The 71,308-nt window shown below is 47.0% G+C and overlaps 3 protein-coding genes and 1 pseudogene across 3 annotated transcripts; 2 read left to right on the top strand and 2 right to left on the bottom strand.

Moving 5' to 3' along the window:
* The first annotated feature begins 28,611 nt into the window (after positions 1 to 28,611).
* On the top strand, positions 28,612 to 34,536 carry LOC123039717 (serine/threonine-protein kinase STY8-like; annotated as a pseudogene).
* Positions 34,537 to 35,881: 1,345 nt separating this feature from the next.
* Positions 35,882 to 38,090, bottom strand: LOC123039716 (uncharacterized). Its single transcript, XM_044462758.1, has 3 exons — positions 37,268 to 38,090; positions 36,917 to 37,164; positions 35,882 to 36,794 (listed from the first exon to the last, which is right to left on the bottom strand). Exons 1-3 carry the CDS (start codon positions 38,088 to 38,090, stop codon positions 36,117 to 36,119), a joined length of 1,749 nt encoding a protein of 582 aa, XP_044318693.1. The 3' UTR covers positions 35,882 to 36,116.
* A 6,719-nt stretch (positions 38,091 to 44,809) lies between these two features.
* LOC123047522 (uncharacterized) lies at positions 44,810 to 47,434 on the bottom strand. Its single transcript, XM_044471095.1, has 8 exons — positions 47,415 to 47,434; positions 47,237 to 47,336; positions 46,725 to 46,795; positions 46,535 to 46,629; positions 46,369 to 46,452; positions 45,509 to 45,546; positions 45,234 to 45,431; positions 44,810 to 45,157 (listed from the first exon to the last, which is right to left on the bottom strand). Exons 4-8 carry the CDS (start codon positions 46,565 to 46,567, stop codon positions 45,001 to 45,003), a joined length of 510 nt encoding a protein of 169 aa, XP_044327030.1. The 5' UTR covers positions 46,568 to 46,629; positions 46,725 to 46,795; positions 47,237 to 47,336; positions 47,415 to 47,434; the 3' UTR covers positions 44,810 to 45,000.
* Positions 47,435 to 47,719: 285 nt separating this feature from the next.
* On the top strand, positions 47,720 to 56,515 carry LOC123039715 (serine/threonine-protein kinase ATG1t-like). Its single transcript, XM_044462757.1, has 10 exons — positions 47,720 to 47,871; positions 48,253 to 48,448; positions 50,688 to 50,808; positions 50,963 to 51,021; positions 51,122 to 51,177; positions 55,029 to 55,087; positions 55,588 to 55,611; positions 55,646 to 55,749; positions 55,846 to 55,950; positions 56,234 to 56,515. The coding sequence occupies exons 1-10, from the start codon at positions 47,720 to 47,722 to the stop codon at positions 56,513 to 56,515; spliced, it is 1,158 nt and encodes a 385-aa protein (XP_044318692.1).
* Positions 56,516 to 71,308: the final 14,793 nt, after the last annotated feature.

Below are 71,308 nucleotides of genomic sequence, written 5' to 3'. Positions count from 1 at the left end.
AAGTAGCTCGCATGATAGATTCATAAGGTAATTAAAAAAATCTTGGAAAGTGTTCCATGCCTTTCCTTAATGCAATTGGAATCTAATATTCCCTTCCTTCATATCAATAATCGCACCAATCGTTCTAAGGAAAGGTCTACCAAGAATAATAGGACATGAAAGATTGCAATCTATATCGAGAACGATAAAATCTATGGGCACATAATTCCTATTTGCAACAATAAGAACATCATTGATACTTCCAATAGGATTTTTAATGGTGGAATCCGCAAGGTGCAAATTTAAAGAGCAATCATCAAGATCCTGGAAACCTAGAATATCACATAAAGTTTTTGGAATTGTGGAAACACTAGCACCCAAATCACACAAAGCATAACACTCATGATCTTTAATTTTAATCTTTATAGTAGGTTCCCACTCATCATTAAGTGTTCTAGGTATAGAAACTTCCATATTGAGTTTTTCATCATAAGATTGCATCAAGGCATCAACAATATGTTTGGTAAAGGCTTTATTTTGACTATAAGCATGAGGAGAATTCAACACGGAATGCAAAAAGGAAATACAATCTACTAAAGAAGAATTATCATAATTAAATTCCTTGAAATCCAAGATAGTGGGTTCAATGCTATTTAAAGTCTTGACCTCTCCAATCCCACTTTTACCAAATTTAGCATAAATATCTAAAAACTCCGAACCATTGGGACGCCTTTTAACTAAAGTTGACTCATCTCCAGTCCCATCATTATTAAGATTCATATTGCAAAACAAAGATTTAATAGGGGACACATCAATAAATTTTAGATCTTCATCATTATTTTCATCTATTTTTTCTGGTTTGGCAGCCATCTTATTGACTAAGGTGGCTTGGTTATCAGAAATTTGGGCTATAGAATTTTCAAGACGAGTAATTTGAGAGTTCAAACCATAAAATTCTTTAGACATATCATCAAGCTCTTTGTTCATATATCCCATTAAACCTTTTTGTTCTTTAAGCTCCTTTCCAAAAAAAATATTATGCTCAAATTGCAAAGTCATAAAACTTCTAATGTTTGATTCGATCTCTTCCAACCTTCTAAGATGAAGGTCGGTGTTCTTAGGCAAAGCCATAAGGGAAAACAGGCACACAAGAAGACAAGCGAAAGAGAGAAGATTGGGAAAGAGAGGGGGAATAAAACGGCAAGGGTGAAGTGGGGGAGAGGAAAACGAGAGGCAAATGGCAAAAAATGTAAGTGCGAGGGAGATGAGTTTGTGATGGGTACTTGGTATGTATTGACTTGAGTGAAGACCTCCCCGGCAACGGCGCCAGAAATCCTTCTTGCTACGTCTTGAGCTTGTGTTGGTTTTCTTTGAAGAGGAAAGGGTGATGCAGCACAGTAGCGTAAGTATTTCCCTCAGTTTTTGAGAACCAAGGTATCAATCCAGTAGGAGGCTCCTCACAAGTCCCACGCACCTACACAAACAAACACGAACTCGCAACCAACGCAATAAAGGGGTTGTCAATCCCTTCACAACCACTTGCGAAAGTGAGATCTGATAGAGATAATATGATAAGATATATATTTTTGGTATTTTCTAATATAGATTGGAAAAGTAAAGATGCAAATAAAAGTAGATCGAAAGCTTATATGATAAGAGATAGACCCGGGGGCCATAGGTTTCACTAATGGCTTCTCTCAAGATAGCATAATTATTACGGTGCGTGAACAAATTACTGTCGAGCAACTGATAGAAAAGCGAATAATTATGAGATTATCTAGGCATGATCATGTATAAAGGCATCACGTCCGTGACAAGTAGATCGAAATGATTCTGCATCTACTACTATTACTCCACACATCGACCGCTATCCGGCATGCATCTAGAGTATTAAGTTCATGAAGAACAGAGTAACGCATTAAGAAAGATGACATGATGTAGAGGGATAAACTCATGCAATATGACATAAACCCCATCTTTTTATCCTCGATGGCAACAATACAATACGTGCCTTGCTTCCCCTGCTGTCACTGGGAAAGGACACCGCAAGATTGAACCCAAAGCTAAGCACTTCTCCCATTGCAAGAAAGATAAATCTAGTAGGCCAAACCAAACTGATAATTTGAAGAGACTTGCAAAGATAACTTAATCACACATAAAAGAATTCAGTGGAGATTCAAATATTTCTCATAGATAAACTTGATCATAAACCCACAATTCATCGGATCTCGACAAACACACCGCAAAAAGAGTTACATCGAATAGATCTCCAAGAAGATCAAGGAGAACTTTGTATTGAGATTCAAAGAGAGAGAAGAAGCCATCTAGCTAATAACTATGGACCCGAAGGTCTGTGGTAAACTACTCACAACTCATCGGATAGGCCTTGGGGATGATGTAGAGGCCCTCCGTGGTGGATTCCCCGTCTGGTGGAGCGCCGGCGACGGCTCCAAGATGGGATCTCGCGGATACAGAAGGTTACGGTGGTGGAACTAGGTTTTCGTGGTCGCTTCTAATGTTTTCGGGGTACATGGGTATATATAGGAGGAAGGAGTACGTCGGTGGAGCAACAAGGGGCCCACGAGGGTGGGGGGCACGCCGGGCACCCTCATGGCCGCCTCCCTTGTTTCTTGACTTCCACTCCAAGTCCTCTGGATCATGTTTGTTCCAAAAAGATCGCTCCCAAAGGTTTCATTCCGTTTGGACTCCGTTTGATATTCCTTTTCTTTGAAATACTAAAATAGGCAAAAAAAACAGCAATTCGGGTTGGGCCTGCGGTTAGTAGGTTAGTCCCAAAAATGATATAAAAGTGTAAAGTAAAGCCCATAAACATCCAAAACGGGTAATATAATAGCATGGAACAATCAAAAAATATAGATACGTTGGAGACGTATCAATACCTCACAAATCTTTTCACAAAAATCAGAGAATATAGCCATCATGCATCTTTGAAATGTAGCAGGTACATTACATAAACCAAAAGGCATACATCTATAAGCAAAAGTACCGAAAGGGCAAGTAAAAGTAGTTTTTGATTGATCGTCCGCTGACACAGGTATTTGAGAGAAACCAGAATAACCATCTAGAAAGCAGAAATGTGTATGTTTGGGGTAGTCTTTCTAGCTTTTGATCAATAAAAGGTAAAGGGTAATGATCTTTCTTAGTAGCTTTATTTAATTTATGGAAATCAATTACCATCCTATAACCTATAATAATTCTTTGCGGTATCAATTCATCTTTATCATTAGGAACAACAGTAATACCTCCCTTCTTAGGGATGCAATGGACAGGACTTACCCAATCACTATCAGCAATGGGATAAATTATACCTGCCTCAAGGAGCTTTAGTATCTCCTTTCTTACCACTTCTTTCATCTTAGGATTTAACCGTCGTTGATGATCTCTAACTGGTTTGGAGCCTTCGTCCAATTTAATTTTTTGTTGGCATAGAGTGTGACTAATGCCCTTAAGATCATCCAGAGTATATCCAATGGCAGCACAGTGCTTCTTCAGAGTTTTCAATAATCTTTCCTCTTCTTCCTCAGAAAGGTTAGCACTAATAATAACAGGATATATCTTCTTTTCATCTAGATAAGCATATTTAAGATTATTAGGTAAAGGTTTGAGCTCAAACACAGGATCACCCTTGGGTGGAGGGGGATCCCCTAGGATTTCAACAGGTAAGTTGTGTTTCAGAATAGGACCCTATTGAAGGAATACTTCATCTATTTCCCTTCTTTCATTCATAAACATATCATTTTCATGGTCTAGCAAATATTGTTCTAAAGGATCAGTAGGAGGCACGGCAATAGAAGCAAGACCAATAATTTCATCCTTACTAGGCAATTCTTTCTCATGGGGTTGTCTACGAAATTTAGCAAAATTAATCTCATGTTTCATATCCCCCAAGCCAATTGTAACAACATCCTTTTCGCAATCGATCTTAGCATTAACAGTATTCAAGAAGGGTCTACCAAATATAATGGGACAAAAGCTATCTTGTGGGGAACCAAGAACAAGAAAATCAGCGAGATATTTAACTTTCCCACACAAGACTTCAACATCTCTAACAATCCCAAATGGTGAAATAGTATCTCTATTGGCAAGCTTAATTGTAACATCAATATCTTCTAACTCAGCGGGTGCAATATCATGCATAATTTATTTATTTAAGGAAATAGGTATTGCACTGGCACTAGCACCCATATCACATAAGCCATGATAAGAATGATGTCCTATCTTAACAGAAATAACAGGCATGCCTACAATAGGTTTTTGTATCTTAGCATCGGGTCTAGCAATATTAGCAGCCTGTTCACAGAAGTAAATAACATGCCCATCTATATTATCATCAAGAGATCTTTAACCATAGCAATACTAGGTTCAACTTTAATTTGCTCAGGAGGTGTATATGTTCTAGTATTACTCTTATGAACAACAGTTGAAGTTTGAGCATGATCCTTTATCCTAACAGGGAAAGGTGGTTTCTCAACATAAGTAGTAGGAACAATAGGGTCATTATAAGTGATAGTCTTTTCTTCAACTGTAACAGGTGCAACTACTTTTACTTCAATGGAAAGATTATATTTAAACCACTTCTCCTTAGGGAGATCAACGTGAGTAGCGATTCACAGAAAGAAGCTACTATCTCAGAGTCAAGTCCATATTTAGCGCTAAATCCACGAAAAGCATCGGTATCCATAAAAGATTTAATACAATCAAACTTAGGTGTCATATCTGACTCCTTACCATCGCGTAACCCCAATCTTCAGAGTTGCATTTAATTCTTTCCAATAAATCCCACTTGAATTCAATAGTCTTCAGCATATAAGAACCAACACACGAAGTATCGAGCATGGTGCGATCATTGAGAGAAAGCCGAGCATAATTTTTTTTGAATAATCATTTCTCTTGAGAGCTCATGGTTGGGGCATGAATATAACATTGATTTAAGCCTCCCCCAAGCTTGAGCGATGCTTTCTCCTTCACGAGGCCAGAAATTATATATGTAATTACGATCACGATGAACAAGATGCATAGGATAGAATTTCTGGTAAATTCCAACTTCAATCATTTATAATTCCAAGATCCTGTATCATCACATAGCCTATACCATGTCAATGTGTATCCCTTCAAAGATAAAGGAAAGACCTTCCTCTTAATAACATCATCGGGCATACCTGCAAGCTTAAATAATCCACAAACTTCATCCACATAGATAAGGTGTAAATCAGGATGCAATGTTCCATCTCTTGCAAAGGGATTAGCTAGCAGTTTCTCTATCATACCCGAAGGAATTTCAAAATGAACATTTTCAGTAGGTTCAGTAGGTTGAGGAGCAACTCTTTGCTCTACTGGTCGGGGCGAAGATGCCCCGAACAAGCCCCTCAAAGGATTAGTTTCCGTAGTAACAAGTGACAGAAAATTTCAGCACACAATATAAATGTTTCCTTACCAAGTTCCACTCACCAAAGGCGCTTCACTCCCCGGCAATGGCGCAAAAAAAGAGTCTTGATGACCCACAAGTATAGGGGATCTATCGTAGTCCTTTCGATAAGTAAGAGTGTTGAACCCAACGAGGAGCAGAAGGAAATGACAAGCCGTTTTCAGTAAGGTATTCTCTGCAAGCACTGAAATTGTAGGTAACAGATAGTTTTGTGATAAGATAATTTGTAACGGGTAACAAGCAATGAAAGTAAATAAGGTGCAGCAAGGTGTCCCAATCCTTTTTGTAGCAAAGGACAAGCCTGGACAATTTCTTACAATGAGAAAAGCGCTCCCGAGGACACATGGGAATTATCGTCAAGCTAGTTTCATGACGCTCATATGATTCGCGTTCGTTACTTTGATAATTTGATATGTGGGTGGACCGGTGCTTGGGTACTGCCCTTTCTTGGACAAGTATAACACTTATGATTAACCCCTATTGCAAGCATCCGCAACTACAAAAGAAGTATTAAGGTAAACCTAACCATAGCATCAAACTAGTGGATCCAACTCAGCCCCTTACGAAGCAACGCATAAACTAGGGTTTAAGCTTCTGTCACTCTAGCAACCCATCATCTACTTATTACTTCCCAATGCGTTCCTCTAGGACCCAATAATGGTGGAGTCTCATGTAGTTGACATTCACATAACACCACTAGAGGAGAGACAACATACATCTCATCAAAATATCGAACGAATACCAAATTCACATGACTACTAATAGCAAGACTTCACCCATGTCCTCAGGAACAAACGTAACTACTCACAAAGCATATTCATGTTCATAACCAGAGGAGTATTAATATGCATTAAGGATCTGAACAGATGATCTTCCACCAAGTAAACCAATTAGCATCAACTACAAGGAGTAATCAACACTACTAACAACCCACAGGTACCAATTTGTGGTTTTGGATACAAGATTGGATACAAGAGATGAACTAGGGTTTGAGAGGAGATGGTGCTGTTGAAGATGTTGATGGAGATTGACCCCCTCCCGATGAGAGGATCGTTGGTGATGACGATGGTGATGATTTCCCCCTCCCAGAGGGAAGTTTCCCCGGCAGAACAACTCCGTCGGAGCCCTAGATTGGTTCCGTCAAGGTTCCGCCTCGTGGCGGCGGAGTTTCGTTCCGTAAGCTTGCTTATGATTTTTTTCAGGGTAGAAGACTTCATATACCAGAAGATGGGCACAGGAGGGCCACCACGGGACCCACGAGGTAGGGGGGCACGCCCAGTAGGGGTGGGCGCGCCCCCCACCCTCGTGGCCAGGGTGTGGGCCCCCTCATGTACTTCTGCCGCTCAATAATTATTATTAATTCCAAAAATGACTTTCGTGGAGTTTCAGGACTTTTGGAGCTGTGCAGAATAGGTCTCCAATATTTGCTCCTTTTCCAGCCAGAATCCCAGCTGCCGGCATTCTCCCCCTTCATGATAAACCTTGTAAAATAAGAGACAATAGCCATAAGTATTGTGACATAATGTGTAATAATAGCCCATAATGCAATAAATATTGATATAAAAGCATGATGTAAAATGGACGTATCACCCATCCAGCACTCTACCCCTCTCCCTCCCTCTCTCTCCCTCCTCTCTCTCTCTCTCTTTGTCCCATCATATTTCCCGTCCTTCAGTTATGTATGGATGTCCACCGATCTCCCTCAAGACATAGCTGGGTCTCTCCTTCTCAAGATATATACGAGTCGTTCTACCTCTATAGTTAGGCCTCTGCCTACCCCTCCCCCCACCCCCTCCCCCCACGCACACCGATACATCGAGCGCTCTAGTCATGTCTTCCTGCCACACACAAACTTGACCTGTGCCCTCTGACGTTCCGGTAGGTCAGTCACCCTATATCTTTGACTTGCACACACAAACAATTTCGATGGCTCTCTTCATCGATCTCGCACCCACCCACTTGATCCTCTCTTCGACTCTATCGATATCTATGACCCCTTCCTCTCTTCTCATGGATCGCCCGACCCTCTCTATATGATATGGATAGGCCTCCATTTCACATACATTGCATGCAAAATTTTGTTTGAGATGTCATCGACACATATTCCCACAAATACATTCACGAATTCAACCCCCCACCCCACCCCAAAACAAAAAACACTCATGAACGCGGATTGTATCTCTCACACACCCACGTAGGTGGGGGACGTGCACGAAGAGAAGAGGTGCATGCACGGCGCACGTACTCCCGTCTCTTTCCCAACCACACCCGCGCGGGTCCACGGTGGAGCTCATTTCTCTACAAAAAGGCAGCCCACGTGGTAATTTGGCACGTGTACTGGATGTCCACTTGGTGGAGGGAGGATCGTCTACCACGGGTGAACAAACAAATTGCCACTTGACGCGTTATGTCAAAAAAGAGGCAAATCATGTGGGGCCTACCTTAGAGGCAAGGCTCTATACACTGGAGTACTTTTGATGTGTCCCGACAACTCGCAGAACTAGGAGAAGCTTGCTTAGTACGCCGTCTCCCCTGTCCACGGGCGCGGTGGCTCGCAGGATGAGGTGAAGCATGCTTAGTACTGTACGCCTTACGCCCGCTCCCTCGCTCACGCGCGCGGTAGCTTGTAGGACGAGGAGAAAAATTTACTACTCCCTCCATTTACTCTTCGTCCCTACTACCTTGGTTATAGAGATTATATCATATTGTTTGGAATATATATGTCCTTTAGTAGATTTCAATATGAACTACTAGTACATACTCCAAACACTGATGTATATAGACGTATTTTAGAGTGTAGATTCACTCATTTTGCTCCGTATGTAGAACTCTCCCTCGCCCCTCGACCCTCGCCCACGTGGTGGACGTGCAACAATTCATTCGGTCTCATATAGCCAGAACGATATATACTGCACTACCATTATTGCTCGACTTCCCGAAGAGGCGAAGAGCCAATCGCAAGGTTAATATTTTGGAGATGCCAAGTGCAAGGTTATAGGAGAACGAGTAGTAGGTGCCACGTCATTTATAAATAAAGTTTTTTTTCTTCAGGGGCACATACGCAATATGATAGGTTCATATGGAGAGAAAAGGAAACTGCTCCACTATATACAAAGTCGGGACGGGCCAGCCTACACGGTTGATTGCTGGGTTGCTCTCTTCACACTCTCTCGCACAAAACGACTGTGGCCACATCTCTAACATCCCGGCGGATCACGTCCGTGGGGCGAAGAGATGGATGCTTAGTGTAGATGTGGTGGCCGTCGCCGACGGCAGAAACCCACTGTCGGCACGTCCCGATCGGGGGTCCCCGCCGTTCTCTCTCACAAAGCCGGTGAGGTTACCTTCGTCTCTTACTCACTGCCGTGACCTGGGCAGTTGCTGCCTCCCGCCGCCCTCCTCAAGGTTGAGCTACGTCCCGACATCCCTCAGGTACAAATCCCTTTACAGCCGGCTTGCACCACAGCTCCAGCTGCCCACATCACTCCATGTGGATATTTCTCTACTTCTTTGCCCCGCACATACCTCTATTGGCTTCTACGTACTGTATTTTCGTGAGTTTATGTCTCATCAACTAGTCCCAGTAATCTTATTCTAGTCATGCTTCTTCAATTTCTTTGCCACGGGGATGCTCATCCCGATTTTGGTGAAACTGCACAGAATGATTCGATGGTCAAAAGGTTGCAAACTTCATTTCTTAGGAAGCTCGAACGTTGCCAGCAAATTGAAGCCTGGTTAGGGTTCACGGTTCAAGGGCTAGGGACTGCATGGATCGCTTTTTTCTTTAGCTACCTCTGTTCCAAAATAAGTGTCAACTTTAGTAGTAGTACAACTTTGTACTAAAGTTTGCATAAAGTTGAGACACTTATTTTGGAACGAAGGGAGTACGTATTTGCTACGATCTGTCAATCATTGAGATGCAATAGCATGCATGTTAGTCTCCTTTATATTTGATGAAATGTTGCAACGGGCAACCTTGGATGCAAGATACATGTAACAGAAGCTGGAAGCTTCATAGCATTGTACAAATTTATCTCGCTGATAAATTACAGTACGTACTATACTAGTACTTCCTCCGTTCCTAAATATAAGTCTTTGTAGAGATTTCACCATGAACCACATGCAGATGTATATAGATGCATTTTAAGTGTAGATTCATTCATTTTTTTCCGTATGTAGTTCACCTAGTGGAATCTCTATAAAGACTCATCTACTAGTAATAGCTAGCCCCCACTACTAGGAATTCTCTATCCTCTCCTTGAGCCACATCATCAAAACTAATGTAGCCGTTAGATGAACTAAATCAGTCCATAATAGCCGTCTGATCTAGACGTTGAGAGGCTCCGCACTAAGGCACATGCAAACATGCAGAAATACAATGGCATGCATATGAGTGGGTTTTAAATCACATCAACATGTCTGCATGCAAGCAGGCACCAGTAGCATGCATGTAAGTGAGCTTTTAAGTCCCATTAACATGTCAAAAAGAAATATATAATCCCATTATGTAGTAGGAGTTGGCTGATCTTTTTTCCTTACGTGGGATGATCTAAATGATGATGGGAGTTTTTTTAGTTTGGCTACCACATTTGTCATGCGGTTATAGAGTTTGTTTTTAGTTCTATGAAATCGATAATTTTACGCAGAGAGACATACAGCTGTTCCGCGGCAACGCGCGGGGACTCATCTAGTATTTAGGAACGGAGGGAGTACTATGTAAAGAGTTAGGTGCCACACAGTGTCCAGAAAATATGGTGATAGTGTGAGGTGGGCCATGTAATCACTGAGCATGCGTGTTTTCACTGCTCTTGCACTCCTCTGCTGTAAGAATGGAGAAAATTGTAATCTAGTAGTACCTCCTTTCGCCGAAAGCGTGGGACATCCAGCAGTCCTACCACCTCAGTAATAAAGACCAATGAGCTGTCAAATCACATAGACCCATCAGTAAGTTGGACGGACGAAGCAACCATCACTCTTGCACCAGTGAGAGGTCGCGTCCGCTCTGCCCGGGCATGAATGCGGCACCGATTCTTTGGAGCGGCGCTGACAGTTTCGGGCGGGAAGCGCGCGCGGGAGATGGAGGGGCTTTGGGTGGGCCAGGCTGGTCAGGTGCGGGCGTGGTAGTTGTCCGCCTGTCCCTACCTGACACGCCCGAAAACGACATGATGCACCGACTCTTGCGGCTAAATCATACACTACACACCATATCTCCGTACGAGTAGGTCGATCTGTCGCTCTCTCTAACACACACATGTTGTTAAACACACACACACACACGCACCTTGGTCCCGCTGCACCTTCTAACGTGACTTATTACACCTAGGCGGAGGGAGTAGTAAGTACGAGATACGGTGGCACACTGACTTAGGTCGAATACAAGTGCCCAAAATTGTGTGCATGTTATAATAAGGATTCACTTAAAATAGTATGCGAGCGAACAGATGGATCAATTGGACAGTGTTCCCAAGCAGTAGCGAGATGTATGAGGTAAGATATACCACTGGTGCTTTTAGTTTTTCTTATTAATTTGTTTGTTTCACCCTCTGATTGGTGGGACCCAACGTACTACGTAGAGAGAGGTAAGGTGACTAAGGCTGCATTATTTCTGCACCACTGTGGATAGTCTTACCACCAAAGCCACATGACACGATTATGATTTAAATCCCAATGACTCCCCCCCACACACAAAAAACACAGCATGCTTGTCACATGAATGCAGGAATGTATAAAAGGTTATTTTCCTCTCGTTGAACATAACGGGAGGGTTGTGTAGCTGGTTAACCTATTCGCTCATCAAACTTGAGGTCTCGGGTTCGATAACTACACTTGAGCATAATTTGTGCCGGGATGATTCTTTGACTGGTTAAAATGGATGGATACGGAGCTATACGATCTCCTAGTGACCGTATAATCACCTCATCACATATAAGCTGCAGCCTCGGCGCTTGTTTTCTAGGGTTTGCACGCTTCGCACTCTCTCTCCAGTATATATATACACGCTGGAGCCTTAGCGCTTGTAGTTGCTCTCTTCACACTCTCTCACCCTCTCCAGATCTAAACTAGACTTCGTTGGCCTCTCTCTCTCCCCTCACTGCTGGTCAAAGAGCCGGCAGGATCCGTCCGCCGGGAAGGGAAGGAGGCTTAACTGTTATGCCCAATATGCGACCCTATCCTAAAGGAACTCAAAGGTTCCACTAAGGATAGAAGCGCATATTGGAGACGCTTTTGCAAGGTACATATCATTACATTGTACCATTATATAATAGTTGAAGATACATACAAGAGGCAAACAATGCCACATGAATACATCAATCCATCATCCATAAGATCAACACCTGACTACGGATGAAACACAAACAGAAGCTCAAACGACATCCACCCTGCTAGCCCAGGCTGCCGACCTGGAACCTATCCTCTGATCGAAGAAGAAGCAGAAGAAGAACTCCAAAACAAGTAACATCGCTCTCGCGTCAAGATCATCACATAACATGTACCTGCAACTGTTGTTGTAGTAATCTGTGAGCCACGAGGACTCAGCAATCCCATTACCATGGTTATCAAGACTAGCAAAGCTCAAAGGGTATGGAAAGGATAAGAGGTGAGGCTGCAGAAGCGACTAAGCATATATGGTGGCTAACATACGCAAATAAGAGCGAGAAGAGAAGCAAACGGAACGGTCGTGAAGCTAGCAATGATCAAGAAGTGATCCTGAAACTACTTATGTTCAAACATAACCCAAACCGTTTTCACTTCCCGGACTCCGCCGAAAAGAGACCATCACGGCTACACACGCGGTTGATGCGTTTTAATTAAGTCAAGTGTCAAGTTATCTACAACCGGACATTAAAAAATTCCCATCTGCCACATAACTGCGGGCACGGCTTTCAAAAGATAATACCCTGCAGGGGTGTCCCAACTTAGCCCATCACAAGCTCTCACGGTCAACAAAGGATATTCCTTCTCCCAGGAAGACCGAATCAGTGTCGGAATCCCGGTTTACAAGACATTTCGACAATGGTAAAACAAGACCAGCAAAGCCGCCCGATGTGCCGACAAATCCTGATAGGAGCTGCACATATCTCGTTCTCAGGGCACGCCGGATGAGCAAGACGTCGGGTTGGCATAGACCCTGGTTGCCCAGGGGGCGCTGGACATCGCTCGATTTGGACCAGCACTTGGAGGAGAACTGGCCCGGGGGGGGGGAGGTAAATAAATATGACCCTCGGGCTCCGGAAACCCAAGGGAAAAAGGCTTAGGTGAGGCAAATGGTAAAACCAAGGTTGGGCCTTGCTAGAGGAGTTTTATTCAAAGCGAACTGTCAAGGGGGTCCCATAAATCACCCAACCGCGTAAGGAACACAAAATCAAGGAACATAACACCGGTATGACGGAAACTAGGGCGGCAAGAGTGGAACAAAACACCAGGCATAAGGCCGAGCCTTCCACCCTTTACCAAATATATAGATGCATTAATTAAATAAGAGATATTGTGATATCCCAACATAATCCTGTCCATCATGGAGAAATCTTCAACTTCACATGCAACTAACAACGCTATAAGAGGGGCTGAGCAAAGCGGTAACATAGCCAAACAACGGTTTGCTAGGAAGGGTGAAAAGGTTAGAGGATGGCATGGCAGTTTGGGAGGCTTGATGAACAAGTGATAGGTAGCACAACATAGCGATAGAACGAAGCAACTAGCATAGCAATGATAGTAGTGAGATCCAAAGTAACGGTCATCTTGCCTGAAATCCCGCTAGGAAGAAGAGCGAGTCCATGAAGAAGATGAAGCCACGAAGACGAACCAAGCGTAGACGAATGAATCCTCACGATCGCAACGAAACAGGAACTAACGAGAAGGATCACAACCGAAAAGAAGCAAACAACATGGTAAACAACCAACACATAAACATGGCATGATGCATAACCAAGTATGATGCATGTTTTGTTTAATGAGGCATGGCATGGCAAAGTGCAACAAACAATACTACAAGTTAAGTGGAGCTCAATATGCAACGAGTTGCATATTGACGGAACACCACGTTTGATTATTTAGTTCACTCTCGTTTATGCTACCCAAAAAATATTAAAAGTTGTAACATGGAAAGAGGTGAAACATAATAAAACTACCTATCTAGGCAAGTTTAAATGAGGCCGGAACAACAAACAACAATTCCGGAAAATCCTCATGTGCATAATTTGAGTTTGGTACTGTTCTGCCTATTACATAATTTTAGAGTTGTTAAACATGCAAAGTAAATGAACGAAGTTAACCTATGCATTTTTCCACCCCATTTACATATAAAGTTTATTAAATTTGGAGCTACGGTTATTTAGTTAGGAAATAAATCATTTTAGCATGGCATTTAGCAAATTAAATGCAAACAGCATGTTAACATTTTAAACATGGATGAAAGTGGCATATTATGAAACTAGATGAAACTTTAAGCATTTTACATATTTAAATCATTTTAGTCCGATGCACCATTTGTGAGTTATGATATGCATGAACATGAGGGTCTTTTCTGTAAAACTGTAAATCCTTGGATAAAGCTAAAACCGCAGACATGAAAAAAAAACACTACATCGGGCCGAATCTAACTGGCCCGATGGGAGCATCGGCGTTGGAGGCTCACCCAGCTGGGCCTGGCCCAGGGCGGTGGGAAGGTGTGGGCTGGGCCGCAGTCAACGGGTGAAGGGGAGGCGGCCCAGGTGCGTCGCTCTCTGTTTGACAGAAAACAGAGTAGCAGCGGCGCTGGAGCTCGCGACGGGGAGCAGGGGACGCAGGGGGGCAGGGACTTGCGGTGATGCAGAGCTGCAGCGAGGTCGTGGGGGGGCGCGGATCCGAGCAGGAGGCACCAGATCTGGTCGATCTCATCTCATTCCAGTGGTGCAGAGACGGAGCACGGGGTGGCATCATCCATGGCGTCTGCGTCGGCCTCCTGTGAAGCTAACAGAGAGAGACCATAAGATGAGAGGGAGAAGGAGAGGGAAGGAGGAAGGGCAGAGGGCAGCAAAGGGGCGGCCTGAGTCGAGGTCGCCGGCGGGCGTGACCTGGAGGTGCTGGTGGAGGTCCAGCAGAGGCATCTCCTCAGCGCTGCAGGCTGGGCGCAGAGCAAGCAAGGCGGCGCGAGGCATGAAGCAGGGCGGGGCACGATGCTGGTGACCTACTGGTGGGTCTCCGAAGACGAGCTGCCGGTGGTGGTGTGAGGTGGTTGAGGAGGCCGGCATTGGGGAAGAGCTCGAAGGTCGTCCATGGCATCAGGTGCTCTCCTGATCGTTCCTGGTACAGAGACAGAGAGGGAGTGAGAGAGAGGAGGAGAAGGAAATGGGAAGGAGGAAGGGTAGGGGCGACGGGGATGGCCTGGTGGCTGCTGCTGCTGGCGGGAAGCACCGGCGAGGAGGAGGTGCTTGGGCGACGGCTTGGGGTCGAGCTCCTCTCTATCTGGATCGAGGAGGGAGCGGGAGGCGCGGTTGCAGTGGTGAAATCGAGGGAGTGTGGGTGGCGAGCGCTGCTTGGCTCGGCACTGAAGACGAGGTGGAGCGATGGTTGCTGCGGGAGGAGATCCCGGGGAAGGAGGGGGTTGGTCGGCTGGCGGCGGGGACGGGATTGATGGATTGGACTAGGGTTTGATCTGGTTATATGTGTAGGGGGGCGGATTTTGGACCCTCCGTTTAAATCGGGCGGTCAAGAATATAAGGTTAGGGGAGTCCAATGGAGAAACGCAGATATTTTATTGGTGTTTAGGGATGATCCGAACCCATTGGTCATGACCGTGCGGGTCGGGTCCGGGAGAAGTTTTCGGACTAGGTCGCGGAGGTGGTCGGTGGCTGCGCAGAGAGGCTCAAACGGTCGGATAACAATTGAACGGTTGATCTCGAAAGGGATAACGAAGGCAAGGGGGGAACGTGGCAACTACGAACGGATGCAAGCTTTATGAAAACATGTAGATGCATTGCACATGATGCTATGAGATGAAATGCAAGACATGAACAAAATGCAAAACAAAAGATAAAAACCCAACCATGGAGGAAATAACATATCACGTAGCCGGAAATGGCAAGAGTTGGAGTTACAAATATGGAAAGTTGTATCCGGGGCGTTACATTAACGCTGTCGCCATCGGCGAGGGAGGGAATCCACTACCGGCGCAGCTGTTCACTTTCACCCAGCGGCGGCGCGGGAGGGCCTCCGACCCCTTCTTCTTTGCTGCTGTCCCGTCGCCCACCGAACCACACCCCAAGAACCTTATGGTATAATTTATTTATTCCACATGCATTGCTCTAGCTGCATGTATACCATGAATCTAGGACGTGGTTCAAAGAGGAAAGGAGTGGGGGAAAGTAGTGGGGAAAAGTTGTATAACATGAATCTAGGACGTGGTTCAAAGAGGAAAGGAAGGGGGAAAGTAGTGGGGAAAGTTGTATAGCATGAATCTAGGACGTGGTTCAAAGAGGAAAGGAAGGGGGAAAGTAGTGGGGAAAGTTGTATAGCATGAATCTAGGACGTGGTTAACAGAGGAAAGGAATGGGGGAAAGTAGTGGCGAAAGTTGTATCGCATAAATCTAGGACGTGGTTCAAAGAGGAAAGAAAGGGGCGAAAGTACTAGTACAGACTGGCTATCCAGCACCTACGTTGGTCGAAAAGGGAAAACAATGACAAACGCAGTACACACATCTGTAACAAACTGATCTTTTATTTTAGGGGACAAGGTTGTAGAGTTTGAGCAGGACTAGATTTGCTGCGCTAACATAGGGAAAGGTGTCTAAAGATAACAAAACTGGGACCAACACAAATATGCTCCTTGGTTGTTTGTTCTTTGTTGCAACAGATTTTGCATCACCACAGTACATCGGTAGATGCACATGGTGCTGGTGCGTCCACTGTCCCGTGCAACTCTTTAGTTGTTGTTAATCTAAGGCCATGTTTGGTTAAAAACTCCCTAGTCCCTACCTGCTTGGTTCCAGTGACTAAACATGGACTAGAGGTTATTAAATGACATGCTAAAAGACCATGTTACCCCTAGTAATGAACTAATAGAGACAAGGTGCGATGCGTGGCAGGGGTAACTGTTGGAAAAAGTCCCAAAAAGACTCCCTCGGGGTCTTCTTTCTTTAGTCCCAAATGCCCACTTTTAGTCCCTACAAGTCCCTCCTGTTTGGTTTAGATGGGACTGACACGGAGTTTTTTTAGTCCCTACACCAAAATGTCCTTGTAAACAAACACCCTCTAATAATGCCACCGTTTGAGAAATGCCACGGTTTAACGAATTTTATTGTTAATATAATCTCTATGTTAATATTAATCAATGCCACCGTTTGAGAAATGCTACTGTCTTGCTTTCTTTCCCATTTAGATAAGGTAGATGCTTCTTTTTGTTGGCTTCTGTGTCATCCACCGTTATTGACCACTAGTTGTTTCCTTTGCACCTCTGTGTAAATAGGGTTATCTACTTCAGCTCGTTGCCATTGTGACCTTTTGTTGCACTGCACAAAACACTTTTGTTTTATGAGTGTTTTGTGCAGTTCAACCAAAATTTCACACCGACAACGTTGCTTGATTGCTTGATCTTAGTGGAACTGCACAAGAGGAGATCTTACTTCCTATCCGTGTTGGCAAATTTGGTTCAGATTCCTCTTCTTGTGAGTTGTTTGAATTCCGCATCATGAGAGGTCAGTACTAGCCTTCTTTCACATGATTCTGGAGTGTGCTTTCATATGTTGTGCCACTTGTACGGTAATGTTGCTTGATTTTAGTGAACAACACAAATGGAGACAAGACTTCCAATCTGTATGTGCATCGTAATATCCCATTGAGGTAAGATAAGGATATTTCACAACTGTTGACCTGTATTTTGCCACTTTCATCAGAAAATTAATGTCATTGTTTAGTGCTATACTTGTGCTCCCTAATTGACATGCCAAATCTTACATTGAAGGCGAAGCTTGTCTGTTATTGAACCAAGTGATGAAGGGGAAGAACAAGAGGAAGAAAAACAAAAATCAACTCCCGGTGCTGTAATGAAGCACTGCAACTGTGATGACACAAGTAATGATATAGTTTTGCATCTTTATTTATTGCTATGGCTGGAACGAGCAATTGTTTTGCCACTGATTTGATGCCACTCTTAATGTAATACTTAATTATCTCTACTTGTGCAAACAGGGACCTTCTTTGAAGATACCATATATTTTAGTGGAACTGCACAAGAAGATGTTGGAAACATTAAACTAATCGAGGAGTATATAGTAAGCATGGCCACCACAGTAGATAGCAACAGATGGTTCCGGAGAAGTGCTTGATCTGTATGATCTACATAATAAGCCTCCTGACAAAGGTTGGTACTCGCCCACTGATTTCATCCATATGATTGAGCTTTGTCATCTCTATTGGTGTTGTGCTACTGTTTATATACTGTCATGAAAAAGTGGTATTGTCCTTGAGAAGTGCTTCATCTGTGTTGTTTTAAATATTTCCTTTCCTTTTTTTCGAGCAAACAGGGATGCTAGCATTTAGTTGTCCTCTTGTCTTTGCACAACAGGATCATCTTCCTCTGAAGAAGAATATGGAGTATGTGAAGTGACTAGTTCCGATTATGCCAGGATGAAGAAGCCCTGTCTATCTTCTCATCAGAAGGAGCAGTTGAAGGATGGTTACATTACTCGCCACAAGACCAAACTAACTTCAGCTCAGAAGGACTGACAAATCTCCATTTTTTTGTTGTGATACGTGAGTACAATGTTGTTCTAGGATTCTTTCTGGTGAGTTTCATTTTTCTAAAAGTGTGCTCTACATGGACCATGTAGGTGCCTATTTAAACTGTCAATTCATAGTATAGTTTGCTTTATACTAATCACTTTTTTTGTATTTGTGCAAACAGGGGTGCTCAGCTTGATATCAATGGGAACTGCACAAAATGTTCATGAATACATCAAATCATTCATTTCCACCACAAGAAAGGAGGTGTCGATAAGTTCAAGGCGTTGCAACATATAAGGGCAAAATCATACAAGCTACGCGCGAATTTGGTTGATTTGGTGGAACTGCACAAAAAGAACAACTGGTTTATTTAGCACGAGGTGCCATGTCAATGTCCGAACTGATGGCAAACCCTGCCCATTCCACAATCGTAGGCATTTGATATTTTGGAATGGGACAACCTTGTCAAATTTTGCTCATTGATTTTAGCAAGAAGACATGTGTTTTATATTTTCGAATGGGACGCCCTTTACTGTTAGCAGCGTCGATCAATTTTTTCTTTATTCTTTAGTTGTGAAGTAAATATTGCCTCTGTTAGGTGAGTTGCTGAGATGCATAATCATCGATTGTTTTGAATGTTCTCTACGAATTGCCAGCCATGTGTGTTTGATTGCAATGTACAGAAACGCGAAAAAGCTGCTCAAACTCTTTGTACTCCTTCTGTTCCTTTTTACTTCGCACATTGTGAAAGTGCATACATTTTTCTATAAGATTGGTCAAAGTAGAGATACTTTGATTGTAGACAAAACTTGTATGCAGACTAGAAAGGGCCGGAGGGAGTACATGTGAAACTGCTGCAAACGAGGTGATCACCATGGGAATAATGCTACTACATATTGTTTTGCATGTTCATCCAATGCCAGTGATACAGGAATTCGAACTAATCAAAATAAATTCATTCATACACGGTCGGATTTCGTATAAACATGCTGGATTTCATTACATTTCATACATTCTTCAACTAAAAAGGGGTGCGCTGGAGGTATAATTAATTAACTGAAGCTACCCACCTATGTCCCGCTGAGCCGAACAAAAGATTCAGTGACTTAACTGCAGGTGCAGTCGCGTAACTGACATGTGGCCTGTTGGGCCCACGTGTCAGTCAGCCAACTGCACCAGCAGTTAAGTAGAAGTAGCGTTCTTCTCCAACACAGCTCTCTGACTCCACGTCGCCGCCAAGAAGCTAACCGGCCGTCAATGGTCAACCCGCCTAGCTTGGCTTCAACCGGAGGGTAGCAGCAATGGCCTTACTTGGACCCGAGCGGCGGCGACCTACCGTGTTCTACTCTTCCTCGTTTTCTGCGTGGCGCGGCCTCATTGGCAGCGGGGCGGGGCCTCGGCGGAGCCGGTGATGTCCTCTATCTCGTTGCTGGCGGGCGGCGCCTCAGCGGTGCGGTGGAAATCCTCCCCCTTGTTGCCGGCAGGGTGGGGCCTCGGCTGAGTCGGCGATGTCCTTTGCCTCGTTGTTGCGGGCAGGACCTCGGCGGAGCCGGCGGTGTCCTCTGCCTCATTGTTGGCGTCGCGGGGCCTCGGTGGAGCAGGGCCTCGTCAACGCCAGCGGAGCGGGGACTCGTCGGAGCCGGCATCGTCCTTTGCCTCATCCTCGGTCTCGCCAAACAGCGCCTCACCCGCTTCATCGCCCTCTTTGTAGGCAGCCGCAGCCTCCGCCACTCGCATGCGGTACCGCCAGTGCTCGAGGCGGCCCTCGCGGGTGGAGCGGTACAAGTCGAGCGGCGCCTCCTGCTCCGCCCGCTCCACGGTGATCTGCTCCTCCGCCTGCAGGTTCTCCTGGAGGAGGTGGTGGTTGTAGGCAGCGTCGGCCTGCGCCTCCCGTAACTGCACCTCACGCATCTGCCTCACCATGTCCATATATTGGGCACGGGCCTCGCCGATGGTCATGGTGCAATGCACCGGCGAGGATGGCGCAGAGGAAGGGGTTGGCGCCGGATCGTCGACTACCATGTTCTCCATTGGGACGTCATCGTCCTCCGGCTGCCTGCCGGCCAGCCGGTCGGCAGCAATGGCTGCCATCTTCTTGTGGTCCGTCTTCGCCCGTCCCGAAGAGCGCTGGAGCGCGAGGAAGCCATGTGGGAAGTAGTGGTGTGGACAAGAGAAAGGGAACATATGCAGATGACTGCGGCTATGGTCGGCGCAACAGTTTATATAGCAATGGTGGGCGGCGGAGGGATGGACGTGTGGTGCTAGAGTAGCCGTCTCGGCAACTGTGTATCATTAATGTCGGCGGCAGATGGACGGACGGACGACACTTGTGTCGTTTGAAGGCGGAGCAATCGCCTGCACCGGGAAGCGGGACGGGCGGCGCTGACTGTTTGACAATGGGAACCCACCAGGGCCATAGCCTCACGTACGCAAGTGCCTCCTTATTATATAAAAACAATATTTTTTTTGCTTCCTCCTGGTTTCCTGACATCATGATCCCACACCATTGTCAACCTATGTAGTCAATAAACGAGAGAACTGCACAAGAAGCGGCCGACAGCTGGGACCAAGCAGCTCGAGCAGTATTTGTGTCTTTGAGGTGTGAGCACTGCAGAGTTTTTTGATGTTTAACCCAGATATTAATTTTTCTCCTCTGAACAACAACGAAAACATCGCTGCAGGTATTAACTAGGCGGGTTGTGGCCCGTCTAGCCCAGTCCAGATATTCAGCCTAGATATTAAATTTTTTTCAAGCTGAAAATGGCTAGCACGGCTATACTTTTTTTAGGAATACCCAGGCAAGGTCAAGTTGTTATTCTCCGCCCCGCTGGGCTGCAAAACTTTCCTAGGAGGGATGCATTAGGCTTAAGAAGAAAATGTGCTTTAAGAAATAATAAATGGGATATAATTATAAAAACTGGGCAGTAACTATAAAAAAATTCACCAAACATGTAATTACTTTATAAAATATTATTTTTGGATATTGAAAATGTTAATATCATTAATTGTTGCGAGCACAATATTTAGTTAGATTTTTACGTAATATAACTTTATATTGAAATTGTATTTAATCTGACTAGAAATTTCGGGATAAAAATATTTCGGATCCCATCAAAATGTGGGAATTTTATTGAATTTTGTCTTCAATGGTTGGTTGAAATTATTAATCGTTGGCCTACCTAGAAAATGGGTTGTACTTTTAACAAACTGTAAATGGGTTGTAGTAAATTTCATTAGAATTCAAAAATGGGCTGTACATTCTTACAAATCACAAATGGGCTATAAGTTCTCTGCCACACACTTGTGGGCCTACTAAGTTGACGCGTCCTCTAAAAAAAATAAGTTGATGCATATGCAAGGCTTTGTCAACTTATTATAGTCAATGCACGGTTCTAGCAGCAGTGGCCGTTGGATGTCTATCCAACAGATGTTGTGCTTCTTCTTCAATCTCGGATATTCTTAGCTTCGGCCGCCCAAAAAATGATTCCTCCCCCTGATATCTGGGACGCACCGTTTCGGAGGCTGACCTATGGGCCTACTAATTTGGCACGTACCAAGGGCTTTGTCAACTTAGTCAATATAAATGATTCTAGTTTCAGTGACCGTACGATGTCCATCCAACGGCCGTAGTGCTTCTTCAACCTCTGGTCTTCTTGCTCCAGCCGCCCAAAGCAGCATCGGTCGTGTCGCCTACACCTGCCTCCCGTGGCCGGCTGTGCTGCCGCGGAGGCCTCATCACCCCCATACTACTCCCACTGCTGGCCAGGCCATTCCTCCACTCACCCACACCCCCTGTTATTCTGCGGTGACGGCAGCCTCACACCGCAGCCGAACCAGTGAACTCTCGTACTCCTCTCCGCGTGGGCATCCACTGCCGCATCTTCCCTGGCTCCGCGTCGTCCCCTTCCTAGGCCTCGCCGTCATCCACCGCCGTGGTGCTCTCGGCGCGGCGTGGTCAATGTGGTCAATGACCGACTTCCATCGGAAAAGTACTGTACGTGGAGAGGCTGATAGCTGGGTCCACGGTAGCTGCAAGGAAGTGCCTCCTTATTACGAGAAAAATAATTATTCCTCCACCTGACAGCAGGGACACACCGGACGGGCCGTCGTATTTTGTGAAAAAAAACGTTTCCCCCCTGACTGCTGGGACCCACTGGACGGGCCACCGTATTTCACAAAAAAAAATGTTCCCCCTGAATGCTGGGACCCACCGGACAGGCCATCGTATTTCACGAAAAAAACGTTCCCCCCGCTGACAGGTCGGACCCACCAGCTATATCTTCGCACGCAAGGAAGTGTCTCCTTATTATGCACAAACAAAATGAATACCCCCTTGCTAGCTAGGCCCCACCATAGTGGGTGGCTGACTTGTGGGCCTACTAAGTTGACGGGGATGGAGGGCTTTGTCAACTTAGTCAATACTCCAGTGACCGTATGATGTCCATCCAATGGCCATAGTGCTTCTTCAACCTCTGGTCTTCTTGCTCCAGCCGCCCAAAGCAACGCCGGTCGTGCTGCGTGTTCCTGCCTCCCGTGGCCGGCTGTGTTGTCGCGAAGGCCTCACCGCCCCCATACTACTCCCACCGCTGGCCAGGCCATCCCTCTACTCACCCACACCCCCTGTTATTCTGCGCCGACGGAAGCCTCACACCGTAGCCGAACCAGTGAACCCTCGTACTCCTCTCCGCGTGGGCATCCACTACCGCGTCTTCCCCAGCTCTGCGTCGTCCCCTTCCTAGGCCTCGCCGTTGTCCACCGCCATGGTGCTCTCGGTGCGGCGTGGTCAACGTGGTCAAGGAACAACTTCCATCGGACGTGGACTGTACGTGGAGAGGCTGATAGCTGGGTCCACGGCTGCAGCAAGGAAGTGCCTCCTTATTACGTGGAAAATAATGATACCTCCACCTGATAGCAGGGACCCACCGGACGGGCCACTGTATTTCGCGAAAAAAACGTTTCCCCCCTGACTGCTGGGACCCACCAGCTACATCGTCGCACGCAAGGAAGTGCGTCCGAAAAAAATGATTCGCCCCCTGACTCCTGGGACCCACCAGCTACGTCTTCGCACGCAAGGAAGTGCCTGACAGTCGGGACCCACCTGGTCGAAGCGTAGGTAGCGTTGTCATTCTGGTCGCAAACGTGTACGTACATACTGGTGGATGTAGAGGCGCGCACATGTCGTAGTAGAGGCATGCACGTAGCATGTACATGTACGTACAGCGACTAGTGTGCAAGAAAGAAAATACGGCCACGTATGTGTACATACGGGCGGGGTCTCGAACACCTACTCGCGCATACATACGGCCAGGGCTCGTGTACATGACTGGGTCGGAACGGAGAAACAGTGTCGTCGTCGTGTTCATGGGGAGCCAACCGGCTGGGTCGGAACGGAATGTGTCGTCGTGTTCATCGGGAGGGCTTGGACGGAACAGGCGATGTAAACGAGGCCTGGCGTATCGCAGAACGGAGGAAATGACCTTGTGTTCGACCGGCAATGTTCAAAACGGGATCCTGCTGAGGGTTCCGGCGTACCGCAAAACAGAGGAAGCGAACCTCGTACAGTCGAAACAGGGGTCCTGTTGATCGGGAGGGGTGTGGCGTACCGCAAAACGGACGAAACGGACTTGTGTTGGAGCGTTACGGTCGAAACAGGGGTCCTGTTCATCGGGAGGGGTGTGGCGTACCGCAAAACAGGACTCCACATGATACTATTCATCTCTACCGTCGACCTCCTCCAGCCTCCACGAGCTACTGTTCATCCACCGCCGACCTTCTCCAGCCTCCACCTGTGACTGTTCATCCACGGGCTCCTGTTTATCCAGCCTCCACCGCGCGCTACTCCACCGGCTACTGTTCAACCACCCTTCTCCACGGGCTCCTGTTCAACCACCCCTCCACGGGCTACTGTTCATCCGCCCCTCCATAGTCTACTGTTAATCCAGCCCTCCACGGGGTCATCTTGTTCATCCAGCCCTCCATGAGGTCCTGTTCATCCAGCCCCAACCGGCTCGATCGATCGGGGTCCTGTTCATCTAGAGGCAACGCAACGGGGTCCTGTTCATCCACCCCCAGCGCTCACTGTTCATCCAACACCCCCCCACCCCCACCCCGCGCGCAACACTCACTGTTCATCCAGAGGCAGCATCGATCGGCTTCAGTTAGCAGCAGTAATGAAGGAATCGCTCGATCGGGTTCAATTAACAGCCATCGATCGATCGCTCGGGTTCAGTAACGCGTAGCCTGCAGTGCAATCGCTCGGGTTCAGTTAGAGCCCAACGCCTCGCTCGGATTCATTTATAGCCAACGCCTCGCACACATGCGCATACGTGTACGGGAGAAACGTGCATCGCTCGGCCCCCGACCACCCACCGTAACCAGGAACTCCCCAAAATTTTCCTCGCCCTCGCTTCTACCACGGTTTTTTCCATCATGGGCGGCCCAAATAATGTCATGCAGCTGCATCTCCAGCCCGCCCAGGACAAAAAGCCCATTTTCTGTCATGATTTTTTGTCATAGAAGTAGGAGCCCACCACATCTATGATGATACCGAGTTTTCTCACAATTATCGTCGTAGAAGTGTCATAAGTATGATAGAAAAAAATCGTTCGGCCAAAATGACACGGATGTGTCTTTTTTTGTAGTGAGAAGAGAAAAACCTGAAAGGAAAAGAAAAAGTGAAGGTATGCGGATCCAGGGGCGGTTGAGCCGCGTTGTGGACCGCAGTCTAATTGTGCCTCCATCTATGCCCATGGTATTTTAAGTGCGTAATTATGTACATGCGGCACGAATTTCACCGCTTGATTGGGACTAGGACGGAGGCCGAATTGCAAGGTGGGCTCTGGACGAGCCGTACGGTCCTGCTGCAGAGTAGTTCAGACTCGCTTGACGGTGTCCCGGGGCTTTATTTCCGAATTAAGGGTCTGCCTAAGAAGACTGCTCCGTACTTCTACTGCAAGGGCTGCAGAGCAGGTTCAGGCTGCTGCCACCGTCCATGAGGACTTGTGTGAGGTGGAATCCATCAATAATGGGGTCAAGGACCAGTGCGGCTGAACCGCCATGACGGATACTGGTCGAATGGTCCCTCTGATCGAAGGTGATCGGACAGGAGGACCATGGGTTGAACTTTGGGGCGACTGGCTCCATCGCGTAGACGTCCCTAGTGCGCGCTTCCGCTCCCTTTTGGGGATATGGGTGGCATATATCATGTTTATCATTTTGACTTGGGGAGGAAACTTCTTCTGTCCCCCTGTGTTCGCTGGCCGGGGTTCCTCGTCGTCATCGCTTTGCGATCCCTTTTCCTTATTTTTGGTGTTTAACTTGCCGGCCTGTTTGAATACCTAACAGTCTCTGTTGGTATGATTGGCTGGTTTATTGGGGGTGTCGTGGATTTGACATGGACGATCGAGAATGCGGTCCAGACTGGACGACCCCAAATTATTTCTCTTAAATGGCTTTTTCCGCTGACCGGACTTGGAGCCACTGAATCCGGCATTGACGACCGTGTCTTCGGCGTGATCGCCATTATTTCGATGCTTGTGTCTGTTACGTCGGGGCTTGCCATTGCTATCTGTGGCTTCGGAAGTACCAGGTTTACTAGAGGTGCTGTTGCTACGAGCTAGCCAGCTATCCTCGCCCGCACAAAAGCGGGTCATGAGCGTCGTAAGGGCTGCCATGGACTTCAGCTTCTCTTGGCCGAGGTGTCGGGCAAGCCACTCGTCACAGATGTTATGCTTAAAGGCCGCTAGGGCTTCGGCATCCGGACAATCAATGATCTGGTTCTTTTTAGTTAAGAACCGAGTCCAGAATTTCCTGGCTGACTCTCCGGGCTGTTGGATTATATGACTTAAGTCATCGGCATCCGGAGGTCGGACATAAGTGCCCTGGAAGTTGTCAAGGAATACATCTTCCAGGTTATCCCAACTGCCAATGGAGTTTTCGGGCAGACTGTTCAACCAGTGCGGAGCTGGTCCCTTGAGTTTTAGCGGGAGATACTTGATGGCATGGAGATCATCACCACGGGCCATATGTATATGGAGAAGGAAGCCCTCGATCCATACCGCGGGATCTGTTGTCCCATCGTATGATTCAATGTTTACGGGTTTAAACCCTTCTGGGAATTCATGTTCCATTACTTCATCAGTGAAGCATAGGGGGTGTGCGGTACCTCTATGTCGGGCTATGTCGGGACGCAGCCCGGATAGAGCCGGTCTGCGGTGGTCGGCCCGGACAGGTGTGTATTTGTCATATCCGGTGTGGTGTCCGTTGTTGCACGTTGGGGCGCACCCCCGCGATCCATAGATCGATTTGGTTTGTCCTGCTCTGTTCTCCAAGTGGTACCGCAGGTCATGCGTGTTTCCCCGAGCTGTTTTGTTTCTGTTTGTTCGTCGAGGCAATGCGGGCTGATATTCAGGCTGAAATTACCGCTTTATCTCGGCCACGCGGAGGTAAGCCAACCGCATTATGCGCTAGTAGTACGGGCTCCCGCGCCTCGTCATCGAATTGAGGTAGCAATTTGCACCACGGGTAACTTTTGGCTGGGCATTCGAGTCCATATTCCTCGGCTGCCAGGACCTTAGTCCATCTATCAATGAGCAAATCTTGGTCAGCTTGAAGCTGTTGATGCTTCTTCTTTAGGCTCTTTGCAGTGGCTAATAGCCGGCGCTTAACACGCTCTTGCTCGACGGGATCCTCCGGCACGATAAATTCTTTGTCGCCGAGGCTCACCTCGTCCTCGGAGGGAGACATGTAATTGCTGTCCTCCGAGTCGTCGTTCACGGCCTGTTCATCAGGGTTGGCTCGCCCGTCTTCCCGTTCAGCCTGTTAGAAACTTGGCTTGGCGGGGTCTTCGTTGTCTTCGGCATCGTCCGGAGTGCTATTGTCTCTGGTGCCGGTATCGCTATTTTTAGCATGGGGTGATTTAGAGCGGCGCCGCTGACGTCGGCACTTTGGCTGCTTCTCAGGAGGCTTATCCTTAACTGGATCCTTTTTATTCTTGCCATTGTCTTCTTTGGGTGTATCCACCATGTATATATCGTATGGTTAGGTGGTTGTCCAGCGCCCTATGGGCGGTGGTTCCTGTTCTTCTCCGGCATCGTCGTCCATACTGTCGATGTCCCCGGAGTCGAAATCAAGCATGTCGGTCAAATCGTCGACAGTGGCTATCAAGTGGGTGGTGGGTGGGCAACGAAGCTCTTCGTCGTTCGCTTCCCACTCAAGCCGGACATAGTTCGGCCAAGAATCTCCTGACAAGGAGAGGGACTTTAATGAGTTCAACACATCGCCCAAGGGTGAGTGTTGGAAGATGTCCGCGGAGCTGAACTCCAGGATCGACGCCCAGTCAGATTCGATGGGTCCTGATACATGTGGTTCAGAGCCTATGGCCGGAGACTAGTCTGAGGCTCCGATGACGCAGGCCTCGTTGGAGGTCGGATCTACTTTCGGCTCTAGCGCCGCTGAGTCTGCGGCTTCCGTGGCGAGGTTGAGCTTCCCGTCCTCGGATGGCGCGCTCTGCTCCGGCTCTAGCGGGCACGGAGCAAGCTCGCACGTCCTGCTGCCGGCGCTGCTCCCGCTCGCTGCGTCCGTGCCTCATCCCTCCGTTCCCGACCGGCCGCCATTGACGGCAAAGTCAGGATTTGTGGCGCCTCGCCTTGCACGCCACGCAGGGCTGCACGTTGTGCTCCCACGAGTTCCCACATGGCCATGTCCGCGTCCACCTCTGACGAGCGGCCACTTCCACGACGCGGCCCATAGACGTGAGCTGGTCTCCCGGAGGTGCTCGCCGGCAGAAGCCCGTAGAGGTGCTGGCTAGGCGTTACTGCTGCACATGTCCTCTGCCGTGGCAGCGCCGGTGATGTCCGTGTCCAGCGCTCGCTCTCAATGTGTTCGGTTAAATGCGCATAGAGGAAAAAAAGAAATAAAAAGAAAAGGTGAAAAAAATAAACACATTAGTCATTGATAGGTGGGACCCCCTTCAAGTCAGCATATTGTCCACATAAGCACATCACGTCATCTCGTCGGCGGGCCACCACCGTGGATTTCACTGTTTTCGTGCCAAACTAAAACATCAATGCTCCGCGTTACACATTAGACACATTTTTTATGGTTTAGTGTGCCCTGTCTTCAATGTGGCACCCTAGCCAAGTGTGGTGGTTTTGAATAAATAACTGTCTTTTTTCGCCATTTCTGGGTTCGGGCTCGGCTCGTCGTGGCCGGCGGGTGGGCTGGGCGTGCGCCGTCGCGGAGAGATACACGAGGGCAAGGTACGGGACTGCCCCTTGCTCGCGCGCGCCACTGCAAATACGCAGCCGGCGCCGCCATCTAGAAAATTCTGGCCGGCCGCAACCGCCAAGAGAGCCCCCTCGGATTCGCCAGCCCAGTCCAATGCGCCGGCAGTACGTCGTCGTCACCGTCCCTCGCTCTCCCCACTCCCATTCCCATAAAGCGCGCCGCGATGGCCGCAGCGTTGGCACACGCACACGCGCGGGCGGATGGCGGACAGCGACGGCGCGGGCGAGAGCTGCTGGCCGCCCCCCGCGGCCGCCGGCCACGGCGGCGGCAGCGGCGCGCGCGCGGTGCAGCTGTCCGGCGTGAGGAGGGAGGTCTACGACCGCCTCCGGGCCGTCGGCAACCAGGAGGCGCTCTCGGACCCCTTCTTGGACCGCGTGCTCGAGGACCACTACGACCGCCTCCCGTCCAGCTACCACATCGACCTCGACGTGAACAAGGTCGCGGACGTGCTGCTGCACCGCCGGATCCTCGCCGCGTGCGCCGACCCCGACAACCGCCCCGTCTTCCACGCACGATTCCTACGGGTAATCCATTTATCCATCCATCCATCCATTAAACTGGAACATCCATTCATTCTGCTCCGAATGAAGACGGTAACTGTGGAGGCTCTCCGGCTTCCGATTTGAGGTACGTATAGGTTCACCCCACCCACCCGGCGACTCTCCAACGCCTCTGGTTTACACTTGATCATCTTTTTTTCCGACAAGGGGAATATATTAATATCGCGAACATTCGAATCTCTGCATGCACCAACAAGATGTCCGAACACATCAGGGATGCACACAGCAAAAAAAGAATAGAGAGCAAAAGAAAGCAAAGATCCTGTCATGGTGATTGAAACTCGCAACAGCAGCACTCTAACCACCACCATAGATAATGGCACCCCCTTTTGCCAAGGCTGCATCTGCAAGTCACCAGACACCTGACACGCAGGAAGAACATGTGCCACCGGTCTTCGTCGCAACCAAAACACCTCTCTGCCATTTCAAACCTCTGATCGCAACCGTCATGACTTTCTCCACCTCTATCAATATCATAGAAATCTATATTTAGACATGTCCCATAGCACCAATAAGAACGCGAAGCTTCGCGTCACCCCCTCATGAAGCCTCACTGGCCGAAGATAAAGGGCGCGCATGACCGGATCGAATCTGATCTAGATATCCAGTGGCGCCATGCACCAATCAGCGGAAATCTTCGAGGGGAACTCATCGGCGTCCGGACCGGGGAGGCCGACATGAAGCAGATCAACGACTTGGCACTCGAAGAACAGCAGGTCCAAATCACCTTTAGACACTAGACCAGCAGGCCCCCACGCTGCCGGTCAACTCCCTGACGGATTGGCCGTCGAGAAGAAGGCAGCCCCGCACGTCCGCGTTGGCCCAGATCAGATCGGAGTGACACGTCCGCGGGCGTCACATCAGCACCTCCATGATGCCACTCTGCCGAAAGACCTTAGGCCGTGGCCATAACAGTCGCGCCTCCCTGCACTCCCAGCCAGTGCCCCACCTTCGCCCGTAGAGCACCACTGCGCAGTGCCTCTCCAGCCTTCCGTCTTCGACGGGATGGGCGCCGCCACTGCCGTCACTGCCGGCAGCAGCGGCGGCCGGAGGAGCCAAGATCGGGTAGGGGAAGTTCTAGTGCGGGGGTGCCTCCGGAGCCGCTCAGAGAAGGAGTGACCCGGGAGGGAGATTGGATCTCGGGAGGGAGCAAGTAGTACCGGTCATGCCACTTGATCATCTGTTTTAGAGGAAAGTTGTTTGATCATTTTGGCACACACAAAAAAAAGTTGGTCTTCTTTCAAATATTTTGATTTGTAAATCCGGGATGACTTGACCAAAACATGCTGATAACTTTTCTGTTGGCCTGCGTTGCAGCTCATTTTTATTAAGAAAAAACAACCATGTGGAAGTGCCAGTGGTTCTCATAACTTGATAGAAAGATTTTAGCATAGCATGTTTTCATTTGCAATCTGGAATGATATATTGAAGTTGAACCATACGACTATCTAGGAGAGCGTGGTGGTGGGCTATCTTCGTGCAGTTTGGCATTGGCGTATTTCATAGTAGTTTGGCAAGTGGCGTATTTCGGGCTACCTTTTCATAAACCTGCCTCAGCAATGAACTTTGATCCTCAGTTGCCATTTAAATTTCCACAGGAGGGATACAGAAATTGACCTTCTTCATGAAATTATTTTTTCTTCTAATGACAAGCCAAAGCTCCTTTGTCAGGTAAAGACATAGGAGTATCGGTCCATCGGCCGTGTCATACTACTTGTATCAACTTCTACAAAATTTTGAGTTATTGTTTTGTAGCTATCTACATTGGTATGCGATCTTGGATTGAACATTTGTGAAGCTCACGTGTTCTGAACAACAGATGGATTGTGTTTGGGCATATTTGTTGTTGATGGCTGGCATACAGAGGTAAACTTAAAGCATGGTTATACTGGAGCACATCTATACACGTGCGACATCTTAACGATAACTCAAAAGTGGACGTATTTATGTAGTTCCAGTTACTTATGAGTTTATGTGGTTCCCCTAGTTATTGTCAATGAAATAAAAAATCGTGGGCACCATCTTAGTTGATAGCTATTTAGCTTATAACGTGGTCATAGAACATAGAGCTGTATTTTGACATTAGCCAATGAATTTGGAGTGCATGCCTAGGTAAGACGGAGTAACCGAGTTCTCAATGTGCTCTGTAGATTCTTATGAGTAGTGGAGCATCTGTAGGTTATATTACACATTGTTACTTCCAAAGATTTTTTTGAGTAAAATATCACCTGACGCTATATGCAGGAGACAGATGGTTTGCTGCAGCAGCTCAAGGAGACAGCGAAACGTAATGTAAGCTTTCTCTTCTTTTTTAGTTACATACTTACATTACTTACGTGAATATTTAAAATTCTTAGGTATCTGCCTGGTCAGTTATACATAGGTGCTGGTAATTCAACTTTTCTAAGTATGCAAATGCAGTTGTGCTGTAAATGCATGCAGCAAGCATTGCAAGAATTAACAAGTTGTGTCTAACCTTTTCCTAACAACTTTAACTTCCTTGTGGTACGCAGCCCTCATTATGTAATCTAACAACTTCAGCCTCGGAGAGAATACTAGAGCTGCAAGAAAAGATTGGAGATTCTGAATTCGACTGGGATCTGTTGCAGATTGAGGAAAGGATCGCATCTAAATCTTCTGGTGACTTGTAAGAACTACATAGCACTTGCTTAGTAAATAGAGGAAAGAGTAACATGAATTAACTATTTAGAATGACAGACACCACTTAACTGCTATACTCTGCTAGTGGGGATTTCATGCCCTTTTCTAGCATGTTTTCACAGTGAAATAGGTTCACAAGGGACACTGCCAACAAACATAGTGAAATCATCTGTATTATGATTTGTGGAAACTTTAGGACAACTCAGTAACCAGTATTTTTTTTATTTTGCAGATATCGAGGAACTTACCTTGGTGTGGATGTTGCAATGAAGTACCTTAGAACTGGACATGCTAATGATGATTCAAAAGTGGAGTTTTTGCAACAAATAATGATTTTAAGGTATGTTTTTTTATTTCTGCGACGCATAAACGACTTAGTTCCAGAAGATGCTAACACAATATAATCATGTCCAGGAGTGTTAATCATGAAAATGTCATTCGCTTTTATGGGGCATGCACAAAGCATCGATGGTATCTCATTGTAACAGGTCAGACACTAATATTGCTTGTTATAGTATGGATAGCAAACAATATCCTTGTTGCAGACTCACATGAAAGTACTGTTATCCATGGGCACAGTTACACCATGAATAGCATTGGTGACTAAAAATTGGAGGTCGCGCTTAAATAGCTATTGATAACACATTTGATAAGCTTGATTTAGAGATAAAAAAAGAAAGAAAAGCTGAGCTCGAAAGACGGGGGATAACTCCCGTCTTCTACGCATTTTGGTAGGGACTTGAAGAGCAGATAAGTAAGACAAGAATATCTACACCGTGCTGGAACATAGTACAAGTCAGACAGGAATGCAAGATATGTCTGATTAGAGGAATCCTGTTGCTCTGTTTCTATCATATCGACATGTCTCCGCCCATCCTTCAGTCAGCCTATCATGCCTATCATTTGGTAGCTACTACTTCATATATGAGATATTAATATTTGTCTCCATAATTACATAAAGTTGCATTTTGGAATTTAATATGAAAGTTCTACACCATTTACATATGGGCACAAAGAAGATCTGCTGCTGGACAAGCTCACTACCTGAAGCTTGCTTATAATTTGTTCACTCTCGTTCTCTGCATTCATTCTATGTTTTCGTCTTGTGTGTGTATGTAGATCGCTGCTGGGGCGGATCCCTGCACTGATCAGCTGCTTATGTTTTACTCCCTCCGTCCCTACATCCATATCTAGACAAATCTAAGACAATAATTTTGAGACGGAGGGAGTATTATCTGTTTGTTTGTACAAACTTTTACTTCTCAGGTTTCTGATAGTGAAAATCGGAGGCCTCTGTCTGGTTCCCACTTAAAAAGAAGTCTGTCTAGAGTTCATTTATTTAGTTATTATGAAGCAGTTTGTAATTTTCTGTTAACTGATATTTTGCTCTTTTTATTGTGTGTGATTGCTTCAGAGTACATGGCTGGAGGTAATCTGTATGACTTCCTTCACAAGCAAAAAAATACCTTGGAGCTTTCGTTGATTCTTAGGATTGCTATTGGCATCTCGAAAGGGATGGATTATTTGCACCAGAATAACATCATCCATAGAGATTTGAAGTCTGCCAATTTATTACTTGGTGATGCTCAAGTATGCATATTGTTCTTTTAGGGTCAAGTGTGCATACTGTTATAAAGCCATGTACTTTTCATGTCAAGATAAAAAAAATGATAATTGGTTGTGGTTCTTTCAAAATAGGTCGTGAAGATTGCAGATTTTGGTGTCTCGCAAGAGGGAGATATGACTTCCGAAAATGGCACCTATAGATGGATAGCACCTGAGGTGTGTTATCGGTTTGTTCATTGTCCTTTAGCATCCTTTCCCCTTCCTAGAAAATATCCAATATCCTATATTTGCTCAACCACTCTTCTGTTGTTGCAACACACATATAGCAAGACTAAATCCCTGAACCTCGTGCGGAAACTATGTGCTATTACTTGGTAACGAATAGCCTGTCCTGTTTTCCTTCGCTATTTATTAGTCATCCCCATTTTCACAGCAAGTTTATGAAGAAGTGCATATTTCTGTGTACTATCTATGCTCTCACTTTCGTCAGAGCTTAGAACACATGTTGTATGGAACCGAGGCATTGTGCCTACATGATGTACTTATTAGAATTTTTTGTCATGCCAGGTGATAAACCATAAGTCTTATGACCACAAGGCAGATGTCTTCAGCTTTGCTATTGTTCTATGGGAGTTGGTCACTTCAAAGGTAAAACGTTGGTGTTTGGTGTTCATCGAACATCAGTACTTTGATTAAAGGTAATAACCCTTCTTGGTCCTGCTATACAGGTCCCATACGAAAACCTGACACCATTGCAAGCGGCACTGTCAGTAAGGCAGGTACGACATTTGATGCCAACGAAGTTAAATTACAGTCTCGGTGTTGTTCATCAGCTGTCGATAGTGGACGTGCAAGTATGAAAAGTGAGCATTGCTCCTTGTTTGTCAGGGAATTCGCTTGGTGATTCCCTCGAGCGTGCATCCGAGATTGTCTAAGTTGATTCAACGGTGTTGGGGTGAGAACCCCCATACACGACCCGTTTTCTATGAGATCACCGCAGAACTGCAAGATATCTTGCAGACTTTTCAGGTTAGGTTGCTGCTGGATATGTTGGCCTTAAGGCTCATGAGAATACAGGATTTGAAAAAAAATGAAATGAAGTTATTCTGGTTAATATTTGACGGGTTCCTCCGGCTAATGAAAAGCAGCATGTTTCTGCAGCCGCCTCCAGGTCCAAAGGAAGCCATCGTTGTACGAAACAAAAGATACAGATGAAATCATAGCGATAGAAAGAAGGCGTCGACCCAAGTAGCCGGGGACATGCATAGACCGTCTTCTTTATATATACATATATGGCATGTATATAATTTTGTGCTCGGTTGTTTCGGTTCACCCCGATAAAATCTCACAGGACAAACAGGATTAAGTTAGCACACCCGTGCTACATAACCTAAGTGATATACTTTTATGTTTTATATGGTTATTTGTTTTGCGAGTGGATTATAGTTCAATGTGTTTGGATTTTTGGTTCATGTACGATTATGAGTTTGTCTTGTAAGAACATGAGATGAAAATGCCATTATCACATGTTCCATTTTGGTTATTACTCGCTCCGTCCAAAATAAGTGTCGCAAATTTAGTACTCCCTCTGTCCCAAAATAAGTAGAAAAATAAACTGATAACATTTTTTCAAAAGTAGAAAATATGAATGCTTACAAGAATTTGTTGATTTCTCTTATGGGACATAAAAGCTTTGTATGCCTCTGGCCTTTCTTTCGCAGCATCTTGAAGCACCAGGTCCTGCACATCTCCTATGTGCCTTTCTCTAAGTGCAGGATCAAACACAACCTGTAATGCAAATTGCTTGCTCATTTGCTCATTAATATATATCAAACAAATTTCCTAGCACAAATTACATGGAAGCAACGTGGTGTATGGCTGAAATGTTTGAATAACAGAAAGAGTCAAGGTGAATGAACAAACATTGGGTGAATTGCAGATTTTTGCTATTCTTCTCGCAGTGTCTGCTGCCCGCTTCAAATCGGATGAGTATATGGCAGCTGGTTTGGCTTCTTTAGACAGCCAATGAGCAACCTTGGCATTAAAGTCAAACAAGTTCCACGTAAAAAATGCTACTCTAGATGTCTTGAGATAATAGATACAATCCCGCAACAGCTTGCTGCCTCCCAGTCTCATTCAGCTCTGCATAGGATACCTTATCAGATCGATAGAGGGTTGGGTAATGTGCAAATACACACTAGAGTTTGAAATCATATCTTGACATTAAATGTATTGTCCTTACCTATTTATTCAGATTATAAATAAAATCAGATAAGGGAAACTGGCCCTAGCACACCATCATTTGTTGGCTCAGTACTATCCAACACCACGGCTCTAACCTTTGTTGCGGCTCTCTCTAAACAGAGCTCATATACGGATTCCTAAAAGCTCAACTTCATTTATAAAAATCCAATGGCTTCCAAGCATTAAGTAACTAAAAGTGGAGAATGAGAGCTCTCAGATATGCAATTTGTGGTAACCACCTTGTCTTCTTCCCTTTGATCTGCATCGACATTTCTGATTTCTGAAGAATCTGGAAGGGAAAAGCAAGAAAACATCACATGAATGAGATGTAATGGAACAGAATAATTTTCATGGTAATTGATGGTTTGACTTGTTGCAGCTCTGTCGAAAAAGAGCTCATATACGGATTCCTAATTGCTTAACTTGCACGTTATAGCAGTAATAGAAGTAGAAACACATCTAGAAATGACTTATAAAACAGAGTCGACACGCACATGGTCGAAATCTTACATAGCAAATCGATACAACAATAGGTCCACATCTTACATAACTGATCGAATACATGAACAGACAAACAACTACTGGCAAAACAGAGAAATATATGGATATAACAGGGCGGTGGGTATCATGCTTCATAACATTCACGCCTGAGCACCATCGAACATCTATCCCTCTCACAGAATAACCTTGTTGGTTTGAAGAATAGGTGACCAAGCAATGGTAATCTTCACCGTAGAGCCGTGAAGGACACATTCATGTTCACTTATGCCGCAATACTGAGGCTTGACCAAGAAATCAGCTTTCGCAGAAACTTTAGGAGGAGAGTCCGAGTAGGCTTCTATGAAAACATTCAAGGTTTCTTCCAATTCTTCAGGATCGTCACCCACTGTTCGTAATTCAACAGAAACAACATGCCTTGACAGATCAAGGTAACCATCTTCTTCGCCTATTGGCATCTTGCCACCATTACAATAACGAGAATCAAGCAACACAACTTGGGTGGGCGGGGCAGTGCCTTGACCTCCATGATGTGGTGAGGAGCAAGCAACTCGGCCTCCATGAATGAAAGGGGTTGTACTGCCTTTAACAAAGCCACCGACGCGCAAGAAAGTTGCTTGGACTGATTCACGGTATAGTTGCTGCAGGCTTAACTCTGTTGTGCAAAGACGGTTCTCCAAGGTAAGAATATATAAATCATCATCGGCATGATAGTGACGGTGCTGGCATCTCTTAGTGATCAACACTGTGTCCTCAGACTCCGAGGGGCCCTTAAGTTTTAGTTGGACTTCAAGGCTAACATGGTCCTCAGCCAAAATTGCACGAGATGGGCCAGTCAAGCACAAGAAGGGTTTCTGCAGGCATCATCGTTACACATGCTTAATTAATTGCAACAAACCAATGGATCGACAAAGTAAGACGCATGAAACAAGGAGGAGATAAAAAGGAAATTTAACAGAATACGGCAGGCGCTTACTTCTTGGGTGATCTCTTGGAAATTGTCCCTTTCCCGTAAGAAGAGAAAATTGCGTCTGCGATCCACACTGTCTCGTGCGGCGACGAGGCCGTACACTTTGAGTGGCCATTCCAGGAGTGGCCATTGCAGGTCCAAATCGACGTTGGCAATTTTGAAGGAGAAGATCTGTAAGGTGATTTTGTTGGAAGTAAGATCGAGTGGGATCTGTCTGGGCGTGTAGTGTGTAAAGTGCATGGGGCTCACTAGGGCTGCAAGCACAATGTTGTCAACAAAAATTAAGTTAGTATACATTGATCCTACTAAACCATGAATTTAATCGGTACTTGCTACAAGGAAGCAACAGAGTCTTACTCGTGAATCTGAAGTGTTCAACTAAGGATGTCATGCCTTGACAGTAGCCCTCGAAGTCGTCCACGTCGAGCTCCATCTCCTTGCCGGCCTTCTCCTTGTTGTCCAGCTTCTGATACTCCTGCCAGGACTTGATCCTCTTCTCCCTCTCCTCCTCTGGAGTCAGCTCCGACTTCTTCTCATATGGGTATTCGTGCCAGAAAGGGGCCAGTTCCGACTTGAGTTTGGACATGTCGCGCCGCATATCAGCTAGCCGCTGTAAGATGCCGTCGATCCCCGAGGACTGCGGCGCCTTGTCTTCTTCATCTTTCGGCGTCTCATTGCTGCTGCTGCTGCTGCTGCAGATAAGTGGGGCTGATGGTATGATCCTGTAATTCAGAAAAGCGATCATCTCCTCCATCTGCGTACAGAGCTCCTTGATCTCCTGCTCGGAGATGATGGAGCTTGATTTGCCTGGGTCCATCTCGACCTCCCCCTCCCCCTCCTCTGGGTTCATCTTGTCCTTGTGAAGCTCCTCATCCGCAACCTCGCCATACTTGAATTGGGTCATCTCTGTATCCACATGCCCGCCTCTGGCAGCCATCGACTCAATGGCCCCATCGGAATCCATCCGCTCGCCGATCTTGACGTCCCTGGCAGCCATGGCCTCGCTCTGATCCTCAGCGACAATTGAACTCGTACCCGCCGGAGCGCCCAGCTTGCGGATTTTGAACGGCGGATGACTCCCCTCCACGACGTCTTCCACGCCGCCATCCGCCGTCGCAGTTCTTGTGTGGGGAGGGATGGTGTCGTTGAGATTGCTATACTCGCCGCCGCCATCAGCCATCGCAGTTCACGTGTGCCTCACCCTCACTTCAAGGCCCAGGCACGACACATTAGCTGGGCGTGGCATGTTTATATCTAATTGGCCTTTTTTGCCCAATTACTTTGAGTTTTTTATTAGAAAAATCTGCATTTCTTTAGAAAAAAACATACAAAAAAATGAAAAGGAGGTAAAGTGTTATATGAGATCGGGTCACATCCAGCGGCTCCACTAGAGGGATAGTGTTCCCTAAAAAACTACTAGAGGATAGTGAGTAGTATTAACAGAAGACTTCACTTTTCTACCCTCAAACAAATGGAAAGAAAAAGAAACATGTAGGTTTTTCATCACTATTTTCTACCCCAAAACAAATAGAAAGAAAAATAAACATGTACTCCCTCCGTCTGGAAATACTTGTCATCAAAATAGACAAAAAGGGGTGTATCTAAAACTAAAATGCATCTAAATACATCCCCTTTTATTCATTTTGATGACAAGTATTTCCGGACGGAGGGAGTAGGATGTCGAACCATCACGACGATTACAGGTCCCCTTTAATAGTAGAGAAGATAACAATTCAATGACGACGAGCAAGGAAGAAAAATCCAGTGTAAGGTTGGGGTAGGCCCAGTTTGCAGAGTTGTTAAAACACCTTTCTAATACTCCATGTGTCATGGTTTTAACTCAAATTCGAACTAAAACCACCATACTTATCTTGGATCATAGGGAGTATATGATAATGCACCTCTTGGCCCAATTGGCATATTTGCTATTTTCATTCCATGAAGAAAATTGATTCACTCAACAATATGGAAATAAATGATACGCCCTCTCACGCTGCTGCACGGCTGTTATGACAGGCATATTAGGGGCTTAGCCCAGTGGGTTGTAGCCCAAGTTATCTTATTGTTATTAGGGGCTTAGCCCAATTATCTTATCGTTATTAGGATTGTTTGCTTAGGAGTCAAGTAAACCTTCCTATATAAAGAGAGGAGATGTATCAATCTAATCAAGTAAGAATTAAGAAGGAAATCCCTTACCTCTTGCCCGGCCGTGGAAAAAAGGCCCCTGGCCGGCTCTCTCGCGCCCTCCTTCTAGCAGCGCCATAACAATTAGGTATCAGGTAGCTTGGGTCCGATCATGTCTGCTCCACCACCCACCCCGCCGCTGCCCACTGCACCGCTGTCCACCACCGCCGCCCTCTCCACAGCGTCCCTCTCCACCGCGCTGATCGACTCCACCGCGGGGGCCTCCACCGACTAGTCGCCGCCCCTCCCCGCGCTGCAGGCCGCCGTCTAATCCCCGGTGGAGATCATTGGCATCTTTAATGACCTCGTCATCGTCGTCCAGGGCATCCACCTCTACCTCGCCGGGCCTTACGGGCAGCCGTCGGCCCTCCCACCGGTCGCCGCGACCGGTCCGGCCGCACTGCCCTGGTACACGGCCCCCACCGCGCTGATCGGGCCTCTACACCACCACTGGCCCGGTCAGCCGCCGCCTACCGTCGCCCCCCACTGGCCACAATGGCCGGCCCCGGCGATCGCCGCGCCCCCGATGCCTCCCGAGTTCGGGCAGCCGCAGCTCCAGTTGTCGGGCCCATCGACGGCCGTTGCCGTGCCTCCCTGGCCACAGTGGCCAGTCCCGACCCTCGCTGCACCGACCACACCACCCGGGTCCGTGTCACCGCAACAGCAGCTGCCGGCCCCACCACCGCCCAGCACGGGGCCCGGGTCACCCACGCAGACCGGCGTCCTGATCCAGCACGTGCACTTCCCACCGTCGACGTCCCCCATACCGGCCTGGCTGACCGGATCATCACCGCCACCCGTCTACACTTCTGCGGGAGAACCGCCAGCGCCCACTCTTCAGTTCGGCGACCCCTCGGGCTCGGCGGGGCACTTCTCGGGCCGCGGTCATGCTGACTGGGCACCCCACTCCTCGCTGCTTCGCACCTCCGAGCCAGTCGGCCATGGCGCTCCAACTCAGACACCGCCGCGGTTTGCCGAACTGGACTTCACCACTTATGACGGCACGGAGGACCCCCTCAACTGGCTCAACCAGTGCGAGCAGTTCTTTCGCGGGCAACGCACCCTCGCCTCGGAGCATACCTGGCTCGCCTCCTACCACCTCCGCGAGCTCTGTCTCCTTCGTTTTGGACCAGCGATCCACGGGAGCTGCCTGGCAGAGCTAGGCCGCCTTCCCTTCACCTCCACGGTTTAGGACTACGCCGACCGTTTCTAGGCCCTGGCATGTCACGCGTCGGGCGTGACGGCGCAGCAGCGGGCCGACCTCTTCGTTGGTGGACTTTTGGATCACATCCGCGTGGACGTGGAGCTTCGGGGACCCTAGGATCTCCAGACGGCCATGTATTACGCCCGCGCGTTCGAGCGTCGCACGGTGGCTATCTAGCAGGCATCACCGTCCCGGGCCGCTGGGCCACTACCCTGGCCGGAGGTTCCCGCGCAGGGTCGGCCTGCTCAGGCTTCCGCGGCACCCCTCGGTGCGACTGCGGCGCGCCCGTTCTGCCGGCTCACCTCGGCCGAGCTGTTTGAGCGTCGCCGCCAAGGGTTCTGCTTGAACTGTGACGAGCCCTACACACCCGGCCACGTTTGCCCGCGACTCTTCTACCTGGAGGCTATAGACTACATTCTGGAGGACGTCGTCGCCGCCGACCTGGCCGCCTCAGCTGTCAGGAAGGTGTTTGACGCTGGTTGATCACCTTGAGGAGTTCAGCAAAGCGCTTCCCCACCTTACAGCTCTAGGACGAGCTGTTTGTGCAGGCGGAGAGAAGTGTTATGACAGACATATTAGGGGCTTAGCCCAGTGGGTTGTGGCCCAAGTTATCTTATTGTTATTAGGGGCTTAGCCCAATTATCTTATCCTTTTTAGGATCGTTTGCTTAGGAGTCAAGTAAACCTCTCTATATAAGGAGAAAAGATGTATCATTCTAATCAAGCAAGAATTAAGAAGGAAATCCCTTCCCTTTTGCCCGGCCGTGGGCAAAAAGGCCCTGACCGGCCCTCTCGCGCCCTCCTTCTAGCAGCACGATAACAACGGCACTACCGAAAGCGGGTGGCTAGGAGCTACGAGAGCGCCACACCCACATGTTGCGAAACGAGCGGCTATGATCTAAAGGCTGGGTAATAAAGCTTCCATTTAAAAAAATCGCATGTGCCCTTTCTGGTCATTTGGTTACTGTTCATTTGGCCAACCGACTTGTCAGGGATAGGACAATTATGTAAAAATAAAGCAGGGCATTTTACGGTTTTTTGTGCATGCAGAGAACACTTTTTATGGCTTCAACCTATGTAGAGAACAGCAAATCATTAGTTTTACCTTTTGCAAATGCCACTCGCACCTTCTCATGCACTGACAAGTTAGTGTGCCACTTGTCGTAACATGGAGTTTTTCTTTTTTCCATAGGTTCATTTATTCAAAATGTTTAATCTCTTGAACCATGCGTCCAAATCCTGAACGGTTTTCATCGTTTGATTTCTCACGTCAAGATTTTCAAAACTATCTCATGTTAATAGGTTTTGATCAACTTTTATTTATGAAAAGGGAGAAAAAGCCAAAAGAAAAAAGGGGCTGACAGCATTTTTTTAACTTTATTTAATATCTTTAGAGAAGAATAGATGTGCTTCTTGCAAAAGCACATACTATTTTCCTGTTTAATGTGTTTTCGTGAAAGGAAATATGTGCCTCCACGAGAAGCAAATTCATGCTTATAATGAAAGCACAACTTTTTTTTAGAAGCTCGCGTAAGAAAATATGTGCCTCCATGAGAAGCAAATTCATGCTTATAATGGAAGCACAACTTTTTTTTAGAAGCTCGCGTAAGAAAATATGTACCTCCACAAGAAGCAAATTCATGCTTATAATGGAAGCACAATTTTTTTAAGAACCTCCACAGGAAGAAAATATGTGTTTCTCAGAAAAGTAAATATGTGCCTACATGAGAAATAAATCTGGAAGCACAATTTTTCTTCTTCTCACGAAAACAATTTTGTGTCGCCACGAGAAGTAATCTATGCTTTTTCATGGGAGCACAATTTATTTTTTCGCGCTGAAAAAGATCCACGATTTTTTCTCTACAAAACCTAAGAAAAAACAATCGAAAACCAAAAAACCAGAAAGAAACCATACAAACCCGAAAACATATATAGAAAAATAAAATACCAAATTCAGAGGGAGCACCCAGCACGTGACATGTGACGGCGGCTAGATGCACCACTTGGCATGCTCCCAGGACCTGCCGATCCCCGCAAGGATAACCTCCATTTAGCTCTTATTTTTGAGACAGTATAACCTCCATTTAGCTGCTCTCATTTTTTAGGGGAATAATCGATGGGCTTCTTTTAGAAACCAATGGGCAATGGGCTTTTGCTAATAGTTTGAGCTTTCTCATCCTGGGCTCACGGCCTCTGAGATAAGATAATGGTGCTCTCGGCCGAATCAGAATTGCTATTTTCATTTTAAGAATTTTTTGGTCTTTCTAGGACACATGTAGATGTAGCATAGTTATGTCACACTAGTACAAATGCCTTTGCGTTGCACCGGGCGGAATATTAAATATAACTTGCTCCACATGCCATTATGCAACACTTTTTTAATCCAACTTTTGCAAACGTCAGAAATAAGGATGCACTGAGTATTTTTTTTAGACCATGAAATTTGGACGTATCCTAACAATGTTCGACATGACCTATTTGAGCATTCCGTTGAAACAGTAATTGTGTATGGCATAGTCTTTCAATCAATTTTATTTATTGTTGTACAGAAAAACATGAATATTTTTTAATTTTGAGAAGGTGTTTTTAAGAAATTGGAGTTAATTCTCTTTTTTATGGTGACGAACATTTTTTGAAATATTATATTTCATTTGTAATTTATTTTGAACTGATTTTTGGGCTTGGCCCATTGAAATACTTTTATTCACACACACACACAACAACACGCACGAACTCAATCTTTCTCCCCGTTCCCCATTCTTCTTCCCCGCTGCCGCCGCCGCCTCCCTTGTCCCCCTCGTTCTCGGAAGACAAGGATAGAAAGAATAACGCTTCCGGTGGCCGCGCCGTTATGTCTTCCGCCTGCGCCGCCATATGAACAGGACCTTGGGCGGCTCCTGCTTCCTCCCTGTTCCCTCCCACCCCTCCTCCCATAGGCTCCAACCATGGCGGTTGGTGGACGTGCAGCCGCTGTATGGAAGCTTGTCCTTAGCGTTCAAATTGGCAACCCCTCCTTTCTTTCTTATGCTCCAACCTTGGTTAGTTGTGGAAGTAGTAGTATAGTTAGCAGATTCAAATTTGCTTTGGTAGCTAGCCTTTGACACTTTTTGATTAGTTACTAAACAATGTGTATGGCCCAAATGGCAGCATGTAGTCAGCATGAGAAAGATCTCTATTGCTCGATAGTGTACTGCTTACATGTTCAAGCATCTTAGTCCTAACAAAACAGAGAATCACAATTGCCTCAGGAATATGCAATGCTATACTCTGAAGCCACCTTCAGAGAACAAATCAGAAGATCTTGCAGCATGTCGAGTCAACTCACGTACAACATTAATAGGTATTTTTATATCCACTATGAATTACTCTGTGTGTGTGTATGTATATTTCTTCTCTAGATACCAAGAACCATTTTTCTTGATTTACATTTACACACAAACATCCAATGTTACCGACACACATCTTACTCGCATGCCTAGCTGCCTGACATGTTTTTGTGACGGATTCCTTGGCGGTTGCTAGTAGTACCCTATAAATATTGCTCATAGCTAGTTCATGCTGCCACTTGTTGCAGTTGGTTGCATCGAAATTTCGTTGATTCCAGTCAATCAACAAGTTTTTCTACTAAAGCTTAGTATGTACTCACGGGAGTAACTTAAGTCTCTGGCCGAGGGATCTTTACTTTGAAAAGGTTTGATCTGAATCTATCTTGAAAGAACAGCTTGAGGTCTCGCTTATTAAGATCAGGCTTCTATGTTCTACATTTATTAAAGAAAGTATTCTAGAGAAAGAGAGCACACTTTATTCAACTTGCAGTTTACATAGGCTAAGATGTACACTGAAAACACAAAAGCTGGTGATGCCAAATAAACCATACATGTGCTTTTTTTTTCTTTGCATTCCTCTTGATAAACTTGCATATCTTACATTGTGTTGTTCCTGTAATTGATGCAAAGATCTAATAATTTCACATCTATCAGTCCTAAAGAGTGCAAGCTGTCCATATACAGGCAAGGTAATGATGATGGAACCTATGGTTGCAGGCACAAAGGAAAGTTCATGCCTTTTTCAAAACGACAGAACCGTAGTTAGCTTGGCATGAGATCGGGCGTACCTCAGGTGGAGCACGGTCTGTACTACGAGATTGTAAGACAACGTAGAAAGGTGATTTGTAGCGCAAAGTGGACGTACAAAGCTAGCCAAGCCAGCGGAAGCCGTGTGTTTGTAAGCCGTGTGCTTGTATTTGTAGCATCACGCATAAAAAAACAGAGAAAGTTGTTGGTTTAATGCCTCCAGTGTATATCAGCAAAACTTAAATTGTGAGCAATCAGAAGTAGCGCCAATTTTTCAGAAAAAATAAACTGAAACATAGTGCGTCACAGAGCAAACACAATATCCATGAATCAAGATTAGCTGCAGGAATTAGAAGATCCGCTGCACACTGATGGGCAGATCCATCATTGGACCCACTCTCTAACATCTCGGAAAGATTAATCTCAAACCACAGACAAATTCGAAAGTGATCAGGCCCAAATTCTATAGAACTTCCAAAGTAAACAAATGAACATTGTAGCAAACTGACTGGACGACTTTAGTTTGAACAGTCCAACAAGCAATTCAGCAGCACAATACCCATGACAAAGTGATACAACATTTGCGTGACTGAACCTACTCCAATTTTGGTCCTAATCTGTATCTGAAACTCATCGGTGGACACAGAGCATACGACCACAGCAAAGCAGAGCACAATTCAGTTCTAGATCAGATCTCAAGCAAGTGCTACTCTGGAGGCCGGTCACCAGCAAGAGCAAAGGAGTAGTAACCCACGGACCTGTTGAGCAGCGAGGTGGAAAAAATAAACTGAAACAGGGGCTCAGGCGATGGACGGCTCAGGCGATGGACAGCTCAGGCGATTAACTTTCAAGAGGAGACATACCTCTGGTGTAGCCGCCTCAGGCGACGGACGGCTTGACAGATGTTCTCCTTCCGCCGGCAAACTTGGCATTGGACGGCTCGACGACTCGACATCCCAGACTCCCAGCTATCTTGCTCTGGCAGCTTACTGGTAGCAGACCAAAATGCTTGGATGCCTGTTCTGGAAGTTGTTCCAAATTTGTGCAGCTCCCTAGGTGGACTCATAGAAGGTTGAACAATGTTTTGTTAATCAGATACAGCATCCCTACACTTAAAAAATGCATAAACAAAATCTACCTCATTAGATGCATCCTTATATGATTCTTGGCAGTTAGCTGAACACAGAGATAATAAGAAACATAAGAAACTGGCTTTTTAAACTTGCATTATTGCAGTATGCAAGAAATTGATGATATTGTCCCCAAGTGGTCTAACAATGCACCAAGTGATTATGTAGAGAATTATAGATTCGCCAAATTCTTAAATCAGTATTTTAATCAAACAATTTGATATTGTTGATTGTTCGTAAGTCTATTTTAGTTAGAGAATGTTCTCAATCGGATTACCATCCCTCTTTCTTTCAATTAGGTTTAGCAAATTCCTGTTATTACCTTGACAGTGCCCACTGCTGGACAGAGTTAATATTTTTGGCAAGAAATCTCTGTTATAAATGGTCTAAATTTATCTATATGTATTATGTATATCCCCAACAATAGAAAAAACATTCTGGTCCTCTTCCTCGCTAGCAAATTTTCGTCAGAGATAGGGATATGCGAATGACCTTTCTCTGATTTCTGAGTTCCAGAGGTAGAGCGTGGAACAATTAGAAAGTCAACAAAGGGCTAGATGAATCTGATTGAAAAACTAAAACAAACAGAATATCTTGTTGTGCATAAATAATCAATTATATGTCCAATTAGTACTGTCCAGTTAAAGGTCGAAGATAGAATCATAGATCTTACAACTGTACTTCCGAAAAGAACCATTCAGTGTCAGACTTTTATTATTGCTAAATGTCAGGATCTCATATCATACAATCATAATCCTCCTAGATTAGGATTATACCAAATTAGTGAACGAATAAAATAACTACAATTTGGAGCTTCAAGTAAAGCAAACGGTTAACTAAATTCTCTAGTCGACAGCTATGTTGGTACCTGAAGAATCACCCTCCCCCCTGCTGTTAGTTCAGCACCTTGGTCCCTCGCTCTTGGCGCAACATCCGATCCCAAATCTCCAACCTGGTAGCCAATTCTGGTCAACAAATAGTAGCATGGAATACTTCTACAACTAACTTAGAATCAGAAAAGAAGACATGCTTACCATGTTGACGTACATGACACTGGAACCACTCATGCAATCATTTTCTAGATGTGTCTCTTTTGGTTCAAAACTGTGAATTTCAGAGAGGCGCTTCTCTGAAAGCATAAAGATGCCATATCAGACTCGACACTTGGCTCAACAAATCATACAGTTCGGTGCAAGTATTTATACTGCTTTCATGTCCACTAACTTTTTTGATAGTCATAATGTGCAGTTCTCTGTTTCAAATTGTTTTTCTTGTGATGCGGCAAAGAAATTCTCCTACAGTTGCAAAAATCATTATTCATAGTTTAATAGTAATAATGTTCAGGCAGGCACAAATTTAGGAAAAATACCACATGAATCTGAATTGAACCGTACATGATTCACAATTGCATCTAAGTACAAAACCAACAGTGGTCCTCCATCTAAGCAATCCACGAGTACACTTGATCTCAAGATTACTAACTAAAACCAAGTCTCGCAACAGTAAGAGAAGAAGACCATGACCACCAGTATCAAGTGCTGAAGAATCGTATTAGGTGTTTTACAATTATAGATAGTCGAAGAGCAGTGAAGTGGAAGCAAAGAGGCAACCAAAGCTTGCTATTCAGCTCATCTCCAGCAACAGCGGCAGCAAGGTGGCGTCAGTGACAGTCAGGTCAAGTTTTGACGAACTTCAGGCTCTACCGCGCCGTGGCGTAGCTTCGAGGGGATACATACCTCTCGTGTAGCCACCACAGGACTCGGCAGGCGTTCTTGTTCCTTTGGCGAACTCGGCGCTTGTTCCTCCGGCGAACTCGGCGCTTCTTCCTCCGTCGAACTTGGCGGCGACATTGGATGTTTGTTCAAAAATTGCAATTTCAACAGGATGATGGAGATTATGGTCGAAGGGCAAAACCTGATGGAGATTCCGGCCGAGGACCCTTGCTTCTTATAGCAGCCAATCAAATCCGGGTCGGGCACTACATCAATTTGTGTTGGAGAAGGACACGGCTGGCCTCCAATTTTCCATCCAAATAACGATAGGAGCAGCGGAGGTTGAGAAGGATACCACGGAGGAGGCCAGAGAGGACTGGCGGCCGGCGCCGGCGTACCATCCTCCATGAACGCCCACGACGTCCGCCTTCTCCTCCGCCTCGGCTGTAGCCGTGCAGCAAGCCCACGGCGTCCGCCTTCTCCTCCACCTCGTCTGTAGCCACACCCATGGCGTCCGCCTTCTCCTCCGCCGTGGCTAGCCGTCCGACGAAGGCGCCGCCCCTCACCTGCTCGTGCTCCGCCGTTGCTGCCGTCGCTGGAAAGGGAGGAAGGCGCCGCCCCTCACGTGCTCGTGCTCCGCCGTCGCTGGAAAGGGAGGAGTTTTGGATAAGATGAATCAGGGACCGCGGACTGAATATCGAACAAACGTAGGGTCTTTTTTGTAAAACCGAAGCATTTTCCCAGATTCACTAAAGAAAGGACTGCGGGTTCTATTATCTAAAACCATAGGGACTTTTTTGCAAAACTGTCGCGACGACGGACAACAGAAACCTAACTTTCTTTATTATTAGGTAAATATTTAATCTGATGTCCACTCTATTTGTGGTCTAATTTTTTGGTCGTATAATTCTTTTTGTTTCTTGTTGATGAATTATATATTTACGAGAGATTAAATGTGACATCTTTAAAAAATATCTATATGTGAACTAGACAAACTGTTTTTTTTTGTCTACGGCCTTGCAGTCTGTTCTCGATGGCAGGGAGGAACACGGAGACGCCGCCCAGGCCACGTCAGTGTGGCGCGCGGTGCGGCTCTTGACCGGCGCCCCCGCGGCCGTGAAGCAGGTGCGGCTGGCCGGCCTCCCCGACCGCCTCCGCGACAGCCTCGACTGCGAGCTCTGCTTCCTCGCCGCCGTTAGGCACCCCAACATCATCCGCCTCCTCGACGTCGTCCGGGTACGTACGATCCAAGCTCCCTCCCTTGATTGCCACAGTCCATCGACGTCTTGTACCAATCTAGTACTTAGAGCATCTCCAGCCGTTAGGCCCCCAGGGTGCCGAAAAAGAGCGGCCTGGGGGTGAGCCGGCGGTATACTCGGTGCTGGGGGCAGTTGGGCACCCAGCCGCCGCCCCCAGGTTGCCCCAGGCACCGATTTCGGCCTAGTATTCGGCCCAATTGTCTCAAAAACGGCCCGATATCTGCGTGAATCGGCCCATATTCGGCGTGTTTCAGCATAAGTTTTCGCATGCAAATAGAAATCAATTAGTTCGTCAGATAGTTCGGCATGGTTCAGCGTGTTTCGGCGTGTTTCATCACATAAATCAAATAGTTCAATGCAAATTATATAGTTTAACAAATAAAAACTCAAGTTTCATCACACGTCATTCCCGCGTCGCCCCGGCCTTGCCCTTGAGCCTCCATAGATGCTCCACCAGATCGTGTTGCAGTTCTTGATGCACTTGTGGGTCTCGATCTCCTGACGCATATTGAGGTAGTCAGTCCAGGTTGCCGGTAGCTGGTGATCAACTTGGGCAAGAGGACCCTGCCTGTAATATGGTTCAGTGTCAAACACTGACTCTTCCCGCTCGCCCTCAATGATCATGTTGTGCAAGATGACACAGCAAGTCATGATCTCCCACATTTGATCTTTCGGTCAGGTCTGAGCAGGGAACCGGACAACAGCAAATCGAGATTGGAGCACACCAAATGCCCGCTCGACATCCTTCATGCAAGCCTCCTGAACCTTCGCAAACCAGGCGTTCTTGCCTCCTGGCACAGGGTTCGATATGGTCTTCACAAATGTCAACCATCTCGGATAGATGCCATCAGCTAGATAGTACCCCTTGTTGTAGTGCCACCCATTGACCTCGAAGTTCACCGGAGGAGAATGGCCTTCAACAAGCTTGGCAAAGACATGGGAGCACTGCAAGACGTTGATGTCATTGTGAGTTCCTGGCATCCCAAAGAAAGAGTGCCAAATTCAGAGGTCCTGTGTGGCCACTGCCTCAAGTACCACACTGCAACCGCCTTTGGCGTCTTTGTACAACCCATGCCAAGCAAATGGGCAGTTCTTCCATTTCCAATGCATGCAGTCGATGCTTCCAAGCATCCCAGGAAATTCTCTTGCTGCACTCTGTGCTAGGATCCGAACAGTGTCTTCCGCATTGGGTGTTCGCAAGTACTGCGGTCCAAACACTGCCACCATTGCCCTACAGAACTTGTAGAAACACTCAATGGTGGTGGACTCGGCCATGCGCCCATAGTCGTCGAGTGAATCACTGGGAGCTCCGTATGCAAGCATCCTCGTAGCTGTCGTGCACTTCTGGATTGAGGTAAATCCAAGTGTGCCAGTCCAATCCATCTTGCACTTGAAGTAGTTGTCGAACTCCCAGATGGAATTCACAATCCTGAGGAAAAGATTTCGGCTCATCCAATAACAGCGCCGAAATGTTTTCTCACCGTGAAAATGGAGCATCGGCGAAGTAGTCCGAGTAGAGCATGCAGTGGCCTTCCAGACGATGCCGGTTCTTTGCTTTCACCCGCCCAGGCGCCGAGCCACCTCGCCGCGGCTTTTTACTGCTTGCGAGCAGGCCGGCGAGTGCGGCGAGCACCATGAGATGCTCCTGCTCCTGGACGTCGGCTTCGGCTTCCTCCTCCAGCAACGTCGCGAGCGCCTCCTCATCTTCGGAGTCCATCGCCGAGCCGGGAAAATCACAGAGCACCTAGCGGGCGAGGTGGGCGCAAACCCGCCGGCGTACAGGCCCTGATGCACGGCCGGAACGCCAGAAAAGTTGCCCGGACGGCGGCGGAGAGTCTGCCTCGGCAAAACCGCTTCTTTTTCCCGGCGGGAAATGATCTACCTAGATGCGGTGGGCGGTGGACGGCGCCGGGATCGGCAGGGTGGCGGAGGGTGGCGGCCGAGCACGGGGGGAGGGGGGGTCGGAGGCGAATCTGGCCGGGTGACTTGACTTTTCGCCTGACAATGTGGCCCTAGGAGCGTTTTTTCCTTATGCCGGAGCCCCCGAGCGCCCCCCAGTGCACCGGGTTCGGCCTGTGATCGCCGGACGCAAAAACGGGCCGAGCCAGCGGAATTCGGCGTCCTGGGGCGTTTTCTCGGCGTCGGTGCGGAAAAAACGCCTGGAAAGGGCCTGTTGGGGGCGCGGCGAGAGATGCTCTTATTTTGCTCTGCCCCAGACTCCGGGCTGCATCTACCTCGTCATGGAGCTGTGCGAGGGGGGAGACCTGGCGACCTACATCCAGCGCACCGGCGGCAGGGTGGAGGAGAGCGTCACCAGGAATTTCATGAGACAGATTGGTAACTCATCCTTTCATCTACTGCATCCCAATTGTTCGCTGAATTTTTGTTTCCACTAGTAGTGCGTAGTGACAGCAGCATCTTAATTTGCCACCATCGATTTCTATTCGATGTGATGTGTAAAAACTGGAGCTTGCCCCCTTGTGGCTGGCAGGAGCTGGTTTGCAAGTGCTCCGCAGGCACCATGTCGTCCACCGGGACCTGAAGCCTGAGGTCGAGGGAGTTAAATGCCTTCTAATTTTCCTTTGTGATGCTTTCTAACTAGGTTGAACCGTGGAATTTGAGTTGATACACCTCTTGAATATTGTTGCAGAACATCCGGCTCTCTTGTCCTGGCAGCGATGCGATATCCGATTTCGGCCTGTCCAGGTTAGTTCTAAAATACGCAGCTCTTGGATTGATGATAGGCACTCATCTTAGTCACATATTAGCAGTTACAGCGAAAAATATATGCCACTCACTGTAGCAGCCCCTAACTATTCTTTCTGTCAACTGTGAAATCATTGGATCGTTCTTACAACATCTGTATCTGCTGAACGACATTAGAAGTACTCCCTCCATTCACTTTTGTAAGTCGTTTCAGACAACTGACAATGGATTTTTTTTTGAGTGGGAGGTCATCGTTGTATATGGACCGGCGGACCATAGTCGCTCCCCGACCTCCCTCGCCGAGCTGCAAGAGAAGATCTCCGCCTCCTCCCTCCCAGTAGTTGTGGGAGGTGACTTTAACCTCATCCGCTCCCCGGATGAGAGGAGTAATGACCGGGTCAATCGACCCCGGATGCAGATGTTCGACGACTGCATCGCGGAGTTTGGCCTCCGTGAACTTGAGCGCTCTGGTGCCAGGTTCACGTGGACTAATCGCCAGGCGAACCAAGCGCGGTCCATTCTGGACCGCGTCCTAGTCTCTCCGGAGTGGGAACTTAGATGTCCCCTGGCCTCGCTGCAGGCGATCACCCAGATCGGGTCCGACCATGTCCCCCTCCTCCTCTCCTCCGTCGATGAATGCCACCCCATCCCTCCCATGTTCCGGTTCGAGCTCTTCTGGCTCTACCAGGCCGGTTTTCCACGAGGCAGTTGCGGCTAAGTGGACCGTGGTACGCGTGACTCCCCACCGCTCCATGTCCGCCGTTGATTCTTGGCAGTTCTGCGCCAAGCTTGCCCGTCAATTCATGAAGGGTTGGGGTGCGAACCTAGGCCGAGACCTCCGGGACCGCAAAAAAGCCCTCCTGAGTGCCATCCAAGCCCTGGACGCCCGCGCGGACACCTCTGGGATCTCTCCGGATGAGTGGATGCTGAGATATGATCTTGAGGATCAGCTCTCGATCATCTACACGGACGAGGAGGCTTATTGGCGGTAGCGCGGCGCACAACAGTGGGTGTTACGCGGGGGCGCTAACACGGCTTACTTCCAGGCGCTCGCTAATGGGCGGCGACGTCGGAATTCCATCCACTCCCTATGGGACGGCGACTCTCAGCTTGTTCGCCCCTCGGACATCCGAGCCCATGTTGATGGCTTTTATAAAGCCTTATTCTCCCCCACCCCTCGGGGTGGGCCGCGCTGGCCTCCGACACTTGGTCGGGTGGCCATCTAGTCTCCTCCGAGGCTAATGTCGCCTTGGTGGCTCCTTTCTCGGTGGACGAGGTCCTCGCGGCGATCAAGGGAATGAACCCCTCCTCGGCTCTGGGTCCGGATGGATTGCCAGTCATGTTTTTCAAAACTTTCTGGCAAACCATCAAACCGGAAGTCATGGCCCTCTTCGACGAATTCTTTTGAGGGACCATGGACCTTGGGCGCCTGAACTATGGGGTCATTACTATCATTCCCAAAGTCCCGGGGGCCTCGGATATTCGCCAATTCCGCCCGAGCACAGTGATCAACATGATCTTGGCTAAAGGGTACGCCAATGGGGTGACCCTTCCAGCTGACTCTGTCACTCACCCCAACCAGTCCGCCTTCATCCAAGGCCGGTTTATTTTGGATGGGGTGTTGGTCTTCCACGAAGTCCTTCACAAAGTCCGAACCAAGCACCACCGTGCGGTCTTCCTGAAGCTCGACTTCCATAAAGCCCATGACACTGTCCATTGGCCCTTCCTTCGGGAAGTCTGGCTAAGCAAGGGCTTCGACGACCGATGGGTGACCCATGTTATGCAGCTCGTCACTTGCGGTCGAAAGGCGGTTAACATTAACAATGAGGTCGGGTCTTACTTCCCCACCCTTTGTGGGGTCCGCCAGGGTGACCCGTTCTCTCTGTTTCTATTCAACATGGTTGCCGATGCCCTCACGGTCATTCTTGATAAGGCCAAAGCTTGTGGCCATATCCGCGGCGTTGTCCCCCACCTAGTGGGAGGGGGAGGGGTCAGGGTTCCGCGTCTAACATTGCCAACCTGAAGTTCCTCCTCCTGTGCTTCCAGCAGATGTCTGGGATCACCATCAACTCCGATAAGAGCGAAGTGATGGTCCTTGGCTATCCTCCGGAGGAGGCTCAATCCATTGCGGATTGGCTGAACTGCCACCTGGGGTCCTCCCCCACGACTTACTTGGGGATACCTATTACTGACTCCCGGCTCACAGTGGCTGACCTCCACCCGACTGTGACTAAGATGCAGCACCGGGTTGAACCCTGGAGGGGGAGGTGGCTGTCAAAAGCAGCTAGGGTTATCCTCATCAACTCCTCTCTTTCTAGCCTACTCTGGTTCCTCATGAGCTTCTATGGCCTCCATGAGACCCTCCATCAGGAGGTGGTCAAATACCAGTCTACGTTTTTTTGGGCCGACGAGGGGGACAAGTAGAAATATCATATGGTGAGCTGGCCAGACATCTGCAAATCCAAAGACCAGGGCGGCCTTGGGATATTGTCCTCTCGACGCATGAACATTGTTCTCCTAACCCGCTGGCTTTGGCGCATCGCCAATGGGGAGGAAGGTCTATGGCTCACCATCATCCAGGATAAGTACCTTAGGGGCCAACCCCTTGCCTTCTGCCAGCGCTCGGGTGGTTCCCAGTTCTGGCAGTTGGTGATCCAGCTCCTGCCCGTCCTCCGCATTGGCACGTCCATCTCGGTTGGCTCCAGGTCCTCGACCCTGTTCTGGTTTGGCCGGTGGTTGGGGGACTCCCCCTCGCGACGCGATTCCCCGATCTATTCGCCATTGCGATTGACCCTCGGGTCTCTGTCGAGACGGCCCTTATTGACTTAGGGCACCTCGCTTTCCGGCGCCCCATCGGCCCCCCTAGAGATCGCGGCCTGGGACTCCCTCCTCCAGGACATCGCTCTTATGCCGATGGACATCGAGGACACCCCGGACTCCCTCTCCTGGCGCCTCAAGTCGTCTGGCCGCTTCTCCACGAAGTCCTTATACGCCACCATTGCTCCCTCGGTGGCCCCGAAGCCTTTTAGCCTGATCTAGGACATCCGCCTACCACTGAAGATCAGGATTTTCCCGTGGCAATGGATCCGTGGATGCCTCCCCTCTAGGGTTGAAGTCCTCAAGCATAACGGACCGGGCAATGGGATGTGCCCCATCTGTGGCACGATTGAAGATGCCAATCACATCTTCTTCTCGTGCCACACTGTCCAGTTCCTTTGGGCCTGCTTCCGCGAGGTAGTCGGTGGATAGTGGTGCAACACCAACTTCCCCGACTTACTTGCTGAGCCGAGCTCTTCCCCTCCCCGCTACCGCCATATTAGATGGATGTGTGTTGGGGTCCGCTCCTGGACGCTTTGGACCATCCGCAATAAGCTTGTTATTCAGAAAGTTCCTCTTCGACGTGCGACTGAAGCGATCTTCAAAATGTGTGGCTACTTGCAGCTTTGGCGGGCACTTAGCCGCCCCTAGGACCGGGACGTCATCACCGCCCTCCTCGCCGACCTTCGCTCGATGGCTCTTCGCGTGGCGCCCCTGCTTCCGCCCCCTCCCCCAGAACCTGACTAGCTGCTCGGGTTGCTGTGTGGAGTGTGTGTTTTGTTTCTAGGGCTTGTTGAGTTATGCCCTCAGCATTAACCCTTGTGACTTATTTGTACTCTTGTGGACCTATGTGTGTGCGTGTGTGTGGATCTTGTTGAACTTTGTTGGATGCTTGGGCGGTTTGCTTTATAATATAAAGCGGGGCGAAAGCCTTTTCCGGCAATGGGTTTCTTTTGATGGGTAAGGTTCGCTAGTTAGATGGTCGATTTTTGGACAAACAGAAATCCAGTCACATTTGTTTCTGTGTTTATTAGGGCCCTTCATCCTGGGGAGTATGCAGAGACAGCCTCCGGCACCCGTTTGTACATGGCCCTTTAGCTTTGCCATAGAGTGACAGTCGGGGTGGGGGGGGGGGAGCAGGAGAGAGAGAAAGAGGCAAATGAGAAAGAATAAGGAGCAGGATCGAGTGAAAGAATTGGTACATTGGGTTCCCCCCACCGAGCGGAGCCAAAGGAAAGACAAGGGTTGAGGTAATCGCTATGAGTGTTCAGGCTATTCCGCTTATGCTCGCGTATGCAGATAAGAAGCTATCAAAACGGGATGATAGCAGCCACCCATATGGGCAGCTAGAAAGAGAACGAGGAAATGTGAATCACGATCCTTATTTGGTAGAGGAGTCGGGGGACATTTGTTCGAATCCAATTCATGAATATCAGAAAGCATTGTTTCTCATTGAACTATATACGATACGCGCGCATGAGGAAGGGAGAAATTGATTGCGTTGCAGTCATTTTCCATCAGATTCTTACGGATGTAGTGCAAATTAGTAAATGTTTCAGTCAAAAGTAAGCTGCCGACTATGATGAATGCCAGCCCAAGTCATGCTATTTCAGACGTGCCCAACATTTTTTTGCCACAACGAATGGCACAGATCTGAACATCTCCTGCGTGCAGGTAGACTTGTGGAGTATCGGCGCGATCCTCTTTGATCTCTTGAATGGCTACCCACCATTCCATGGTAGAAGCAATGTGCAGGTGATGGATGTGCTTTCACTCCCCAAAAAATTTTAATCATGATTTCAGAGACTTAGATTTTGGAGCTGTCCTTAGCTCACATGTGCCTTTCTTGAGATGCTTCAATGCATAAACAGAACTAGTAGCTCCCTTCCATTCTCACAACTCCTGGTACCCAGCTTGCATCCTGATTCCATCGACATATGGAGGGGGGGGGGGGCGGTTGCCCCCTTTGCCCTCCCTCAGGGCCGGGCCCGACGACGGTCCTCAGGACGTGCGCGGTCGTGCACCGAAAACCAAGTGTGGTGGAAGTGCATATCTTGGCCGCGACCAGCTTCGCAAAATCGATCACTACAACCTCAAGAGCGGTCGCAAAAATCGATCACTGAAACCTTGAGAGCAACGTGTAAGGGAGTTTCCGTCTCCAACAAAGGAGAGAATGACTCGGCAATAATGATCGTCACCACAGAGACCATGAATTGCCTGTGGGTGGCCATGCATCGAGGTGGAAGCTGCTGATGGGGATGATGGGACAAGGAGGGAAGAGAAATGGAGCGGCGAAGTCCACACCATGATTTGGACGAGCAAGTCCCTCGAGGACGGCGGCCGTAGCGCTGTTGAGAGGCAAGCAAGGTGCGGAGCAACCATCAGGTCCGCCATCCCAGGCATCGCCCCGATCCAATATCCTAAGACGGACGGGCATAGCTGGCGCGGGTGTACGAGGAGGCCACCTTACCTTTGTCCTAGCAAGATGAACCAGTGTCCCCGCCGCAATCGTACGTCGTAGAGTTGCGGACTCTCGCTGGTGAGTCCCTCTCTTTTCGCCTTCTCCTCCTCCTTGCTCATATCCACACGCCGACGGTCAGAAAGATGGCTCGCATCAGTGCTCAGCGCCGTCGCTGCTCTCCATGCGCTAGCGCCAGGATGGCTATGCCCCTATGATCGTGTTCCTACTCTGCAACTCTTGCAGCAGTACCAGCAAGAGGAGCAAGCCGGACGCGTCGAGCAATTCTTCGATCGCCTACATCATATTCCCTCACAATGCTTCCATCGGCCAAACCCATCAGGAAAGCATTTTTCAGAGTGAGCAGTACTTCGGCCCTGTGTCATTCTTGGGCACGTATGGGAAGACAAAAGATACACTGGAGACACGAGAGGACCAGCAACGTATGAACGAAAAAGACGGCCTGCATCCAAAGCAGTATCAAGGTCCTGTCAGCTACACTCTTACCAAAGCAGAGAAGGTAATCTTTTTTGAATGCCTGCTCAATATCAATGTCTCGTCTGGCTTCTCGTCGAATATAAAGAGAATAATAAATATGGCAGAGAAAAAAAATTCCAGAACGTAAAGTCTCGTGACTGCCACGTGATTATGACGCAACTGCTTCCGATTGCATTGAGGGGCTTTTACCAGAAAATGTTCGATTAGCCATTGTGAAGCTATGTGCATTTTTCAATGCAATTTCTCAGAAGGTAATCGATCCAGAAATCCTACCAAGGTTACATAATGATTTGGTCTAATGTCTTGTCAGTTTCGAGTTGGTGTTCTCACCATCCTTCTTCAATATTATGACACACGTCCTAATTCACCTAGTCTACGAGATTTCCATTATGGGTCATGTATTTCTACACAATATGTTCCCCTTTGAGAGGTTCATGGGAGTCTTAAAGAATTATGTTCGTAACCGTGCTAAGCCAGAAGGAAGCATCTCCAAGGGCCATGAAACAGAGGAGGTCATTGCATTTTGTGCTGACTTTATTATTGACCTTAAACTGATTGGTGTTCCTCAATCGCGGCATGAGGGGAGAATGAGTGGAAAAAGGCACGCTAGGAGTGGATTCAATAATATGTAGGGACATGCATTCTTGGGTGCAAGCATACTACACAGTTATACAGAATTCTGCCTTGGTGGCCTCGTATATCAATGAACAGAAAAATATTCTACGCTCTAAACACCCCGAGAAGTATGACGATTGGATTACACGTGAGCACATCGGGACTTTCAGCGGTTGGTTGCAAACACATCTCATGGGTAACAAGATTGTTGGAGATGAGTTGTACTTGTTGTCCAGGACACCATCTTCGACTGTATTGACTTACCAAGGGTATGGGATAAATGGGAATACATTTTACACGGTTGCCGAAGATAAAAAGAGCACCAACCAAAACAGTGGTGTCCGCTTTGATGCAGCAAACACCAATAGGGCAGAGGACACATATTATGTTTACATAGAGGACATATGGGAACTTGACTATGGACGTAATTTTAAGGTCCCTTTGTTTAAGTGCAAATGGGCCAATTTTTTTCAGTAGGCAGGGTACAGGTAGAACCGCAACACGGAATAACAACAGTGGATCTCAACGATCTTGGGTACACAGACGAATCATTCGTCCAAGCCAATGATGTGGCGCGGGTTTTCTATGTGCAGGACATGTCTACCAAACTGAGAAAAAGAAAAGATAAGCAAGCGAATACATCATAAGATGAGCCAAAGCGCCACATAATTCTTTCAGGTAAAAGAAACATCGTGGTAGTGGAGGACAAGACAGACATGTCTGACGATTATGAAAAGTTTCATGAAATTCCTCCCTTCAAAGTGAAGGCTGACCCAAGCATCATGTTAAATAATGAAGATTATCTGGGGTTATGGCGCAATAAGCAAGGGACACACGCGAAGAAAAAGTGAAGACTTTCTCTCTAGTGAAGACAACATATCAGATGGTACGATTGTTCAAGTAACTATTCGGCATATACAAGATAACCGAATATTTTGCACCTTTGATTCTGGGTTGAAAGTCATAGTTATGCTCTATAACTATTCTGATAATGGCTTTGATCTAGAATATCACTGCAGTTACATGTCAAAAAATGAAATCCCTTTGTAATAGATTTTCGTCCGAAACCGTGATACTTAGAAGAGATTGTCCAGTTTGTAAACGAAGTGCATTTAGTTTTTGCCGTAAGCCTCTCAACTTGTTATCACATGCTACGTGGGTGAAATTATGATACCATGCCAAGTTTCAACCTTTTCTGAGTTCATTTGTAGTGCTTTTCAATTTCAGGGTCATTTAGCTCAAAATAAATCATTAAATGCATGAAAAATAGCAAATGGAGTTAGAAAAGGGTTGAAAATTGATTATGTGCCTTTGAATGGTGCATATTGAATGCACAAAAATTCTGGAGTTAAAATAAGTTAAAAATAAAATCCCTTTGTAATAGATGAGTTTTTATCCGAAACCCTGATATCTCGGAAGAGATTGTCCAGTTTGTACATGAAGTGCCTCCAGTTTTTGTCGTAAGCTTCTAATTTTTTAGCACATGCTATGTGGGTGAAATTATGATACCATGCCAAGTTTCAACCTTTTCAGAGTTGATTTGTAGTGCTTTTCAATTTCAGGGTCATTTAGCTCAAATTAAATCATTAAATGCATGACAAATTTCGAATTAAGTCAGAAAAGGTTTGAAAATTGATGATGTTCTTTTGAATGGTGCATATTAAACGCACAAAAAGTCTGGAGTTAAAATAAGATAAAAAGAATGAAATCCCTTTGTAATAGATGAGTTTTCGTCTCAAACCCTGATACTTCGGAAGATATTGTCCAGTTTGTACACAAGTGCTTCCTTTTTTTGTTGTAACCCTCTCAACTTTTTAGCATATGCTATGTGGGTGAAATTATGATACGATGCCAAGTTTCAACCTGTTCAGTGTTGATTTCTAGTGATTTTCAATTTCAGGGTCATTTAGCTTAAAATAAATCATTAAATGCATGAAAAATAGCACATGAAATCAGAAATGGGTTGAAATTGATGATGTGCCTTTGAATGGTGCATATTGAATGCACAAAAAGTCTGGAGTTAAAATAAGTGGAAAAAATGAAATCCCTTTGTAATAGATGAAATCGCTTCAATAGCAAAAAGAATCAACTAAAAAGCTTTTATAAACCTCTAGTTGTGATCAAAATAATATTAAATTAAAATTATATAAAATTTATGTAACTAAAATTATCAAAGCATTTTTTGTTAAAAACTTTGATAGAAAAAAGAATTCTCATAAAGTATTTTTTGTTAAAAACTTAAATAGCAAACTAAAAAGCTTTAATAAAACTCTAATAGCAAAAGGAATCAACTAAAAAGAATCAATTAAAATATTTTGTTATGATCAACTAAAACAAAACTATAATATTCTTCTATAGCTAAAAGAATCAACTAACAAGATTTTATAAAACCTCTAGTTATGATCAAAATAATATTAACTTAAAATTATATAAAATTTATGCAACTAAAATTATCAAAGTACATTTTGTTAACAACTTTAATAGCAAAATTGACATAACATATGCAAAAAATAATATAAAAACTAAAAAAATCCGTCTACTAGGCCACCACGGTCTGAATACGACTAGAAACCCAACTATACATGGGCCACGATGCAGGCCTGTGGGGCAAGTAGGACCGACAGGGCAGAGAGGAACATTAGGCATGTACTACCTAATTTAGAGAGGAGCTCGAGAGGGCTATCACAGTGGGGCTCATAAACCAGTGCGAGCGCCTCTCGCTAAGCGAGGTGGGACTAAACTCCCATCACACCGTGGCTGTGCCAGGAACAGCCCTTTAGTTCCGGTTGGTGTCTCCAACCAGGACTAAAGGCCCCCCTTTAGTCCCGGTCCGAGCCACCAACTAGGACTAAAGGCGAAGGGCCGGGTTGGTGGCTCCGACCGGGACTAAAGGGGGGCCTTTAGTCCTGGTTGGAGCCACCAACTGGAACTAAAGGGGGGCTATATAAGCAGGACTTAGGAGAATTTTCCCACATTCCCTTCCCCGACGCCGAACCACATCACCCCGCCGCCAGGCTGCTGTGCTAGAGATCGCCGTCGCTTTCGAGCCCGCTCGGCCTCGTCGCCGTGCCTCCTTGTCATTGCCGCCCCCATAGAGCTTGGCTGCTTTGACTACGAGGACCGATGCCATTCTTCATCGATCCCGCGTGTTGGAAATATGCCCTAGAGGCAATAATAAAAGGATTATTATTATATTTCCTTGTTCATGATAATTGTCTTTTGTTCATGCTATAATTGTATTATCCGGAAATTGTAATACACGTGTGAATACATAGACCACAATGTGTCCCTAGTGAGCCTCTAGTTGACTAGCTCGTTGATCAACAGATAGTCATGGTTTCCTGACTATGGACATTAGATGTCATTGATAACGGGATCACATCATTAGGAGAATGATGTGATGGACAAGACCCAATCCTGAGCATAGCATAAAGATCGTGTAGTTCATTTGCTAGAGCTTTTCCAATGTCAAGTATCTTTTCCTTAGACCATGAGATCGTGTAACTCCCGGATACCGTAGGAGTGCTTTGGGTGTACCAAACGTCACAATGTAACTGGGTGACTATAAAGGTGCACTACAGGTATCTCCGAAAGTGCCTGTTGGGTTGACACAGATCGAGACTGGGATTTGTCACTCCGTATGACGGAGAGGTATCTCTGGGCCCACTCGGTAATGCATCATCATAATGAGCTCAAAGTGACCAACTATCTGGTCACGGGATCATGCATTACGGTACGAGTAAAGTGACTTGCCGGTAACGAGATTGAACGAGGTATTGGGATACCGACGATCGAATCTCGGGCATGTAACGTATCGATTGACAAAGGGAATTGTATACGGGATTGCTTAAATCCTCGACATTGTGGTTCATCCGATGAGATCATCGAGGAGCATGTGGGAGCCAACATGGGTATCCAGATCCCGCTGTTGGTTATTGACCGGAGAGCCGTCTCGGTCATGTCTACATGTCTCCCGAACCCGTAGGGTCTACACACTTAAGGTTCGGTGACGCTAGGGTTGTATGAATATGAGTATGCAGCAAACCAAAAGTTGTTCGGAGTCCCGGATGAGATCCCGGACGTCACGAGGAGTTCCAGAATAGTCCGGAGGTAAAGAATTATATATAGGAAGTGCAGTTTTGGCCATCGGGAGAGTTTCGGGGGTCACCGGTATTGTACCGGGACCACCGGAAGGGTCCCGGGGGTCCACCGGGTGGGGCCACCTACCCCGGAGGGCCCCGTGGGCTGAAGTGGGGAGGGGACCAGCCTCTGATGGGCTGGTGCGCCCCCCCTTGGGCCCCCTGCGCCTAGGGTTGGAAACCCTAGGGTGGGGGGGGCTCCTCCACTTGCCTTGGGGGGCACTCCACCCCCCTGGCCGCCGCCCCCCTTGGGAGATCTCATCTCCAGGGCCGGCGCCCCCCCTGGGGGCCTATATAAAGGAGGAGGGGCGAGGGAGGGCAGCCGCACCCTGAAGTCTTGGCGCCTCCCTCTCCCCTGCTACACCTCTCCCTCTCGCAGAAGCTCGGCGAAGCTCTGCCGGAACCCTGCTGCATCCACCACCATGCCGTCATGCTGCTGGATCTTCATCAACCTCTCATTTCCCCTTGCTGGATCAAGAAGGAGGAGAAGTCATCCGCTCCGTACGTGTGTTGAACGCGGAGGTGCTGTCCGTTCGGCACTTGGTCATCGATGATTTGGATCACGACGAGTACGACTACCTCAACCCCGTTCTCTTGAACGCTTCCGCTCGCGATCTACAAAGGTATGTAGATGCAGTACTATCACTAGTTGCTAGATGAACTCATAGATGGATCTTGGTGAAACCGTAGGAATTTTTTTATTTTCTGCAACGTTCTCCAACAGTGGCATCATGAGCTAGGTCTATGCGTAGTTCTCTATTGCACGAGTAGAACACAAATCTGTTGTGGGCGTAGATCTTGTCAACTTGCTTGCTATTACTAGTCTTATTTTCCTTCAGCGGTATTGTGGGATGAAGCGGCCCGGACCGATCTTACACGTACACTTACGTGAGACAGGTTCCACCGACTGACATGCACTAGTTGCATAAGGTGGCTAGCGGGTGTCTGTCTCTCCCACTTTAGTTGGAGCGGATTCGATGAAAAAGGTCCTTATGAAGGGTAAATAGAAGTTGACAAAATCACGTTGTGGTTATTCGTAGGTAAGAAAACGTTCTTGCTAGAACCCAATTGCAGCCACGTAAAAGATGCAACAACAATTAGAGGACGTCTAACTTGTTTTTGCAGCAATTGCTATGTGATGTGATATGGCCAAAAGTTGTGATGAATGATGAATGATATATTGTGATGTATGAGATCATGTTCTTGTAATAGGAATCACGACTTGCATGTCTATGAGTATGAAAACCAGCAGGAGCCATAGGAGTTGTCTTAATTATTGTATGACCCGCGTGTCATTGATTTAACGCCATGTAATTACTTTACTTTATTGCTAAACCGTTAGCCATAGTAGTAGAAGTAATAGTTGGCGAGCAACTTCATGGAGACACGATGATGGAGATCATGGTGTCATGTCGGTGACGAAGATGATCATGGAGCCCCGAATCAAAGGAGCTATATGATATTGGCCATATCATGTCACTATTATATAATTGCATGTGATGTTTATTATGTTTATGCATCTTGTTTACTTAGAACGGCGATAGTAAATAAGATGATCCCTTATAATAATTTCAAGAAAGTGTTCTCCCCTAACTGTGCGCCATTGCTAAAGTTCGTCGTTTCGAAGCACCACGTGATGATCGGGTGTGATAGGTTCTTACGTTCACATACAACGGGTGTAAGACAGTTTTACACATGCAAAAACACTTAGGGTTAACTTGACGAGCCTAGCATGTACAGACATGGCCTCGGAACACAGAGACCGAAAGGTCGAACATGAGTCGTATGGAAGATACGATCAACATGAAGATGTTCACCGATGATGACTAGTCTGTCTCACGTGATGATCGGACACGACCTAGTCGACTCGGATCGTGTAACACTTAGATGACTAGAGGGATGTCTAATCTGAGTGGGAGTTCATTAAATAATTTGATTAGATGAACTTAATTATCATGAACTTAGTCTAAAAATCTTTGCAAAATATGTCTTGTAGATCAAATGGCCAACGCTCATGTCAACATGAACTTCAACGCGTTCCTAGAGAAAACCAAGCTGAAAGATGATGGCAGCAACTATTCGGACTGGGTCCGGAACCTGAGGATCATCCTCATAGCTGCCAAGAAAGCATATGTCCTAGAAGGACCGCTAGGTGAAGCACCCATCCCAGAGAACCAAGACGTTATGAATGCTTGGCAGTCACGTGCTAATGATTACTCCCTCATTTAGTGCGGCATGCTTTACAACTTAGAACCGGGGCTCCAAAAGCGTTTTGAGCGACACGGAGCATATGAGATGTTCGAGGAGCTGAAAATGGTTTTCCAAGCTCATGCCAGGGTCGAGAGATATGAAGTCTCCGACAAGTTCTATAGTTGTAAGATGGAGGAAAACAGTTCTGTCAGTGAGCACATACTCAAAATGTCTGGGTTGCACAACCGCCTGTCCCAGCTGGACATTAACCTCCCGGACGAGGCGGTCATTGACAGAATCCTTCAGTCGCTCCCACCGAGCTACAAGAGCTTTGTGATGAACTACAATATGCAGGGGATGGTGAAAACTATTCCTGAAGTATTTTCAATGCTAAAGTCAGTAGAGGTAGAAATCAAGAAAGAACATCAAGTGTTGATGGTCAATAAAACCACCAAGTTCAAGAAGGGCAAGGGTAAGAAGAACTTCAAGAAGGACGACAAAGATGTTGCCGCGCCCGGTAAGCCAGTTGCCGGGAAGAAGTCAAGGAATGGACCCAAGCCTAAGACTGAGTGCTTTTATTGCAAAGGGAAGGGTCACTGGAAGCGGAACTGCCCCAAATACTTAGCGGACAAGAAGGCCAGCAACACTAAAGGTATATTTGATATACATGTAATTGATGTGTACCTTACCAGTACTCGTAGTAACTCCTGGGTATTTGATACCGGTGCCGTTGCTCATATTTGTAACTCACAGCAGGAGCTGCGGAATAAGCGGAGACTGGCGAAGGACGAGGTGACGATGCGCGTCGGGAATGGTTCCAAGGTCGATGTAATCGCCGTCGGCACGCTGCCTCTACATTTACCCACGGGATTAGTTTTAAACCTCAATAATTGTTATTTAGTGCCAAGTTTGAGCATGAACATTGTATCTGGATCTCGTTTAATGCGATATGGCTACTCATTTAAATCGAGAATAATGGTTGTTCTATTTATATGAGAGATATGTTTTATGGTCATGCCCCGATGGTCAATGGTTTATTCTTAATGAATCTCGAACGTAATGTTACACATATTCATAGTGTGAATACCAAAAGATGTAAAGTTGATAACGATAGTCCCCCATACTTGTGGCACTGCCGCCTTGGTCACATTGGTGTCAAGCGCATGAAGAAGCTCCATGCTGATGGACTTTTAGAGTCTCTCGATTATGAATCATTTGACACATGCGAACCATGCCTCATGGGCAAAATGACCAAGACTCCGTTCTCCGGAACAATGGAGCGAGCAACCAACTTATTGGAAATCATACATACTGATGTGTGTGGTCCAATGAGCGTTGAGGCTCGCGGAGGATATCGTTATGTTCTCACTCTCACTGATGACTTAAGTAGATATGGGTATGTCTACTTGATGAAACACAAGTCTGAGACCTTTGAAAAGTTCAAGGAATTTCAGAATGAAGTAGAGAATCAACGTGATCGAAAAATAAAGTTCTTACGATCAGATCGTGGAGGAGAATATTTAAGTCACGAATTTGGTACGCACTTAAGAAAATGTGGAATCGTTTCACAACTCACGCCGCCTGGAACACCTCAGTGTAACGGTGTGACCGAACGTCGTAATCGCACTCTATTGGATATGGTGCGATCTATGATGTCTCTTACCGATTTACCGCTATCATTTTGGGGATACGCTCTAGAGACAGCTACATTCACTTTAAATAGGGCTCCGTCTAAATCCGTTGAGACGACACCATATGAACTATGGTTTGGGAAGAAACCTAAGCTGTCGTTTCTAAAAGTTTGGGGATGCGATGCTTATGTCAAGAAACTTCAACCTGAAAAGCTCGAACCCAAGTCGGAAAAATGCGTCTTCATAGGATACCCTAAGGAAACCATTGGGTATACCTTCTACTTAGATCCGAAGGCAAGATCTTTGTTGCCAAGAACGGATCCTTTCTGGAAAAAGAGTTTCTCTCGAAAGGAGTAAGTGGGAGGAAAGTAGAACTCGATGAAGTACTACCTCTTGAACCGAAAGTAGTGCAGCTCAGGAAAATGTTCCTGTGGTGCCTACACCGACTGGAGAGGAAATTAATGATGATGATCAAGGTACTTCGGATCAAGTTGCTACTGAACTTCGTAGGTCCACAAGGACACGTTCCACACCAGAGTGGTATGGCAACCCTGTCCTGGAAATAATGTTGTTAGACAACGGTGAACCTTCAAACTATGAAGAAGCGATGGCGGGCCCAGATTCCAACAAATGGCTTGAAGCCATGCAATCCGAGATAGAATCCATGTATGAAAACAAAGTATGGACTTTGACAGACTTGCCCGATGATTGGCGAGCGATAGAAAACAAATGGATCTTTAAGAAGAAGACGGACGCGGATGGTAATGTTACCATCTATAAAGCTCGACTTGTCGCTAAGGGTTATCGGCAAGTTCAAGGGGTTGACTACGATGAGACTTTCTCTCCCGTAGCGAAGCTAAAGTCAGTCCGAATCATGTTAGCAATTGCCGCATACTATGATTATGAGATATGGCAGATGGACGTCAAAACGGCATTCCTTAACGACTATCTTAAGGAAGAACTGTATATGATGCAGCCGGAGGGTTTTGTTGATCCTAAGAATGCTAACAAAGTATGCAAGCTCCAGCGATCCATTTATGGGCTGGTGCAAGCATCTCGGAGTTGGAACATTCACTTTGATCAGATGATCAAAGCGTTTGGGTTTATGCAGACTTATGGAGAAGCCTGTGTTTACAAGAAAGTGAGTGGGAGCTCTGTAGCATTTCTCATATTATATGTAGATGACATACTTTTGATGGGAAATGATATATAACTTTTGGACAGCATTAAGACCTACTTGAATAAGTGTTTTTCAATGAAGGACCTTGGAGAAGCTGCTTACATATTAGGCATCAAGATCTATAGGGATAGATCGAGACGCCTCATAGGTCTTTCACAAAACACATACCTTGATAAGATTTTGAAGAAGTTCAAAATGGATCAGTCCAAGAAAGGGTTCTTGCCTGTATTGCAAGGTGTGAGATTGAGCTCGGCTCAATGCCCGACCACGGCAAAAGATAAAGAAGAGATGAGTGTCATCCCCTATGCCTCAGCCATAGGATCTATTATGTATGCCATGCTGTGTACCAGACCTGATGTAAACCTTGCCGTAAGTTTGGTAGGAAGGTACCAAAGTAATCCCGGCAAGGAACACTGGACAGCGGTCAAGAATATCCTGAAGTACCTGAAAAGGACAAAGGACATGTTTCTCGTTTATGGAGGTGACGAAGAGCTCGTCGTAAAGGGTTACGTCGATGCTAGCTTCGACACAGATCTGGATGACTCTAAGTCACAAACCGGATACGTGTATATGTTGAATCGTGGAGCAGTAAGCTGGTGCAGTTGCAAGCAGAGCGTCGTGGCGGGATCTACATGTGAAGCGGAGTACATGGCAGCCTCGGAGGCAGCACATGAAGCAATATGGATGAAGGAGTTCATCACCGACCTAGGAGTCATACCCAATGCGTCGGGGCCAATCACTCTCTTCTGTGACAACACTGGAGCTATTGCCCTTGCCAAGGAGCCCAGGTTTCACAAGAAGACCAGGCACATCAAGCGTCGTTTCAACTCCATCCGTGAAAATGTTCAAGATGGAGACATAGATATTTGCAAAGTACATACGGATCTGAATGTCGCAGATCCGTTGACTAAACCTCTTCCGCGAGCAAAACATGATCAACACCAGTACTCTATGGGTGTTCGATTCATCACAATGTAACTAGATTATTGACTCTAGTGCAAGTGGGAGACTGTTGGAAATATGCCCTAGAGGCAATAATAAAAGGATTATTATTATATTTCCTTGTTCATGATAATTGTCTTTTGTTCATGCTATAATTGTATTATCCGGAAATCGTAATACACGTGTGAATACATAGACCACAATGTGTCCCTAGTGAGCCTCTAGTTGACTAGCTCGTTGATCAACAGATAGTCATGGTTTCCTGATATGGACATTAGATGTCATTGATAACGGGATCACATCATTAGGAGAATGATGTGATGGACAAGACCCAATCCTGAGCATAGCACAAAGATCGTGTAGTTCGTTTGCTAGAGCTTTTCCAATGTCAAGTATCTTTTCCTTAGACCATGAGATAGTTTAACTCCCGGATACCGTAGGAGTGCTTTGGGTGTACCAAACGTCACAACGTAACTGGGTGACTATAAAGGTGCACTACAGGTATCTCTGAAAGTGTCTGTTGGGTTGACACGGATCGAGACTGGGATTTGTCACTCCGTATGACGGAGAGGTATCTCTGGGCCCACTCGGTAATGCATCGTCATAATGAGCTCAAAGTGACCAAGTGTCTGGTCACGGGATCATGCATTACGGTACGAGTAAAGTGACTTGCCGGTAACGAGATTGAACGAGGTATTGGGATACCGCCGATCGAATCTCGGGCAAGTAACGTACCGATTGACAAAGGGAATTGTAGACGGGATTGCTTAAATCCTCAACATCATGGTTCATCCGATGAGATCATCGAGGAGCATGTGGGAGCCAACATGGATATCCAGATCCCGCTGTTGGTTATTGATCGGAGAGCCGTCTCGGTCATGTCTACATGTCTCCCGAACCCGTAGGGTCTACACACTTAAGGTTCGGTGACGCTAGGGTTGTATGAATATTAGTATGCAGCAAACCGAAAGTTATTCGGAGTCCCGGATGAGATCCCGGACGTCACGAGGAGTTCGGAATAGTCCGGAGGTAAAGAATTATATATAGGAAGTGCAGTTTTGGCCATCGGGAGAGTTTCGGGGGTCACCGGTATTGTACCGGGACCACCGAAAGGGTCCCGGGGGTCCACCGGGTGGGCCCACCTACCCCGGAGGGCCCCGTGGGCTGAAGTGGGGAGGGGACTAGCCTCTGGTGGGCTGGTGCGCCCCCCTTGCCCCCCTGCACCTAGGGTTGGAAACCCTAGGGTGGGGGGGCGCCTCCACTTGCCTTGGGGGGCACTCCACCCCCCTGTCCGGCGCCCCCCTTGGGAGATCTCATCTCCAGGGCCGGCGCCCCTCCCTGGGGGCCTATATAAAGGAGGGGGGAGGGAGGGCAGCCGCACCCTGAAGTCTTGCCCCTCCCTCTCCCTGCTACACCTCTCCCTCTCGCAGAAGCTCGACGAAGCTCTGCCGGAACCCTGCTGCATCCACCACAACTCCGTCATGCTACTGGATCTTCATCAACCTCTCCTTTCCCCTTGCTGGATCAAGAAGGAGAAGAAGTCATCCGCTCCGTACGTGTGTTGAACGCGGAGGTGTTGTCCGTTCGGCACTTGGTCATCGGTGATTTGGATCACGACGAGTATGACTACCTCAACCCCGTTCTCTTGAACGCTTCCGCTCGCGATCTACAAAGGTATGTAGATGCACTACTATCACTCGTTGCTAGATGAACTCATAGATGGATCTTGGTGAAACCGTAGGAAATTTTTTATTTTCTGCAACGTTCTCCAACATCGCGCCCCCGTCGAGCTCTAGTATGGCCGCCTCCGCCATTCTCCGTCCAACCCCGCTGCCGTCTGCTGCTACTAGTCCCTCGGTGAGCATCACTCTTTCCCCCTATGTTTCCTGTCTCTACCCGTCGCCGTGGCCACCGCCCCCTGCGCCCTCTTTCCTGCCTCGGCCCGTCACTGTGGCCACCGGCCCCATGCGCACAACCTAATTTTTATTTTTTATGCTTGTCTAAATCATAATTTAGAGCACGATAATTACTAGGTGGAATCATTTGAGGGAAGTTCAACATAATTTTCTGATATGTTGGATTGTCTATTGCTGACTCCTACTATACATAAGTTTCATGATTAGTATGGAGCAGTGTGTTGCAGTCTCATTGCCTTAGGTACTAGTTCTTTCTTGTTAATTTTGATTACAACAATGGTGACATGTCACTGAATTCTTATCAACAGAAGCATCTTCTGCAGCCAAGTAATAGGATTGTGAATGCTCATGTATCCACAAGTTCACTATCACCTACTTGTTTTCATTGTGTTAAAAATCTACTGAATAAAGGTTAAATGCTGGAAGGGCAAGTCTTTTCACTAGCTGATGTCCATAATTAAAATAGTATATCTGCTGAAAGGTCTATTGGGGGTGGTGTTAATGCTCCATAAAATAGAAGGTAACTCTTCCACCCAACAACCTGGCGTCCTCTGCAAAGGGACCATAAGCCGGTGTCAAGTTTTCTCTCCGCTTGACCATTGGACTGAGGGTGAGCCACTGAGGATACATCAAGCCAGATGTGCTCACATTGACAGAACTCTTCCATAGCACCCTTGGATAGATTCGTTCCATTATCTTTTATAATGCTGTGTGGAAAATCAAAGCGGAAAATCACCTTTTTCATGAATTGAACCGCCGTGGCCGCATCACACTTGCTTACTGGCTGTGCCTCCACCCACTTGGTGAATTTATCAACTGCCACTAGAAGGTGGGTCTTCTTATCCTTGGACCTCTTAAAAGGCCAAACCATATCCAGACCCCAAGTTGCAAACGGCCAAGTGATTGGAATCATCCTCAATTCCTAGGCGGGAACATGAGCTCGGCGTGAAAACTTCTGACAGCCATCACACTTCCTGACCAGATCCTCCGCATCAGCATGAGTTGTTAACCAGTAAAAACTGTGTCAGAAAGCCTTAGCCACCAAAGATTTTGAGCCGGCATGATGACCACAATCTCCTTCATGGATTTCACGCAAGATCTCACAGCCTTCTTCAGGAGAAACGCAACACTGAAACACCCCTGAAACACTGCAATGATGTAACTTGCCATTGACAATAGTCATGGACTTGGACCGCCAAATTATATGTCTGGCCAGAACTTCGTCCTTGGGTAACTCGCCCTGGGTCATATACACTAGGTATGGCACTGTCCAATCAGGGATAGCATGAAGAACCACCACCAACTGAGCCTCCGGGTCAGGAACAGCCAGATCTTCCTCCATTTGTATCTTAACCGACGGATTATGCAGAACGTCAAGAAAAACATTGGGCCGCACCGCTTTACGCTGGGATCCGAGCCAGCTTAAAGTGTCCGCCGCTTCATTCTTGCGCCGATCAATGTGCTTGACCTGGTAACCCTTGAAGTGACCGGCAATGATATCCACCTCACACCGATAAGCTGCCATGAGTTTATCCTTAGAGTCCCACATACCAGACACTTGTTGAGCCACTAAATCGGAGTCGCGAAAGCAACGTACTCGGATTAAGTTCATCTCCTTAGCCATCCTAAGACCGTGGAGCAAGGCCTCATACTCAGCTGCATTGTTAGTACAGGGAAACATTAATCGGAGAACATAACAAAATTTGTCACCTCGAGGGGAAGTAAGAACCACTCCAACCCCCGAG

The sequence above is a fragment of the Triticum aestivum genome, chromosome 2B (assembly GCF_018294505.1).
Source record: "Triticum aestivum cultivar Chinese Spring chromosome 2B, IWGSC CS RefSeq v2.1, whole genome shotgun sequence".
Lineage (NCBI taxonomy): Eukaryota > Viridiplantae > Streptophyta > Magnoliopsida > Poales > Poaceae > Triticum > Triticum aestivum.
The sequence above is the reverse complement of the archived record's forward strand: the minus strand, read 5'-3'. Positions and strand labels throughout refer to the sequence as shown.

What these genes read in the sequence shown, in the direction of transcription:
- LOC123039716 (XM_044462758.1), bottom strand. Translation starts at nt 38,090, where the DNA reads ATGGCTGATGGCGGCGGCGAGTATAGCAATCTCAACGACACCATCCCT. An exon ending in TGAACACTTCAGATTCACGA is followed by an intron (nt 37,165 to 37,267) that starts GTAAGACTCTGT and finishes TTGTGCTTGCAG; the next exon opens with CCCTAGTGAGCCCCATGCAC. An exon ending in TCCAAGAGATCACCCAAGAA is followed by an intron (nt 36,795 to 36,916) that starts GTAAGCGCCTGC and finishes TGATGCCTGCAG; the next exon opens with AAACCCTTCTTGTGCTTGAC.
- LOC123047522 (XM_044471095.1), bottom strand. Translation starts at nt 46,567, where the DNA reads ATGAGTGGTTCCAGTGTCATGTACGTCAACATG. An exon ending in ATAAGGATGCATCTAATGAG is followed by an intron (nt 45,432 to 45,508) that starts GTAGATTTTGTT and finishes ACCTTCTATGAG; the next exon opens with TCCACCTAGGGAGCTGCACA. An exon ending in CTGAGGCGGCTACACCAGAG is followed by an intron (nt 45,158 to 45,233) that starts GTATGTCTCCTC and finishes CCCCTGTTTCAG; the next exon opens with TTTATTTTTTCCACCTCGCT.
- LOC123039715 (XM_044462757.1), top strand. Translation starts at nt 47,720, where the DNA reads ATGGCGTCCGCCTTCTCCTCCGCCGTGGCTAGCCGTCCGACGAAGGCG. An exon ending in GAATTTCATGAGACAGATTG is followed by an intron (nt 50,809 to 50,962) that starts GTAACTCATCCT and finishes TGTGGCTGGCAG; the next exon opens with GAGCTGGTTTGCAAGTGCTC. An exon ending in AGTCATGCTATTTCAGACGT is followed by an intron (nt 55,612 to 55,645) that starts GCCCAACATTTT and finishes CGAATGGCACAG; the next exon opens with ATCTGAACATCTCCTGCGTG.